Source organism: Symphalangus syndactylus, chromosome 24 (assembly GCF_028878055.3).
Source record: "Symphalangus syndactylus isolate Jambi chromosome 24, NHGRI_mSymSyn1-v2.1_pri, whole genome shotgun sequence".
Taxonomy (NCBI): domain Eukaryota; kingdom Metazoa; phylum Chordata; class Mammalia; order Primates; family Hylobatidae; genus Symphalangus; species Symphalangus syndactylus.
Genome location: NC_072446.2, coordinates 40,429,933 through 40,493,949, shown reverse-complemented (window position 1 = coordinate 40,493,949; position 64,017 = coordinate 40,429,933). Strand labels below are relative to the sequence as shown.

General features: G+C 47.4%; 1 protein-coding gene across 4 annotated transcripts; it reads left to right on the top strand.

Moving 5' to 3' along the window:
• Positions 1 to 12,358: 12,358 nt before the first annotated feature.
• HCK (HCK proto-oncogene, Src family tyrosine kinase) lies at positions 12,359 to 63,009 on the top strand. 4 transcript variants are annotated; one of them, XM_055265835.2, is made up of 13 exons: positions 12,359 to 12,424; positions 32,668 to 32,757; positions 34,301 to 34,343; positions 34,734 to 34,833; positions 35,638 to 35,736; positions 41,123 to 41,226; positions 45,230 to 45,379; positions 45,727 to 45,879; positions 47,951 to 48,130; positions 49,878 to 49,954; positions 55,164 to 55,317; positions 60,147 to 60,278; positions 62,471 to 63,009. In XM_055265835.2, exons 4-13 carry the CDS (start codon positions 34,817 to 34,819, stop codon positions 62,671 to 62,673), a joined length of 1,269 nt encoding a protein of 422 aa, XP_055121810.1. In that variant the 5' UTR covers positions 12,359 to 12,424; positions 32,668 to 32,757; positions 34,301 to 34,343; positions 34,734 to 34,816; the 3' UTR covers positions 62,674 to 63,009. The 4 variants fall into 4 exon arrangements, with proteins under 4 accessions (XP_055121810.1, XP_055121812.1, XP_055121811.1 ...); XM_055265837.2 differs by lacking the exon at positions 12,359 to 12,424 and adding an exon at positions 12,436 to 12,454; XM_055265836.2 differs by lacking the exon at positions 12,359 to 12,424 and adding an exon at positions 12,887 to 13,088 and having other exon boundaries at positions 32,637 to 32,757.
• Positions 63,010 to 64,017: the final 1,008 nt, after the last annotated feature.

Sequence of the window (64,017 nt, the reverse complement as noted above, 5' to 3'; positions counted from 1 at the left end):
AATTTTTTGCCCTTTGCCTGTAAATTTACATTAAAAGAAAATTACTGTAAACAAATATTGAAATTGAACTCCAGTTAATAATATGTATGCTGAGGTAATTTCTTTAAAATGCGTTTTAAAAGATGAATTGATGGACAGATAGATGGACAAACATGGTTAAAGCAAGTAAAATGTCAATGGTAGAATGTAGGTGGTGAGAGTAGGTATTTTGTTGCTGAAGTCTTTTGATTTTGCTGTGTATTTGGACATTTTCATAATAAAATGTTCAGAAGGAGCAACCCTTGATAACCATATATTCCAATTCCCTCATTTATTATCATTATTTTAGTTCCATAAGTAAAAACAATGCATTCTAGTTAAGAAAGAATAAAACAGGGAGAGGAACATCACACACCAGGGCCCGTTGGGGGATGGGGGGGAAGGGGAGGGAGAGCATTAGGACAAATACCTAATGCATGCGGGGCTTAAAACCTAGATGACGGGTTGATAGGTGCAGCAAACCACCACGGCACACGTATACCTATGTAACAAACCTGCACATTCTGCAAATGTATCCCAGAATTTAAAATAAAAAGAAAGAAAGAAAAAAAAAACATAGAAAAAGACTTCCCCACCACCAATTTCAATGTTCCTTTCCTCTTCAGTGACAACCTCTGTTTCTTGTTGGCTGTTTAGCTTCCAGACTTTTATCTATGCATTTACATACATGTAGAGGTAAACACAAAACCATGTTATTATTTTAAAAAGGAATGTACTCTGCGATTCTGAAAGAATGTCTTGGGGATCTCTCCATGTTAATTCATGCACATCACCCCAGTTTCAAATTGCTGAGTAAGGATGTGTCTTCCTCTTTGAGATTCAGGCTTAGAGAAGAGTTTGTCAGGCACACACAGCAGTTAGAAGAGCTGGGACTCCAACCTACTCTCCTAGTCCCAGGTCTGGGCGCACCCTTCTTGGGCGTGTCCACCACTGAATGAGCGGCAGGGCCGTGCCCAGGCCCTTTTTTTCTGGCAGAATACAGTGGGCAGGTTCAGCCCTGCCCCTGGGAGAAGACCAGCCTGGGCTTGGGTGCACCGGACCCAGGAGGAAGTCCTCAAAGAGCTTCCTCTTTTCTTAGCCTCCAGAGACACTAGGGGAAGGAGAGGGGGTGTTGTGAAACTGAACAGTCCCCCAACCCCCCTGGGGGGACCCATCAGCTGGGGGTGGCCATGCAGCTGGGGGCAGAAAAACAATTTCATGGACTCCCCCAGCACCGCCCCCGCCCCACCCCCATCCCCACCCAGTCTCACCCTGCCCCTGAGCAGGAGGTCTGCTGCCTCTAGGATGGTACTTGGGGTAGGTAAGCTTGGAAGGCATCCATAGGCCAGCCTTGTGCAGTCTTGCCCGAGTCCTACATGAGTTGGCCCCAGTGCCTACCAGCTGCTGCTGCCTCTTCCAGCCTCCTCTTCCAAATATGGTATCTGCCTGGGGCTTCAGGCACCAACACATGGAAATGTTTGCAGTTCCTCAAACAGGTCAGACTGTTTCCCTCTCAAGCCTTTGTCAGGTTGTCTCTTCTGCCTGGAACACCCTTTGCCCTGATCTTCCACTGGCATCCGTTAAGCCTCAACTCATATCACTATTTTTTTTTTTTTTTTAAGGCAGGTCTCACTCCATTGCTCAGTCTGGAGTGCAATGGCGCGATCTCAGCTCACTGCAACCTCTGCCTGCTGGATTCAAGCAATTCTCCTGCCTCAGCCTCCCGAGTAGCTGGGATTACAGGTGCCCGCCATCACGCCTGCCTAATTTTTGTATATTTAGTAGAGACAGGATTTCGCCATGTTGTCCAGGCTGGTCTCTAACTCCTGACATCAGGTGATCCGCCCACCTCAGCCTCCCAAAGTGCTGGGATTACAGGCATGAGCCACTGTGCCTGGCCCATATCACCTTTTTCAAGACGTCCTTGCTGCACTCAGTGTCCTTCCTACTTGGTCCTACAATATCATGGGCCTATCTCTCTCTCTAGCAGCATTTTCCACTCTGTATCTAAGTTATTGGTTAAATGATTGTCTCCATAATTGGATTGAAAGTTGCTTGAGGGCCAAAACCCTCTCATCCATTTTTGTGCTCCCAGACCTTGGCAGAAATGCACATGGTAGGCCCTTAATACATATTAATAGAATTAATCAAAGAATGAAGGGTTTAGATGCCAGCACTGTCACTATCACTCACTGGCTGTTCCTAAACTCTGAGCTTCTGTTTCTTCCTTTGTAAAATGGGCATGTGAATAGTATCTGCATGGAATTTGCAATATAGTAGAAGAGACAGAGAATCAACAGGTGAACATACAAATATGTACCATAGTGCCTGGTGGCAACAAATTCTCTGGAGAAAAATAAAGCCAAGTGGGAGTTAAAGAAGATTGGAGGAGGGAGGAGCTTTCTAAGGGGGTCAGGGACCCCCTAGGGGCTGTTGGGCATTTCTCAAGGGTTACTCTCCTCTGATTTTCATTTGACCCTTTTGGAAAAGTTGGGGAGCAGTGAGCTCCTGCCTGGGAGGGTGTAGCTGTGAAATAAACGCTGGCTACTTTACAAATAAAAGGGGAGATGGTTGAGCTCTGAAATAATGACTGTGGCTCTCTCTCCCATCCTTCAACATGTTTGGAATATAGAACAATCAACAGTGATCCCAAAGAATTTGAAATATGAAATGCAAATGCCCTCTGGAAATAGGAAAATCCATTTTTGAAAGAGCCAACCTCTAACCCACTGTAAAGCGAAGCTTACATTGTGTTCTAGCTCCTGCCCTCCTTCCAGGACAGAGCCCTGGGTCCCTTCCTGCATTCTGCATCTCTCTCTATACTCCTCAACTTCCTGGGCACAATTACTGCATTTTGTGTAATGGTTACAAGCACAGCTGTCAGAGGCACACTGGAGGCCTGTCCATGTGGGTTCTTCAAATCCCAGCTCTGGCACTTATTGGCTGTGTGACATCGGACAATTGTCTTTACCTCTCTGAGCAACCCTTTTACAGTCATCCCTACTTATAAGACAGAAAATGAGATAATGTAAGTGAGGGCAACTACTTGGTGCAGGAGGTACTCTTATTCTACTATGCAGGGGAGGAAATGGGCAGAGAGAACCTGCCCAAAGTCACAGCCAGCAAGAGGTGGTCAGTCCAGCCTCTGTGCCCTTGCTCCCACACTCTGCCACCCCTGGCCCCAGAGTCAAGTGCACACCTAGAACACCTTTCTTGACTTTTCATCCCCTAAAAATCCCAGCCAGCGTCAATTCTATCTCATCCATGAAGTCTCTGATTGTATTTTCAATTGACCTTACTTGATTTTGAATAGCTAATACATTTAAGTAGTTCAACATTCAAGAGTACAAAAGATACTGTGCAGTTCCCCTCCCTGGAAGAAACCACTGGGGCTGTTTGCTATGTGTGCCCTTCTTGACTTGGCCCAGCCATATGCTAGTGTGTTTGTTCTGTTATTCTGCACAAATAGTGAAATACAATAGAAGCTGTTGGATGCCTCAATTTCTTCCCTATTTACAGCTATATTTTTGCATTGTTCTCTATTAGTACATATGGGGCTTCCTCCTTCTTTTATAAAAAGCATTTTTATTGAATTATAAATTTACGTACTATACAATTCACCTGTTTAGGTTTTACAATGCAGTGGTTTTTAGTATATTCAAATGTTGTACAACTGTCACCACAATCAGGTTTAGAACATTTTAATTACCCACCCACCAAAACCACCGTGTACCTATTAGCAGTCACTTCTTATTTCTTCTCAGCTCCCAGCCCAATGCAACCAATAATCTCCTTTCTTTTTCTTTTAAGTAGAGATGGCGGTCTCAGCATGATGCCCAAGCTGGTCTTGAACTCCTGGGTTAAAGTGATCCTCCTACCTCAGCCTCCAGAGTGGCTGGGACTACAGGCATGTGCCACTGTGCCCAACCTCTTTTCTGTTTCTATAGATTTGCCTGTTCTGGACCTTTCATATAAATTGGATTTTATAATATGTGGTATTTTATGATCAGCTGCTTTCAATCAGCATAACGTTTTCAAGGTCCATCCATATCATAGCCTGTATCAGTACTTCATACCTCTTTATTGCCAAATAATATTTCATTGTATGGCTATGCCACATTTATCCATTGAGGGACACTGAAGTTGTTTCCACTTTTTGGCTGTTATGAATAATGCTGGTATGAAGATTTTATGTGCAGATCTTTGTGTAGACATATATTTTCAAATTTCTTGGGTATATACCTGGGCATGGGATTGCTGGGTCATATGGTAATTCTATGTTTAACTTTTTGATGAACTGCCAGACTGTTTCCCAAAGCAGCTGCTCCTTTTACATTTCCACCATCATTGTATGAGGTGGAATCTCTCCCTATTCTCTCAATATTCTCACCAACGGTTGCCGTTATCTGTCTTTTTAAATTATAGCAGTTCTAATGGATGTGAAGTGGAATCTCATTGTGGGGTTGATTTGCATTTCTCTAATAACTAATGATATTAAGCACCTTTCCATGTGCTTATTGGCCATTTATATAGCTTCTTTGGAGAACTATCTATTCAGATCTCTTGCCCACTTTTAAATTGTGGATTTTTTAAATTATTGAGCCATCCTATGTATATATTCAGGACCCCAGTCCATTTTCAGTTCTGTGATTTGCAAATATTTCCTCCCATTCTGTGGGTTGTCTTTTCATTTTCAGGATAGTATCACTTGCAGCACAAGTTTTTAATTTCAGTGAAGTCCAATTTATCTATTTTTTCCTTTTGTCACTTGTATCACATCTAAGAAGAATTTGCCTAGCCCAAGGTCATGAAAATTTACTTCTCTGTTTCCTTCTAAGAGTTTTACAGCCTGGGTAACATAGTGAAACCCCTTCTCTACCAAAAATACAAAAAATTAGCCGGTGTGGTGGTGTGTGCCTGTGATCCCAACTGCTCAGGAGGCTGAGGTGGGAGGATCACTTGAGCCTGGGAGGTGGAGGTTGTAGTGGCCAAGATCGCGCCACTGCACTCCAACCTGGGTGACAAAGTGAAACCCCATCTCACACACACACACACACACACACACACGCACGCACACACACACACAAAGAGTTTTATAGTTTTTGTTCATACACTTAGATCTACAATCCATTTTGGGATCCAACTTCATTCTTTTGCACGTGAATATTGAGTTATTCCAGCACCATTTGTTGAAAATACTATTTTTTTCCACTACTGAATTGTTTTGGCACTCTTTTTGAAAATCAATTGGCCATAAATGTGCGGGTTCATTTCTCAACTCTCAATTCTGTCCCATTGACATATATATTTCTGTTCTTATGCCAATACCACACCGTCTTGATTACTGTAGCTTTGTAGTAAGTTTTGGAAATCAGGAAGTGTTAGTTCTGCAACTTTGTTGTTCTTTTCAAGATTATTTTGGCTGTTCTAGGTCCCTTGCATTTCCATATGAATTTTAGGACCAACTTGTTTATTCCTGCCCCCGCCCCAAAAAAAAGGCAACTAGGGTTTTGATAGGGACTGTATTGATCAATTTGGGGAGTACTATCATCAACACTATTAAGTTTTCCAATCCATGAACATGAGATGTCTCTCTCAACCCATGGGATGATTTTATTTAGGTCTTAAGTTTCTTTCAAGGATGTTTTCTTGCTTTCAGAGTATATTGTACTACTTTTGTTAAATTTATTCCTAAGTATTTTATTCTTCTGGTGATATTATAAATAAAATTGTTTTCTTAATTTCGTGTTCAGATTGTTTATTACTAGTGTATAGAGATACATTTTTTTTTAAAATACAGAGTTTCGCTCTTGTGGTCCAGGCTGGAGTGCAATGGCGCAATCTCGGCTCACTGCAACCTCCACCTCCTGGGTTCAAGCGATTCTCCTGCCTCAGCCTCCTGAGTAGCTGGGATTACAGGCGCCTGCCACCACACCTGGCTAATTTTTGTACTTTTAGTAAAGACAGGGTTTCACCACTGTGCCCAGGTACAATTGGTTGTTATAGATCTTTATTATTTTTGACAACTGCTTAGTATTCAATTATTTTATGAAGATTTATTTTCCCACATCCCAAATCATGGGCATTTAGGTTATTTTCTGTCTTTTCCTAGTAAAAGAAGTGCTGCGATGATTCTCCTGTATGTACTATGAATTCTTTTAGGCATTCTGATGTTTTCTGTCTCTGAGCTCCTTTAGTTGTCAGCTGCTACCACTCTGACCCAAGCTCCCATCATCTTGCCCTTGGATGACTCTCTCCCTGCTCACTGGTTTCCCTCCTTTCCCTTTGCCCCTCCAATTCGTTCTCTACCCAGCAGCCAGACAGATCCTGTGAAAACATAAGCCAGTTTGGCTCACTCCTCTGTTCAAAACCCTCCAACAGGGCTGGGCACGGTGGTTCACACCTGTAATCCCAGCACTTTTGGGAGGCTGAGGCAGGCGGACCACCTGAGGTCAGGAGTTCGAGACCAGCCTGGCTAACATGGCAAAACCCCGTCTCTAGTAAAAATACAAAAATTAGCCAAGCGTGGTGGCGGGTGCCTGTAGTCCCAGATACTTGGGAGGCTGAGGCAGGAGAATCACTTGAACCTAGGCGGCAGAGGTTGCAGTGAGCCGAGATCGCGCCACTGTACTCCACCCTGGGCGACAGAGTGAGACTCTGTCTCAAAATAAACAAACAAACAAAACCCTCCAACAGCTCCCATCTTGTGTCAATTAAAATTTAATATTGATACCAAGATGTCTGTGGCCTTCACAATATGACCCCACTCACTACCTCTGCAACACTGTCTCCATCACTCTTGTCTGCACCCTCTGAGTTCCAGCCACAATGAGCTCTTTGTATTCCCTAAACACACCACGTGCTGTTGCCTCTCAGGACCTTTGCTGTTACTGTTGCTTCTGCTTGGAACACAATTCCTCCAGATTATCACGTGACTTATCTCTCCAATTCAAAAGGTCTTGCTCACATGCCACCTCCTCAGAGAAGCCTTCTCTGACCACCCTGTCTCAAGTCATACCATCGCTCCTCTCCATCCCACTACCTCTCCCCTTGACCTCCCTAGTTTTCTTATAACCCATATCATTCCCAAACATGGGATGAGTTTTCAGTATCTGTTTATTATCCATCTTCCCCTCAATAATGTAAATTCTAAGCACATAGGAAGGAATTAATTTTGTTTATTACTGTATCCTCAGCATCAAAAATAGCACATGGCACATAGTAGGTGCTCCATAAATATTTGTTGAGTGAATGAATTATCATGCCACTCCCCTGTTTATAACCATCCAGTAGCTTCCCGTGTATGTTAGAATAAAATCTATGCTCCTCACAGAGGCCTACAAGGTCCTGAGTGGCCTGGCCAATTTCATGGACCTCACCTTGGGTCTCCCTCCTCTGCTACACACAATGGGGTTCTTCAGACACACAAAGTACCTACTTTCCTTGAGGCCTTTGTGTATGGAATTAGTTACCAACATTGCATAATAAACTACCCCGAAGTTTAAAGGCTTGAAACAATAAGAATTTATTGGCAGAGCATGGTTGCTCATGCCTGTAATCCCAGCACTTTGGGAGGCTGAGGTGGGTGGATTACCTGAGGTCAGGAGTTCGAGACCAGCCTGGCCAACATGGTGAAACCCCGTCTCTACTAAAAATATAAAAACTAGCCAGGCGTGGTGTCAGGCACCTGTAATCCCAGCTCTTCGGGAGGCTGAGGCAGGAGAATCACTTGAACCCGGGAGGCGGAGGTCACAGTGAGCTGAGATTGCGCCACTGCACTCCAGCCTGGGCAACAGAGTGAGACTCTGTCTCCAAAAAAAAAAAAAAAAAAAGAAAGAAAGATGTTACCTGTTCTGGGGAGCCTTCCCTACCTTCCCCTGTTAACCTCTCAAAGCCCCTATACGGAGCCCCACCCCTTGATAGTGCTTGTTGCAAAATTCCAACCTGCCCTTATTGATGCAACCATTTGTTGAATGCCCTCCAGTAAGTGGAAAACGCCATGAGGCCACGGATTTCAGCTCCCTTATTCTCTGTTGTGTTCCCTAACACTCAAGACTCATCACCCAGTATGTGCCCATTATTATGTTTGTTGACCAAGTGAGAGAATCAGAGACATCAAATGGCTTGCTCAAGGCTACACGTCTAGAGGTGGAAGGAGCACTAGAATCTGGGCCTTGTTACTCCTGATCCAGAATTGGCCTCCTGCCCCAGGACTCACTTGGTTCTCCAGACTTCAGTCACAGCAAAGTCCACCCTCATTTCAGAGTTCCTTTTATTCCATGTTGAAAAGGGTCCACTACTCACAGGGCAATATCTCCTTTTTAAAGTCATATGCTCCTTCTTTTATCTTTGGAACAAGGCAGAGTATAACAAAGGTGGTTTCCAAATTATACTTGAATCAGTGCCTAAGCAGCAGTTTGAAATCTTAATGATTAGGCTGTACTAATGAAATTGACCATCTATATATAGCATACCTAAGCACTTTACTTATATTTCATTCTCAAAATGACCCACTGACATAAGTAATAGTATTATTCCGACTTGACAGATGAGGAAACTGAGACTCAAAGAGGTGACAGTCAAGTCACCTCTTTGTACAACACTACCCAGTTGGTAACAGCAGTGCCAGGTTTGAACGCTAGTCAGACTCCAACAACAGAGCATTTAGCACCACTTTTTTTTTTTTTTTTGAGGAGTTTTTCTTTGTCACCCAGGCTGGAGTACAGTGGTACAATCTCGGCTGTCTGCAGCCTCCGTCTCCCAGGTTCAAGCAATTCTCCTGCCTCAGCCTCCCGAGTAGCTGGGATTACAGGCACCCACTGCCACACCCGGCTAATTTTTGTATTTTTAGTAGAGACAGGGTTTCACTGTGTTGGCCAGGCTGGTCTCGAACTCCTGACCTCAGGTGATCGGCCCACCTCGGCCTCCCAAAGTCCTGGGATTACAGGCGTGAGCCACCATGCCTGGCCCTTAGCACCACCTTTGTGGTCAGCTATAGTCTCCATGACAATGAACCAATGAATAATTGAGTAGACAAAATGTTTGCCACCCCCAAAGACTGGTAAGGGGGTGTTTAGAATACAACTTGTAATTGTATAAATGTTCTTTGATGCAAATATGGGTTAGATGAGAACTTTTTTTAATTGAAAAGAATGACAGTGCCAAATGTTGGCAAGGATGTGGAGCAACTGGAAATCATAAATCACTGGTGGGAATGCAAAATGGTGTAACCACTTGAAAAACCAATTTAGACCAGGCACAATGGCTCACACCTGTAATCCCAGCACTTTGGGAGGCTGAGGCAGGCAGATGGCTTGAGCCCAGGACTTCAAGACCAGCCTGGGCAACACAGTGAGACTGTATCTCTACAAAAAAAAAAAAAAAAAAAAAAAGCTGGGCATGGTTGTGTACCTGTAGTCCCAGCTACTCAGGAGGCTGAGGTGGGAGGATCACTTGAGCTCAGGAGACAGGTTAAAATGAGCCAAGATCTTGCCATTGCACTCCAGCCTGGGTGACAGAGCAAGACCCTGCCTCAAAAAAAAAAAAAAAAAAAGAAAAACAATTTAGCAATTTATTGCAAGTTAGACATACACTTGCTTTATGACCCAGCAATTCCAATCCTGAGTATTTACCCAAGAGAAATAAAAATATGCCTACACAAAAACTTGTACATGAATATTTATAGCAGCTTTATTTATATAGCCCCAAATTGAAAACAACCCAAATGTCTCTCAACAAATAAATGGATAAATAAATAGTGTTACATCTACACTGTGGAATACTACTCAGCAGTAAAAATGAACAAACTACTGGAACATGCAACAACATGGAAAATCTCTGAGTAACAGAAGACAAACACAAAAGAAACATGCTGTATGACTGCATTTATGAGAAATTCTAGAAAAGACAAAGCTAATGTATAATGGCAAAAAGCCAATCGGTGGTTACCTAAGGCTACCTAAGTGTGGGAGGAGTTGACTGCAGTAGGACATAAGGGAACACTTTGGGGTGATAGAAATGTTCTATATCTTGATTGGGGTGGTGGTTACACAGGTATATATATTTGCCAAAACTTATCAAGCTGAATATTTATGATGGTAGATTTTACTCACGAAATTATGCCATGATAAAGTTGACAGAAGTTTGGGAACATACACAAGGATTTCAATTACAGCATTACTGTCAGGACAAAATATTTGGGAAACTGTCCATGAACAGGAACATGTGTCAGCTCTCTGGCTCTTTACTATCAGAATGGCAAACTTTTGAAGGGAGATGTAGCTGATGCTAATGCGGACCCTCTAATGCCCATTGGGCCTTTACTAAGAGCTGCACTTCTCTTCCTGGAGACCCTCTGGTGGCTGAAGCATGCATCAGGGAGGCCAAAATGCTGGAGGGTCAGTACCCCTGAAGTACCCCTCATCCGGTGTCCAACAGGAGTTGGTGTGTAAATGCACCAGCTCCCTTGCCTGACAGGTGGGGTAACTCTGTAGTGGGTATATCTCCGGAGATCCCTGCAGAATTGAACTCCAGTTGCCCACAATGGTAACTGGCTTCATGATACTCCTTTTAACTGGCTTCCCTCCTTTCCCTGTCTCATCCGCCTACTCCCCTACCAGTGTCTTCTGCATCTCCTAAATAAACTATTTTCACTTGGATCCATGTCCAGGGTCTGCTTCTGGGGAATTCAAATTAAGACCAGTGGATAATACTAAGGGTTGGTAAAGATAAGGGGAAATGATGGGAGAAAGAGTGGGGCAGTGGCGATTCTGCAAACACCTGTCATTCTTGGCAAAGCAAGTCTTTACAAAATTCTAATGTAGGACAATAAGGGGACATGTATGAGGATGTCCACTGTGGCACTATTTACAGTAGTGGGAAATTGTGTGCGATCTAGGTGTCCATGACCAGGAGAATGAATAAATAAAATGTGAAGGATGTAAACAGTGACTACACATATGGCTGCTACCTTTGGCAACATGGCGGGATATTAACAACAGTGATGGGGGTGGCGGGAGGAAATGTACAAAAGTGAATAAGTAACGTTAAACATACATTCAGAACATTATCTGTTTTTATAAAAAGCACATACAGACTAGGTGCAATGACTTACACCTGTAATCCCAGTACTTTGGGAGGCCAAGGCAGGAGGTTCAGTTGAGCCCCAGAGTTCAAGACTAGCCTGGGCAATAAAGCAAGACCCCATCTCTATTTTTTTTTAAGTTGTCTATGCCATACCACACCGAATGCATCTGATCTTGTCTGATCTTGGAAGCTAAGCAGGATCAAGCCTGGTTAGTGCTTGGATGGGAGACCCCCGTTAAAATAGCACTGTAGGCTAAAGAGAAGGATAAAAGGCCCATAGAGGTACATACACCAAAAACATAAGAGTAGGGTCATGGTCTTTCTCATTCATGGTTCTTCCCCCCTTCCCCACCAGGGGACATTTTACAAATGCCTGGAGACATTTTGTTGTCACAACTGGGGAGGAGGATGCTATAGAGCCCAGGAATGCTGTTAAACATCCTATCATTCACAGGACAGTCCCACAACAAAGAATTACCTGGCCCAAATGTCAATAGTGCCAAGTTTAAGAACCCCTACATTCCCCAGACCCCAGGACAGCATTGCTGAATGAATTATGAATGAATGGATGAAGAAATGAGGGTGGTCCTGATCAGCTGGTAGCCACGGGAATAGAGAGACGCGGTAGAATTCTTGTAGTTTTGGAGATTTTGGAGGTGTGTTACACAGAATTTAGGGTGATAGCCCCTGTCTTTTCCAGGAGAGGGTGTGTTCTGCCCTTGCCTGGAGCTGGGCACAATCCCATCCACTTGGGGCCTCAGTCACCCTCCAGCCCGACTCCTCGCCTCCCCCGACCACCTCCCCCAGCTTGGGAGTCCTCTGAGCTGCCAGGAAGTCAGGGTGGTTCCTTCGGGCAAGGAACTTTGCATGGTGTCTGAATGCAGCAGGACTGCGGAAGGGAAACCGCTGACCACAGATGGGCCTGGAAGTCTCGGGCCGTGGAGTTGGGGAGGGCCGGGCCAGAAGGGAGGGGTCGGAGTGGTGGGGAAAAGAGATCACGATGCTTCCGGGGTAGGGTAAGGCCTTTCTAGGGTGGGGTTGGAATCTTTGAAGACTGTGGCAGGAATCCTTTGATAGGTGGGGTTAGGATCTCCGAAGGGCAGGGTTGGAATCTTTGGACCGGAGGGATAGACCCCTAGGGATTAATACTCTTAGGCGGCGGGAGGTTGGATCGCGCAGGAGCAGGAGCGGTATTGGAACCCTGGGGTTAGTGTTCTAAATCTTAGGGCAGGGTTAGAATCCACTGAAGTGAGAGTTCGGATCCTTCCATTGGGCAGATTAGAATCGTTGGGGGCAAGTTGAGTTTAAAAATCCTTCAGAGGTGGGATTAAAAATCCTTTGGCGGGGCTGGGTTAGTATCTTGGGAGCCTTGGAGCGGGTGCTGGGGTTCTTAGACGGGCGGGTTCGAATCCCTAGGAGTAGGATTTGGGATCCTTTGGAGACTGGGGTAGGACGCTGGGCGGTGGGATGGGGAGGTGTTAGGGAAAGTGGAGCTGAAGAGATGGGGGTTAGCATCCTTGGTGGACGCGTTAGAAGCCTCCGATGGATGGTGCTAATTTTTTTTTTCTCTTGATGGCGGGTTTGGGATCCTTTTTGCAGGAGACGGAGGTTATGGCCCTCGGGGAGCCGGTTAGGATCCTGGGGTGGCGTCTGAATCTTCGGGGAGGTGTTAGGACACTTGGGGCGGAGTTAGCATCGCTCAGGGCGCGGCTAAGGCGCCCAGATGGCCTGCGGGCGCCACCACGTCCCTGGTCCCAGCTCCGGAGCACATCAGAGGCTTAGAGGCGAGTGGGAAGGGACTCAGTGCAGGGCGAGAAACGCCCACAGCACCAAAGCCCCTCGGAGCGTCGCCCCCCGCCCCACCCTAGTTCTAGAAAGTCAGTTTCCCGGCACTGGCAACCCGGAACCTCAGGGGCTGCCGAGCTGGGGGGGCGCTCAAGCTGCGAGGATCCGGGCTGCCCGCGAGACGAGGAGCGGGCGCCCAGGTGAGTGCCGCGCACAGGGGACCGGGAATACCCGGCCCGCGAGGGGTCCCAGGAGGCGGAGGGAGCCCAGGAGCCTGGGAAGGGCTGGCTACGGGTGCGGCTGGGGGCAGCGAGGGGAGACGGAACGTCGGGGGAGCCGCGGGTAGCCCGGGGGATGAGGGGTCGACAGCGAATGGAGGGTGCCCTAGGGAGGGGCGGCACTGTTGCGGACTGCTGGATGCCCGGGGAAGGGGACGCTCGGGCCCGTGCAGTGTGACTTTATCCACCACTTCTCTGGGCCGTCCAGGTTCCCCTTCTGTGGGGGGGGATTTTTTTTTTTTTAACTAAAAAAAAAAAAAAGGAAGAGATGGGGCTTCACAGAGCCCGGGAGGAGGAAGGCCCTTACGGTTCCCGGTGGGGGCCGGGTCACGCCGGGTTGGCAGCCAGCTTGGGGAAGGGGGCAGTTGGGCGGAGGCGTGACGTGCGAGCCACACCCAGGCCGGCTGCAGCTGGTCGGCTCTCTGCCCCTCCTCCCACAACAGATCTAGGTCAAACCCCCAAACCTCCTGGCCCAAGACCACACTGCATGCATGCCCTGTCACTTTCCTCCTTGTTGGACAAATTCTCCGTCTCAGAATTCGTTTCCTCATCTGTAAAACGGGGCTATTCCTTGCAAGGATGCAGGAAATTGGAGTATGGGAGAGGTGGTGCGTGTGAGAGACAGTTAGGCTAGTGGGTAGGGGAGGGGGCTTCTAGGGGCAAACTGCCTGTTGGGCCTGGGTTAGAGGATTTGGCCTTTCTTTGCCTCTGTTTTCACAACTGCAGGATGGGGAGAGTAATAGTACCTCCTTCACAGGGTTGTTTAGAGGATTAATTGGGTACTGAAGGGGCCGGGCAGGGTGACTCACGCCTGTAATCTCAGCTTTTTGGGAGGCTGAGGCAGGTGGACCTCTTGAGGTCAAGAGTTTGAGACCAGCCTGGCCAACATGGTGAAACCCCGTCTCTACTAAAAGTACAAAAATTAGCCGGGCATGGTAGCACATGCCTTTAATCCCAGCTACTCGGTAGGCCCAGGCACGAGAATCACTTGAACCTGGGAGGCGGAGGTTGAGGTGAGCCGAGATTATGCCACGGCACTCCAGCCTGGGCGACAAAGAGAGACTCTTGTCTAAAAAAAAAAAAGTTACTGAAGGAAAGCTTTGAGAGTGCTGTCTGACAGTACACAGGCTTAATGTATGTTAACATTGCCCTAGTTAGTCATATGGCCCCGCGTTCTCAGACTTTAGCCTACATCAGCATCACCTGGACGGCTTGTGAAAACACAGATTGCTGGGCCAAATCCTAGAGTTTCTGATTCAGTAGCTCTGTGCAGGACAGTGAGAACTTCCATCCCCGGTGATGCTGCTGCTGCTGATCCAAGGAGGACACTTTGAGAACCACTGGAATAGCCTATGCCCAGCACAGAGAAAGGCCTCAATACATATCAGTTGCCTTATATCATGGTTTTCTCTTTATAGTCCTTTTTTTTTTTTTTTAGGGGAGGAGGTGACAGGTTAAAATACAGAAAAGTGAAGATAATAATATATTAAATGTCCCGAGAATCCACCATCCAGAATTAACAAATAATAGCATTTTGTCATGTTTGCATCGGATTTTAAAAAATTAATTTACTAAAAATAACAGAAACAATTGAAGTCTCCTCACCTTGTATCACTCTCAGCCCTGTTTCTTTCCCTCCCCAGGGGCAACCGCTGTCATGAGTTACAGTCCTTCCAGGATGTGCCTCTAAAAATGGATTGCATATAAATGTATGCATAAACAACACGTAGGATTGTTTTGTGTGCTTTAAAAATGCTATCTATGCAGTGGTTCATGCCTGCAATCCCAGCTACTTGCGAGGCTGAGGCAGGAGAATCGCTTGAACCCGGGGAAACAGAAGTCGCAGTGAGCCCAGATCGCGCCATTGCACTCCAGCCTGGGCAACAAAAGCGAAACTCCATCTAAAAAAAAAAAAAAAAAAAGTCTGGGCGCGGTGGCTCACGCCTGTAATCCCAGCACTTTGGAAGGCTGAGGCGGGCGGATCACGAGGTCAGGAGATCGAGACCATCCTGGCTAACATGGTGAAACCCCGTCTCTACCAAAAATACAAAAAATTAGCCGGGCATGGTGGCAGGCACCTGTAGTCCCAGCTACTCGGGAGGCTGAGGCAGGAGAATGGCGTGAACCTGGGAGGTGGAGTTTGCAGTGAGCCGAGATCGTGCCACTGCACTCTAGCCTGGGCCACAGAGCGAGACTCGGTCTCAAAAAAAAAAAAGAAAAAAAAAAAGCTATCTAACTGTGAGACTTTTCTGCAATTCTGACAATGGGGAGAGCAAAGGAGCATATTTGCCTCATCTTATCATTAAGTTGTCAAAATCTATCCAGGATGAGAAATAGAAAACAGAGGCCTCATTCATTCCTTCCAGCTGCTGCGGAGTATCCCAGCAGGTAACCACTCTACAGTATTTCTCTTTCCCCTGTGGATAAATACTCAAGTTGTTCCTAGGTGTTCACTACAACGAACAATATTGACAGGAGCATCCTGGATGTGTAGCTTTCAGCCCATGTACAGGTGTTTCTTGAGGAAAACACCAAAAGGCCAGATGGCCCCCCAGAGAGGGCACCTGTCACCCTCCCCGTTGTGTGAGAGGAGTACGGTAGCCCGGAAGGGTCATCCAGGGACTCTGAGGCAGAGAAGAGAGAAGAATGTTGTTCTGCTGACCTCCCAGCTGTCTCTGGATCAATGGCCCTTCTTCCGGGCCTCATGTTCTCTGCTGTAAGTCACTTCATTTGTCTTACTCACTGTGCCTGGCACTTAGTAAGTGTTCAAGGAAATGGAAGCATGAATCTTTTGAGGGAACAATAACCAATATTTTCATGTATCTTTATGTAGTCTTTTCTACGCACTTTTAAATTAACATAATTAGTATAATGCTACACATGGATTATTTTTATCCTATTTATTTGCTTAGTATTACATTGTATCATTTTCCAGGTCATCAAAATGTTCTTAAATTTTTAGTGGCTGCATAATATTCCACTGTTTGCCTGTATTATAATTTGCTTAACCTTTCTAGCAGAGCAATCTTTTATATAGCTCGAAATTTTTAGAAATATTTTAATTGAGGTTAAATTCACCTAACTTTATAAAATTATATGATTTTTAAAGTGAACAATTCAGTGGTATTTGGTATATTCACAATGTTGTACAACCACTACCTCTCAGTAGCTCCTAAACATTTCCATCACCAGTGAAAAAGGAAACTTTGTACCTATTAAGCAATTACCCCCATTCCCCCATCCCCCCAGCCCCTGGCCACCACCAATCTGCTTTTTGTCTTTACGGATTAATTCATTCAGGATATTTAATATAAATAGAAGCATACTATGTGACTTTCTGTGTCTAGCTTCTTTCACTTAACATAATGTTTTCCAAGGTTCATCCACATGGTGGCAACTATTAGTACTTTATTCCTTTTGTGGCCAAATAATATTCCATTGTATGGATATTCCACAATTTATTTACCCATTTATCCATAGATGGAAATTCAGGTTGTTTCCACATTTTGACTATTGCGAATAATACTGCTATCGGCATGCATGTGCATGCCTGTATTTGTTTGAGCACCTGTTTTCAATTCCTTTGGGTATATACTTGAAGTAGAGTTACTGGGTCATATGAAAGTTCTATCTTTGTGGCCGGGTGCGGTGGCTCACGCCTGTAATCCCAGCACTTTGGGAGGCCGAGGCGGGCGGATCACAAGGTCAGGAGATCGAGACCATCCTGGTTAACACGGTGAAACCCCATCTCTACTAAAAAGATACAAAAAAATTAGCCGGGCATTGTAGTGGGCCCCTGTAGTCCCAGCTACTCAGGAGGTTGAGGCAGGAGAATGCTGTGAATGCGGAAGGCGGAGCTTGCAGTGAGCCGAGATCGAGCCACTGCACTCCAGCCTGGGCGACAGAGCGAGACTCTGTCTCAAAGAAAAAAAAAAAAGTTCTATCTTTAACTTTTTGAGGAACTGCTATGCTGTTTTCCACCGTTTTACACTCCCACCGTAATATACAAGGGTTTCAATTGGCTTCACATCCTTGCCAATGCCTACTATATTTATGTTTTATTATTATTATTACCATTCTAATGGGTACAGAAAGCATGAATCTTAATCTCATTCAAACCAGGCTGCCCTCTGAGGGCTCTTACCTCAGGAAGTAAGGAGAAAGTTGTCTACATTCTAAGGACTAGCCAGGGCTTGGACTTTAAACTCTTCTAGAAAGTAAATTCTACAAGAGCACAAACATGTTTGTCCTATAAACCACTGTATCTTCTAACACCTGGCACCTGGCACATAGTAGGGCCTCAAAAAAACACTGAAGGGACAAACATAATGAATGTTGGACAACCTCCTCCCTCCCTTGCCTGAGATATTTCAGCTGCCCTCCCCCAACAGCCCTCCACCCACAGTGATTATTTTTAATTAGATGCTAACATTTAAACTCAGGAGAGCTCACATAATGTGGATTTCTGTCTCCTAAAACATTAGAAGAGTTAGCAGCCCTGAGACTAGAACCCACGACTCCAGTGCTCCTCAGACAACCTCAGTGGAGCTGGGGGCTGCCCTGTGGGCTGCACCTGGGTTGTCCAGCTTGCACAGCCCTTGCCAGGCCCACTTTCCTCATCCGCAGAACCCTCCACATCCCTATAGTCATTTGAGTTTTCAAACCCCACCCTTCGGGTCATGACAAGGCTTCCTTTTTTATAGAAAAGGAACATGAAGGGCCGGGCGTGGTGGCTCGCTCCTGTAATCCCAGCACTTTGGAAGGCTGAGACAGGCAGATCATCTGAGCTCAGGAGTTCGAGACCAGCCTGGGTAACACGGCAAAAGCCTGTCTCTAGAAAAAATACAAAAATTAGCTGGGTGTGGTGGCATGTGGCTGTAGTCACAGCTACTCAGGAGGCTGAGGTGGGAGGATCTCCTGAGCCCAGAAGGTGGAGTTTGTAGTGATCTGAGACTGCACCACTGCACTCCAGCCTGGGTGACAGAGCAAGACCCTGTCTCATAAAAAGAAAAGAAAAGGAATGTGAAGCCTAGAGAGGGTAATTGACTTTCCCAAAGTCACACAGCAAGTTAGTAGCACAATCTCTCTCAGCCTCTGTCTTTCTTTCTTACATCTTTTTTTTTAGTTTAGTTTTCTTTTTTTATACCACAAGTCATCAAGCAATCACTTCTGCCTTTCTAAACAAACTCCACCACATGCACCAACCACATGTTTGTCCCCACCCCATTTCTCCAGTTTCCTCCCCCACAGGACTGGGAGTTTGAATGTACTTTCAGAGGCGTGGGTAATGATGCAGAAGCAGCCTGTAAATGTGCCCTGGTCTTGGCCCCTGGCTGTGGTCCCACATGCTGCATCCTCTGGATGGCACTGCACTAGGATGTGAACTCCTGACTCTCCCCTCGAGTCACCTCCCTGAGTTCCAGGCATCACCCTGAAATCCTTTGGCCCAGGAGATGTAAGTGCAGCCAAGAGAACAGGAGTCCCAGCCTCATCTCTACCATAGAAATGAAGAACAGTGGATACAGCACAGTAGATGACCCCGAGTCTTAGCGCCTGCTCTGCCAAAGACAGGTTGTGATGCACTGGGCAAATCTCTTCCCTTTCTGAGCCTCAGTTCCCACATCCAAAAAAAATGGAACTGAGGCTGGGCACGGTGGCTCACACCTGTAATCCCAGCACTTCGGGAGGACGAAGCAGGTGGATCACCTGATGTCAGGAGTTCAAGACCAGCCTGGCCAACATGGTGAAACCCCGTCTCTAATAAAAATGCAAAAATTAGCTGGGCGTGGTGGCGGGTGCCTGTCATCTCAGCTACTCGGGAGGCTGAGGCAGGAGAATTGCTGGAACCCGGGAGGCACGGTTGCAGTGAGCCAAGATCTTGCCACTGCACTCCAGCCCAGGCTGACAACAGCAAGACTGTCAAAAAAAAAAAAAAAAAAAAAGAAAAAGAGGAACTGAGAAGGATACTACTCATGATTCCTGCAGCACAATTCCTTTTATGTCAAAACACATAGACACACACACACACACACACACTAGTCCATCATGGCATATATGTCTGAGTTTGAGTTTCTCCAGAAGCAGACCCTAGGCAAGGTTTCAAACGCAAATAGTTTGTTTGAGAGCTGATTCCAGAGACCCTTCTAGGGGAGTAAGGAAGTAAGTCAGGGAACAGGAGGTAGTCATTAAAGGTGTCTTCTAAGCCCAGTTACCACTGTGGGCACCTGGAGCTCAATCCCACTGAGGAACTCTGGGAGCCAGGGTAGAACCGGGGTATTTGTCCACCCCGGTCTCGCTCCTGTCTTTTGTTGAAAACTACTCCTGAGGATGTGATAACTCTCTAGCACTTTTGGCTTGCCAAGCCCATGGGCAGAGCAGGCACCAGTAGCTACAGAGAAATCTCTCAGACAAAGAGATGAAGGTGCCGGCAGCTGGAAGTCCAGCCAGAATGTGCGGAAATGGTAAAGGGCAGAGTGATAGAGGCAGGGCACTGACAGCCTCTGCTTCAACATACATGGGTGTAAATGCAGAGGCAGAGGCCAAGGCCAAATGCTGGCAGAGGATATCTGGGTGGGGAAAGAGGTGGCCATGGAAGGCTTATAGAATGAGTAATCCAAGAGTGTCTTATATGTATCTGTAATGTTTTAATCTTCCTTCCTTCCTTCCCTCCCTCCCTTTCTTTTCTGTTCTTCTTTCCTTTCTTTCCTTCCCCCCCTTCTCCTCCTCCTCTTCCTCCTCCTCCACTTTCTTCTTCTCTTCCTTTCTTTCTTCCTTTCTCTTTCTTTCTTTTTTTCTTTCTTCTTTCTTTTCTTCCTTTCTTTCTTTCTTCTCTCTTCCTTCCCTTCCTCCTCCTCCTTCTTTCTTTCTTTCTTCTCTCTCTCTCTTTCTTTTTCTTTTTGAGACAGGGTCTCGCTCTCTCTCCCAGGCTGGAGTGCAGTGATGCTATCATGGCTCATGCAGCCTCAACCTCCTGTGCTCAAGCGATCCTCCCACCTCAGCCTCCTGAGTAGCTGGGACCACAGGCACATGCCACCACACCCAGCTAATTAAAAAAATTCTGGTAGAAATGGGGTCTTGCCATGTTGCCCAGGCTGGTCTTAAATTCCTCAGCTCAAATGATCCTCCTGTCTTGACCTCTCAAATTGCTGGTATTACAGATGTGAGCCACCATGCCTGGCCTCTAATGGTTTAATTTTTAACAAGAAGGATGTACTAATGTTTTACTAGGTGGTAAAAGGTCATTTTAAAAATAAAATACATACCCTTCAAAAAATAAAAGAAACTGAAACCTGGAGCTTTGTCAATTATAAAAAAAAATGTAAAAGGGTAAGCGCCTGTGTTACTGAGGCTTTGAGGATTCCATTTGTGGAGGACAGGTTTAGGGGCAGCTGACCTCTCAGTACCACAGCAGGTAAAAGTGAAAAGTGGCCCTGGTGGTGAACTGGCCACCATGTCCTGTCTGGAGGGGGAAACTTCCACTCAGCGGCAGCCAAGGAAAGACTGCTCCTCTCCCAGCAGAAGCAAACAAATGTGCATCGCCCTTCTCAGTTTAAACATATATTTATAGCTATTGGTTTTCTTTTTGTTCGTTTGTTTTTGTTTTGAGACAGGGTCTCACTCTGTTGCCCAGGCTGGAGTGCAGTGGGGCAATCTTGGCTCACTGCAACCTCCACCTCTCGAGTTCAAGCAGTTCTCCTGCCTTAGCCTCCCAAATAGCTGGGATTACAGGCACCCACTACCACGCCCAGCTAATTTTTGTATTTTTGGTAGAGACAGGGTTTCACCATGTTGGCCAGGCTGGTCTCAAACTCCTGACCTCAGGTGATCTGCCTGCCTCAGCTTCCCAAAGTGCTGGGATTACAGGCATGAGCCATTGCACCTGGCCTATTTATAGCTATTGTTTAGACGGGAAATCTGGGGGCATCCAGCAGGCTAAAGGGGACTTCATTCAATAAGAATTTATTGAGCACGTACTATGTTCTAGTTTTACACACTGGGGATATAGCAGTGAACACAACAAAGTCCTTACTGTCATATCTCATATCCTAATGGTCAGATGGATAATAAACAAATCAACAGGTAATACATTAGGTGCGTTAGTCCAGGTCCTTTTTTATTTTTTATTTTTTATTTTCTTTTTTTTATACTTAACTTCAGCACACCCTGAGGTAGTTCAAGTCTTTTGAGAAGCAGACTCCCATAGCATTAAATGTGCAAGAAATTTATTAGAGGAAACGGCTATGAGAGAAAATGGGAAGAAATCAGGAGAGGACAGGAGAGCCATCAGATAGTGGGGCACCTCTGTCCACTAATGAAAAAGAAAAGGAAAGAAGAAAGGAAGGAAGAAGAAAGGAATAAAAGGAGGACGTGTCTTGGACTGCCATGCCTTTTTTGTGTGTGTGTGGTTGTTGTTTTGTTTCGTTTTTTTGAGACAGAGTCTCGCTCTGTCACCCAGGCTGGAGTGCAGTGGCGCAGTCTTGGCTCACCGCAACCTCCGCCTCCTGGGTTCAAGCAATTCTCCTGCCTCAGCCTCCTAAGTAGCTAGGATTACAGGCATGCACCACCACACCCAGCTAATTTTTGTATTTTTAGTAGAGACGGGGTTTCATCATGTTGGCCAGGCTGGTCTCGAACTCCTGACCTTGTGATCCGCCCGCCTTGGCCTCCCAAAGTGCTGGGATTATAGGCGTGAGCCACCGCGCCTGGCTGCCATGCCATTCTAAGGAAAGTTTGTCAAGGCTGTTAAGGAGCCCTTGGCCAAAGTCTCTTGACAGAGGTCCCCCAGACATGGGCGGGCTTCAGTCTCCCTGATACATTCAGTCATTGGCTGGGAGCAGCCCATGAGAGCAGTAATGGACTTCAGAGCACAGCAGCTGAGCCACTGATCAATTTCTCCAATCGTACTCCTGCAGTTGGAGATCTGAGAGGTGCATCCTCATGGCCACCACGTTTAAGAGGTGGTTAGGGGCATGAAGACTAGCTGGGAACAGGCTAGACAGTGATGGGAGTTGGGGGGCAGAGGATCCTGTCTTCGTCAGGGTGATAAGGGAAGGTTGCTCCGAGAAGGTACAATCATTAGAGAGACTAAAGAAAGTGGTGGAGTCTTTCTGGGTGAAGAATATTCCAGAAATAGAACATGCAATGCCCCAGAGGTATAAGCACAGTTGGTGAGTTGAAGAAGAGCAAGGAGGGCTCCAGTGGAATGATCAAGGGAGAGTTAGGAGACGGATCTGAGAGGCTGAGGAGGGGATCAGATCGTGGAGGTCTTACCCACCTTGGAGGGGATTTGGGCTTTTACACCAAGTGAGATGGAAACCCTGGAGGGTTTGAGCAGAGGAGGAATGCGACCTGACTTACTTTTTTTTTTTTTTTTTTTTTTTTGAGACTGACTCTCACTCTGTTGCCCAGGCTGGACTGCAGTGGTGCGACCTCGGCTCACTGCAACCTCTGACTCCCGGGTTCAAGCAATTCTCCTGCCTCAGCCTCCTAAGTAGCTGGGATTACAGGCATGCGCCACCATGCCCACCTAATTTTTGTATTTTTAGTAGAGACGGGGTTTCACCATGTTGGTCAGGCTGGTCTCCAGCTCCTGACCTCAGGTGATCTGCCCGCCTCAGCCTCCCAAAGTGCTGGGATTACAGATTTGAGCTACTGTGCCCAGAATGACTTACATTTTAAAAGGCTCACTTATTTGTAAGAGGCAGAATGAGGATTCAAACCCAGCTCTATCTGACTTCAAATCTCATGCTCTATTTTCAAACTGCCCTGCCTCCTGCCTGCCTTAGAGATAAAATCATTCCAAGAAGGTTCACAGTTGCTCTGGAATTCTGAAATTGACCAAGTGACCCAAGAGTAACATTGAACATGCTATGAGTTTTATGTGTGGTTGAATAAGTGTTTGGAACACAGGCATCTCAGAGCCAACCCTATGGCTGAGCCAGGCAAATGATCAAAGGCCCTGAGTTCTCCTTCAGTGTGTTGCTCTGTCGCTCGCCATCGTGTGAGCCAGGGCCCACACAGCCTCTTGGGGCTGTTACTCCACCTGTCCAATGAAGATTTTGATCTCCCAAGTTTCTTCCTGTTTGCAAAATCAAAGTTTTGAGCTCCATGAAAAAGAAGCCGAGGCTCAGTAAAGGGAAGACGTGAGAAGTCAGGAGTGACCCCTAACTGTCTATTAGGGACAGTAGTCACTCGGGGATAAAGACAGTTCGTTCAGAAGACAGTCAGGGAACCTGAGGAGGGGGAGCTGCTGGGCTCTGCACCCCCAAGGCACTGCTCAGGGAATTGGCTCCTGTTGCGAAAATACTTTTTCCCCACCCCCATGGCTGACCTGTTCTGAGAAGGGAAAGTTCCTATAACTGAACAGCCTTAAGCCCTGGGCCCCCAGCGGTCTGCCTTCTTGAGAGTTCTGTTTGGGTTCCTCATTCTCCCCTTTCCCTTCATCACCCACAGCCTCTGGGGCTGACCTCAGTGGATAATGACAGGCAGGAGAGCTGAGTGCCAGTTTGACCTGCCATTGACTAGCCGGGGGACCCACTCTCCCATGGGCTTCCATTTCCCTATCTGAAAAATAACTTCATAATTCTGGTCTGTTGACTTCAGCCAAGTATGACGAGGCTCATAGAGAGTAGAACATAATACATCCATTACACGAATGTGTATGGAGGGCCTATTAGATACCAGGCGCTTCTTTTTTTGAGACATTCTTGCTCTGTAATCCAGGCTGGAGTGCAGTGGCATGACTGCAACTCATTGTAGCCTCAACCTCCCAGGCTCAAGTGATCCTCCCACCTCAGCCTCCCAAGTAGCTGGGAATACAGGCACATGCCGCCATGCCTGGCTAATTTTATTTGGTAGAGACAGGGTCTTGATGTGTTGTCAGGACCAGACTCGTACTCCTGGGCTCAAAGCAATCCTCCCACCTCAGCCTCCCAAATTGCTGAGATTACAGGCATGAGCCCCTGCCCCCAGCCTCTATAACCAGGTCCTTTTAAGGCATGGCTTCAGTGCCTTCAGCTTAATGAGGTCCGTATTTCTCCCATCTTCACCTACTCTAATAGGTCGAGTATCATCTTACCTTCTCTTCTACTAAAACCTGGTATCAGGGAGGTCTTTGCCATCAGTCATTTACACTTGAGTGCAAATCACAATCCCTTAAAAGAATTCCATCTGCACTGGGCAAGACTCTTTGATGTTTAAGGGGGAATAAATCCAACTCAAAACTGTCTCAAGCAGAAGAAGGAGGTTACTGGAAAATCCCTGAAATATCAGCTTCAGGCAAGGCTTAATCCAAGGCTGGGAGTCTGTATTTCTCTATTTCTTAGGTTTGCCTTGCTGCTGCAGGCCTTTTTTCCAGCTAGAAACCAAGGGCTGGCTCTCATTGGCCAGAATTGACTCACATGCCCATCTCTGCTTCTTCTTCTTCTTTTTTTTTTTTTTTTTGAGATAGAGTCTCACTCTGTCACCCAGCCTAGAGTGTAATGGCGCAATCTCGGCTCAATGCAACCTCCACCTCCCAGGTTCAAGCAATTCTCCAGCCTCAGCCTCCCAAGTATCTGGGATTACAGATGCCTGCCACGAAGCCCGGCTAATTTTTTGTATTTTTAATAGAGATGGGGTTTCAAAATGTTGGACAGGCTGGTCTTGAATTCCTGACCTCCGGTGATCCACCTGCCTCTGCCTCCCAAAGTGCTGGGATTACAGGCATGAGCTACCGCCCCCATCTACCCATCTCTGCTTCTATTACTGCAACTCTCATTGGCTTGATTTGGTCACAGACCCACCTCTACAGCCAGGGGTTGGAGTCAACTCTATCCCAATCCATAAACTGAGACTAGAGGGAGGAGTAATTCCCAAAGGAAAATTGGAGAACTGTTCACAGAAGAAGGGAGGAATGCATTCTATGCAGGAAAGAACTGCAGCTTCTTCTTTCAGAGAACTTCTCATCTGACATCTCGTTTCACATTTGGAGAAACTGAGGCTCAGAGACAAGTTGAGACTTGTCTAGGGTCACATAATGAGCTTATGGCAGAGATGGGACCACAATCCAGGGCTTCACACCCTCGGCCCTTGCAGGTTTCTGCTTAAGCATAGAAGCTCCCGGAAAACCATCTCCAGCCCACTGCATGGATGCTCAGGCAGGCCCCGGCCTCTCCCCCTTGAGCTTGACTCTGAGAGCACAAGCCGAGTCTCTGAGGCTTCCACAGCCAGCATGGTGACCCTGGGAAGCAGCCAGGCACAAGCGAGCTGACCTCTCTCATTTCCCTCAGCAGAGGCTGAGGTGGTGAGGAGCAGGTTTCAGGTTCCCAGGGTCGGCAGTGACCTGAGGAAGCATCTTTACCAGGGATCAGCAGTTCTGAGTGGGTGTGCAACCAGGCAGGCTACTTCTGCTCTCAGATCCTGCTTTTGAAGCACATTAGATGAGAAATGCGTATGCAGAAGTTTTACACAGTCCTTTACATCCCTAGTCACATAGGACCTCAGGCCAAGCCTGAGAAGCAAGGCCTCCTGTTTAGTAGGAAAGAAAAATAAGGCTCAGAGAGGGTAAATGACTTGCTCAAGGTCACATACCCAGTCAGTGGCAGAACTGCGATTCAAACTCAAGTATTCTGACTCCCAAGTTCAGCCTTCATTCTGCTACATTGGTGGATCTCAAATTTTAGTGTATATACTAATTTCCTGTAGAATTGTTAGAACTACAGATTCCAGGCCCTCACTCCCAGATACTGGTTCATTCAATCCAGAGTGCGACCCAAAATATGCAAGAATCAGTGAAGACTTTTTGAGTTCAAATGGCAGAAACCCAACTCAAATTGGCTTAAGCAAAATTGACAATTTATTTGCTCGTGGACTGGAAAAATCCTGAGGTGTATAGGCTTCAGGCGTAGCTGGATCCAGGTGCTCAATTTATCTTCAGGAATTACTTTATCTCCATACCTCAGTTCTGTTGTCCTCTCTGGTGGCTTCACTCTAAAGCAGCTTTTACCTTGATAATGTTGAGGTGGCCTCCAAGAACTCCAGGTTCCTACATCTCAACAATCCGTATAGAAAGAGGGTGCTTTTACCCTAATTTTTCCAGCAAAATCCCAGGGCAGACTGCCTCAGTGAGGAGGAAGTATATGCCTATAGCTGAACCAATCTCTGTAGCCAGGGGGCCAGAGGATACGGGATTCTCTGATTGGCCAGGCCTGTGTCAAGTTGCCAATCCCTGAAGGCAAGGGTGGGATTGGCCCCACCAAACCTCATGCACTAAGTGGGAGAAGGCTGGTTCTCCAAAGGAAAATCCAGGTACTGTTATCTGAAGAGGGACAGATGCTAAGGAGGCAGGAGCAAAAGAGTTTCTCTAGCCTTCTTGGGTAGAATGTTCACATGAATCGCCGGGGAACCTTGTTAAAATGCACATTCTGATTTGGGAAGTGGGGCCCAAGATTCTGCATTTCTTACAGCTCCCCTCTGATGTTGAGGCCGCTGGTTCTCACGCTGGCCACACTCTGAGCACCACATTGCATTTCTAAACTCACTCAAGCCACTTCGTCACAAGGCACTCTGCAGAGAGGCCCTGGGCTACATAAACCTCTTTTTTTTTTTTTTTTTTTTGAGACAGAATCTCGCTCTTTTGCCCAGGCCGGAGTGCAGTGGCGCTACCTCGGCTCACTGCAAGCTCCGCCTTCCGGGTTCACGCCATTTTCCTGCCTCAGCCTCCCGAGTAGCTGGGACTACAGGCGCCCGCCACCGCGCCCGGCTAATTTTTTGTATTTTTGTAGTAGAGACGGGGTTTCACCGTGTTAGCCAGGATGGTCTCTATCTCCTGACCTCGTGATCCGCCCGCCTTGGCCTCCAAAGTGCTGGGATTACAGGCATGAGCCACCGCGCCCGGCATAAACCTCTTTCTTCCATCATTCTCTCCCCACCTTCACCCCATTCTCTGTTCCCAAACCCACCTGAATAATATCAGCACCATCTGTTTGGGAACCACTCACCAACATACTATAGATTCTGCTGACAAATCACAGTTGAAGAAATTGTCCATTGTGCCCTCCAATGGCTTCTTTTTTTTTTTTTTTTTTTTTTTGAGACTGCGTCTTGCTCTGTTGCCCAGGCTGAAGTGCAGTGGCATGATCTTGGCTCACTGCAGCCTCTGCCTCCCAGGTTTAAGCGATTCTCCTGCCTCAGCCTCCCAAGTAGCTGGGATTACAGGTGCACACCACCACACCTGGCTAATTTTTTATGTTTTTGGTAGAGTCAGGGTTTCACCATATTGGCCAGGCTTGTCTCGAACTCCTGACCTCGAGTGATCCACCCACATCGGCCTCCTAAAGTGCTGGGATTACAGGCATGAGCCACCGCACTCAGCTCCAGTGACCTTTTATGAGGAGCCACAGAACAAATTCTCTTTTGAATTTATACTCAAAAAATATTTGTTTCTGTCAACAGACAAATTGTTGTGCTTCCTGGGATCTTATGGTGATGTTGTACAAGTTTCCATTTTTATCTTGGCTACTAGGAAGCTCAGAGATAAATCTAGTACTCAATGGTAGTAGCAGTCCCACTCTGAGCTTCTGGTTCAATAATCTTTCCCTTCTATATGGTGTAGAGTAACCCTTTTTGAGTCTTACAGTGCTCTGTATATGGTTTAATATTATAAGCTCCTTCAAATCCTTTTTGGAAGTTGGTTCTTCTTTGGAATATTCTTGACTTTCCCCCAATCTTTATCTATTCAGATCCTCCCTGTTCTTCAAAACCCAACTCATTATCTTGCTGCTCAATTATTATTATAAACAGGTTGCTTTTTATACGAACTTATTAACATACACATAGGCATATAAATTCATTTTACAAGAGTGGTTTGATGTTGTACATGTTTGCAGTTTGCGTTTTTTACCCAGTAAGTATTTTAGCAGTCTTTGCATGGCCCCTCCTATCTTTACCACTCCCTAGTAGCTTCTTTCTCTTTCATTCTTAAAATTGCGGTAAAATACACATAACAAATTTTCTGTCCTAATCATTTGCAAGTGTACACTTCAGTGGTATTCAAGCCATTCAGAATGTTGTGCAACCCTCACCACCATCCATCTCCATAACTCATTTCATCTGAAACTCTACACCCATTGAACACTAACTCCTCACTTCCCCTTCCCCCAGCCCCTGGCAACCACCATTCTACTATCTGTATCTCCTAATAGCTTCTTAGTATGTGGCTTCGGAATGTAATTGTGTGTCCAGTCTCCCCTTCTCAACTCGGTCATAGAGCAGGAACTATGTCCTAATGCTTTCACTTTTTTTTTGCCCTGTCTTATGGTGCTGACAGACACTTTTACTTCCTACTATATAAAGCATGGCATGCCAGGCATGCAGCCATTCACTCACTGTGCGTGACACTCCTACTGTGTGCCAGGAACCACTGGGCTAAGCACTGAGGAACACAGGCGTGAGCACCAGCCTTTCCTGTGCTGCAGTGATGGGAGCATTCTGTCTCTGCATGTTTGGATATGGTAGCTCTGAGCCACAGACAGCTGTTGAGCACAGATGGAGTCATAGCTGAGATGTGCTCTAAGAGTAAAATCCACACTGAGATGTGAAGGCTTAGTACAAAAAAAAAGAATGTAAAGTATCTCATTAATAATTTTTATATTTATTATATGTTAATAATTTTGATGTATTGAGTAAAATAAATACATCTTAAAATTAGTTCACTTGTTTCTTTTTACTTTAAAAAACCTGGATGTAAAAATTTTTTTTTTAATGAAAAATAGGCCAGCTGTGGTGGCTCATGCCTGAAATCCCAGTACTTTGGGAGGCCGAGGTGGACAGATCACCTGAGGTTGAGAGTTCAAGATCAGCCTGACCAACATGATGAAACCCTGTCTCTACTAAAAAATACAAAAATTAGCCAGGCGTAGTGGCACATGCCTGTAATCCCAGCTACTCAGGAGGCTGAGACAGGAGAATCACTTGAACCCAGGAGGCAGAGGTTGCGGTGAGTGGAGATCGCACCACTGCACTCCAGCCTGGGTGACAAGAGCAAAACTCCATCTCAAAAAATAAATAAATAAATAAAAATTAAAAAAAAACCTAAAAATAAATTTAAAAGGAAAATAAAAATAAAATAAAATAAATAAAAATAAAGAAATTTTTTTAAAAATGAAAAAATAAAATAAAATACAATTTTAATTTTAATTTTTAAAAACCTGGCTGTAGAAAACTTTAACTTATATTTGTGGCTCACATGACATTTCTGGGCCTAGTGACCATGAACATGGACATTTCTGATGCCCAGTCCACACCAGGCAGTAGACATGGTTCTCTCATTTAGGGGGACAATCACATTTTACACAAATTTGACTCCTGCCAGTGTATCACTTTTAGAAAAATCACACTTTCAGCTGGGCATGGTGGCTCATATCCCAGCACTTTGGGAGGCCAAGGTAGCAGGATAACTTGAGGTCAGGAGTTCAAGACCAGCCTGAGCAACATTATGAGACCTGCCCCGCCCCGCCCCCTGTCTCTACAGAACATAAATTTTAAAAGATTAGCCAGGCATGGTAGTTTGTAACTGTAGTCCCAGCTATTAAGGAGGCTGAGGTGGGAGGATCACTTGATCCTGGGAGGTCGAGGTTGCAGTAAGCTATGATTGCACCACTGCACTCCAGCCTGGGTGACAGAGCGAGACTGTCTCTGAGAAAACAAATCACACTTTATTGTGCGAAAATGGAACTCATGGGAATTCCCTATTTTAAAAAAAAAGCGAACTTCTCCAGTGTTGCAGTATCTCTAGGCTTGTGGGCCAGAGGAATTGCAAACTGTGCTTGCTTCATGATCCGGGGCAGTGTCACGTCTGCCAGTAAACAGAAATGGTTGTGGTTAATGTTTCTGCGGCACTTACTGCATGCTGGGCAATTTTACACTCAGTGTAAAAATTTTACGCTCAGTGCTCACCACCACCCTGTGAGGTAGAACCCTTGCCACCCTTTCTCAGAGATGGCCTTGGATTGTGAATGAACACAGGTCTTCTGAGACCCCTCCCTCGGGACCCTGTGGCCATCTTGAATATGTACATTGATCACGTAAGTGAAGCATACAAGGTGCTCAACACGCGTGGATTGGAAATCACAAGACTCACAGCTGCAGATCAGTGGGTGCCCAGAGAGGTAGAGTGAGCTGCCCTACCTCACACAGTGCTGCTCTTCCCAGAACATCTTTATGCTGATCAAAACATATGAAATGTGATATAATTTTATGTCATATATGCCACACAAGATGCCTGTTTAATTTCCCAGAACTGTAATACACATTTATCTCAAAGAGAGATGCTGGTTTCAGTTTTAAATGCATGCAAGTACATTATAAATCTGTGCTTAATTGTGATAATTTTTCAAATTAATGATCCAGCACTCCAAGAGTCTGAATGTGTTCCTTATTTTATTTCCAAAAGACAAACGAAGCAAAACTGCTCAAGTCTTGAGGTGGCAAATCTTTTCCTGTTCCCACCAGAAGAGGCAAATCCTTGTAAATAAAAGGAATCTTTTTTCGTTTTTAAAAGTAACTCATCTAAGCCTAGGAATTTGGTTTTTTTTTCTTAAACCACAAATACATGTTTATTTTAACAAGATGAGTATAACTGAGTTCTAACTGCTTTAGAAGAAAATGGCAATTGTGCAGAGATGAGAAAAGCAAGCACTTCCTTATGTGGTTGTCACAGCCTGCCCTCTCAGCAAATGTGTGTGCATATTTTGAGAAAAGAAATGAAACATTTCTTCCACTTTTACAATTATGTTTTGACTCTATTTGGAGTAAATGTGTTTTGTTTAAGCATCCTTAAACTAATTGAATACAGCAGCAAAGTCTGCAAGCTCTACCTCCAAAATGTCCCCCAAACCTGTCCAATGCTTACCTCCTCTCTGCCCCCACCCCGCTCTGGGCCACCATCATCTCATACCTGAACAATTTCTGCAGATTTCTCACAGGGTTCCCTCCCCTGCTCCCTACTGTCTGTGCCTCACTCAGCCACTGGTGGGATTAAAGTGCAAATTGAATCCCATCATTCTCCTGCCAGAAACTTTCCATCATCCTTAGAATAAAATCCAAAGTCCTCACTGGCCCTACAGGATATGGTGGCCTCATCACAACCACCCTCTCCCCTGCCCATGAGCTTCAGCCACACTCTCCTGCTTTCAGTGCCTCCAACTTCTCTCCAAGCACATGCCAGACTCAGGGCCTTTGCATTTGCTGTTCCCTCTGCCTGGAACACTCTTCCCTCAGAGTGTCCCCTCACTGGTTCCTTTGTGTCATTTAGACTGCAGGTTCTGTATCCCCTCCCCTGACAGGCCTTCCCCAAATGCCCTGCCTAAAAGAGCCAGACCTGTTGTTTCCCACAGCACCCTCTCTTATCGTCCTCACACTTTTCATTAACCCAATTTGTCCTGTTATTTATTTGTTGGCCTGTTTATTGTCTCTGTCTCCCATTCGGCTGCAGTTGAGTTCCTGAGGGCGTGAACTTGCTTCTCTTCTTCACAGTTTAGAAAAGGGCCCAGTAAATGTTGGCTGTGTAAATGGATGAATGAATTACCAAATAACTCAGAGAGAGACAGAGAGAAAGAGAGGAGGAAGAGGAAGAGGAAGAAGAAGAAGAAGAAAGAGGAAGAGGAGGGAGGAGGGGGAAGGAGAAGGGGGGGAAGGAGAAGGGGGGGAAGGAGAAGGGGGGGAAGGAGGAGGAGGGGGAGGACAAAGGAAGGAAGGGAGGAAGGAAGGAAGGGAGGGACGGAAGGAGTTATAAGCCATTTATAAAATGATACCAGTAATACAGTGCCTTGACAAACTAGATTGAGCCATGTTATGTGACCTCATCTTGTTATTTAATATAAAAAATGGCAATTTATCATCGGATAATACTGTAGTTTTTCTGTAGTGTTTGCTCTGAGCCTGACACTGCACTGAGTATTTCCCCACCGCACATCATATTATTGTCCCCATTTTGCCGATGAAGACCTGAGAGGTGGGTAGGGGGCAGGAAAGTGGTCAGTGAGGTGCTGGTGGGGTGGAGGGGCCAAGGATCAGCTGAGGCTTTCTGATCTGAGAGCCGGCAGTGCCCACCACCCGCTCTGCCCCCCAACAGCTCTACCTGTTACATTTCTGTTATCCTCATGCCATCCTCTGAATAAGCACCCATCATGCTGGTTCTTGGTACCCACGACAATGACAGCTTGTCAGCCCTGGGCCAGTGCTGTGGCATGTGGACATGGGGAGGCCCAGAGGTGGCAAGGATGGAGTGGGCTCCGTGTGGGGAGGATGAGGGTGCATGGAGCTGGCGGGGGAGTTAAGACTGGGAAGGCCAGTGGGAGCCAGCCCGGGGGCAGGGGACCAGGGGACCTGGATCAGAAGACTTCCCTGCATGATGCTTCTGATGAAGCATCAGAAGACTTCCCTGTATGAGACTTTTGGTAACCAGGCTCACCTCCCTTCTGTCTGCTGCAGGATGGGGTGCATGAAGTCCAAATTCCTCCAGGTCAGAGGCAATACATTCTCAAAAACTGAAACCAGCGCCAACCCACACTGCCCTGTGTACGTGCCGGATCCCACATCCACCATCAAGCCGGTGAGTAGGGGAGGTCCCGGTTTCCCTGGGGGCTGCCGGATGCTGCCCCAACATTGCCCTAACAGCCTCCTGTCTTCCCAAGGTTGGGCAGGGTGAACTTGGGGTGAAAGGGAGCTGACTGGCTACCAACAGTGCCCTGACTCGACTCTCCGGGATGCAGCGCCAACACGCATAGGGGCAAGGAAGTCACCTCTCTTTTCCTGCAGCCCAGGCTTGGCGCCTCAGCCTGGGCTCCACCAAACAGGTGTGAGTGAGCATTTCAGGCCTCTGGCCTGGGCGGAATCAGAAGCAGTGCTGAGATTAATGAGTGACCAGTAATGATAGCAGCTGAAGTGACGATGTAATGGTAGTATCAGCAGCATTGCAAAAATACAGTAACAATTGTCATAATAATAGTACCAACCATAATTACGTGAGCATAAGACCAAGGTAGCAGCAGAAACAACAGCAAGAGTTGTAAAAAGAGAAGCAGTCATGCTAGGAGAGGTATTTACCAACTCCTTTTATGTTTATACAGAGCTGACTATGAACAAAGCACTGTTCTAAGCCTTTACGGTTATTAGCATCCTAATCCTCACAATAATCCTATTGTGTGACACACAAATACATTTTTCTTGAAAATAAAAACACAGGCCAGGTGCAGTGGCTCACACCTGTACTCCCAGCATTGTGGGAGGCTGAGGCAGGAGGATTGCTTGAGCCCAGGAGTTTGAACTGCATGAGCTATGATCACGCCACTGCACTCCAGCCTGGGCAATACAGGGAGACCCTGTCTCTTTGAAAAAATAAAGAGAGCTGCTTAGAACACCATAGTTTAGGTGTCACTTCCCCTTTGCATGGACACTTAGATTGTTTCATATATATAACAGAGCCTTTATTTGTGGAATATAAATCACTGGTGGGCCTATTATTTCTTCGAACTTAGTCGGAAAACAGTGATCTGGACCAACCCCTTCACTGTGTGTTGAGGGGAGGGATCAAGCAGCATCCCCCAGTACATCCAAGACCGAAGGCCAAGGCCACAGTTCAAGAAACCTGGATCCCGCTGGGCACGGTGGCTCACTCCTGTAATCCCAGCACTTTGGGAGACCGAGGTGGGCAGGTAACCTGAGGTCAGGAGTTCTACACCAGCCGGCCCAACATGGTGAAACCCCATCTCTACTAAAAATACAAAATTAGCCGGGCATGGTGGCATGTGCCTGTAATCCCAGCTACTCAGGAGGCTGAGGCAGGAGAATCACTTGAACCCGAGAGGTGGAGGTTTCAGTGAGCTGAGATCACGCCACTGCACTCCAGCCTGGGTGACAGAGTGAGACTCCATCTCAAACAACAGCAACAACAAAAAACTTGGACCATTTTGTTTGCTGGCTCTGCCCCTAATGTGCTGTGTGGTGCCAGGCATGTCCCCTGCCCTATGTGGGCCTCCTCCCACGACATGCAGGACTAGGGTAAGATGCTCTTGGGTATCCTTTTCAACACAGACCGTCCATGGGTCCCCACACATTGGTCAGATTCATTCCCTTCTCCCATTTCTTCCCCACAGGGGCCTAATAGCAACAACAGCAACACACCAGGAATCAGGGAGGGTAAGTATCTATGAGCAGATGCAGTGGAGTCACGTGTCCTGCAGAGGATTCTGCTAGGTTCTCCCTCAGCTTGAGGCATAAATCCCAAACAGTAAAACCCCTGTTGAGAATCCCCAAAATTTCCTCTGAAGTACTTTGCACAGGCTATTGTGTTTCTAGAACGCTGTTTAGTAACATGAACAAAACATATTTAGCTTTAAACTTGAGAATCACACCCAGCATGGTGAGACACCTACTTATACTAGGAGCCACATATCAATGGGTGCCGAGCTGTGCCGGGTGCCGAGCTGTGCCAGGTGCCGAGCTGTGCCAGGTGCCGGGTGAGGGTCACCCAGGGCTGTGGATGCACTTAGAGGAACCTCACCCTCCGTGTGTCTCCCTTCCCAACAGGCTCTGAGGACATCATCGTGGTTGCCCTGTATGATTATGAGGCCATTCACCATGAAGACCTCAGCTTCCAGAAGGGGGACCAGATGGTGGTCCTAGAGGAGTGAGTCCCCATCCCACTCCCCCTAAGACAGAACTGCCTCCTCTACTCAACTATGTGCTCTTTTGTGCTTCCATAAAGAACCTGATAGATGGGCTATCTTATCCTGGGTGTAAATGTCTAATGAGAAGCTAATCACAATAGTGGAGGAAGGGTTTGCTATCAACCTGGATGAAGGGGATTGTGCACTTACTAAGAGTGCACGTCCAGCCTGGGATGAACAGGTGAAGCTTTCTCAGGGAAGCCTTTCTAGGGCTCCTGTGATTAAGCCACCAGCTTTACCTGTGGACCAGGCCCCATCGAGTCGACCTTGCATTTGGAAATCCTTGGATCTCTGAGTTTGCCATCTCTGATCTCCTACAGCCTTCGCCATCATGGGTATAGTGTCCAGGATGTGCTGAAGCCAGAGAATGGGAGTGGTCATGCCTGGCCGGACCCCTAAGCCCACTCTCCCCTATTCTCAGCCCCAGCTGAACCATTCTGAGTCTCCATGGGCACAGGACCCTGCCATGAGTATAGCTAATAAGACCAAAGCTGCAAGTCCAGGGAAAAGGAGTGGAGCCAGAGACCTAGAGCTCTGGGCTGTGGACAGGGTGATTCCAGACCCTCAGATGCACAACAGGAACTGTTGTAAGGATCCCTACCCTAATCATGGGCACATGCTGAGGCTGACATAGTCACAGCCCTGTCCCTCACCCTACTGGCTTTCTGGAGGCAGGGAGTTTTCTAGGTCAAGGCCGGGGAGCTTAAGGAGACTGGAGAATGATCCTTCTGTCCCTAACACCTTTACTCCCTCCTGTCCCTCAGATCCGGGGAGTGGTGGAAGGCTCGATCCCTGGCCACTCGGAAGGAAGGCTACATCCCAAGCAACTATGTCGCCCGCATTGACTCTCTGGAGACAGAGGAGTAAGTACCCTATTTCCTACCTTCCAGAACGAGGCATGAGAAAAGCCAGCCTTGTTCGCAACTCAGGACGTCTGCACACACTGTACCACTGCCTGGCACATACTCTTCCCAGGGCTCTGGGCTTGGCTGGCTCCTTCTCTTCCTTCTGGTTTCAGCCTTCCGGTCAGGGAAGAGAGGCTAAAGTGGGTCCCAGCTGTGACTCTGTCCTGTGGAAACCTGTTTTAATCCCTTCTGAACATGTTTTACTAGCAAAACGACCTGGTTTCTTTGGTTGGTTACACTTGCATTCTCTGCCTGCCCTGCAAGGAAGAGAGCTGGCGAGAGCAGGGACTTTGCTGCTGCATCCTCGGCACAGGCTGGCATGCAGTCAGTGCTCTATAAATATTGTTGAATGAAGCACATGGTCTTGCCAAGGAGGGTCTCTGGAGAGGTGAGACAGCTCACACCTGGCCAGTCATCCCTCATTTGTTGTTTTGTTTTGTTTTGAGACAGGGTCTCACTCTGTTGCCCAGGCTGGAATGCAGTAGCACCATCACAGCTCACTTCAGCCTCAGCCTCCCCAGGCTCAGTTGATCCTCCCACCTCAGCCTCCCAAGTAGCTGGGACTACAAGTGCGCATCACCATGCCCAGCTAATTTTTTTCTTTTTTGTATTTTTTGTAGAGAGGGGGTCTCCCTATGTTGCCCAGGCTGGTCTCAAACTCCTGGGCTCAAGTGATCCTCTCGCCTCAGCCTCCCAAAGTGCTGGGATCATAGGCCTGAACCACCGCACCTGGCCCATCCCTCATTTGATTCATTCGACAAACATACTCATGACTCTTCAAGCCCTGTGCCAGGCTAAGGGGCTGTGGAAACAAATAAGATATATCCCTACCCTCAAGGAGCTCTCCGTAACCCATCGTGCTTGGCTGTGGGTTCTTCTTGTGTCTAGCTTGACTCTAAAAATATACTTCAATCATCCATCCATCCATCCATCCACCCATCCATCCATTCATCCATCCAACCATCCATCCATCCATCCATCCAACCATCCATCCATCATCCAACAGATACCTGTTGATTCCCTATTCCAGGGATAGAAGATGACTCAGATGGGGCTCCCTGCTGGAGATGTTCTCTGTATGGTGGATGAGGTTGATGAGTAAAAAGATGACTACACTGTGGGGTGGCAATACATCCCATTAAAAACCAGCCAATCAAAAGTTGACAAATGACAGTCCCCATTGTTTTGTCTCTTCTGCCTCCTCTTTCTAGCTAGATGGTACTAGGGGTTTGGGATGTTTGCCTATTAAAAATGAAAACGCTTAGGCTTTTCCCATTATAAAGCCACCCCCTTCTGGCTGGGCATGGTGGCTCACACCTGTAATACCAGCACTTCGGGAGGCCAAGGCACGCAGATCACCTGAGGTCGGGAGTTTGAGACCAGCCTGACCAACATGGTGTAACCCCATCTCTACTAAAAATACAAAAAAAATTAGCCGGGTGTGGTGGTGCACGCCTGTAGTCCCAGCTACTCGGGAGGCTGAGGCAGGAGAATCACTTGAACCCAGGAGGCAGAGGTTGCAGTGAGCTGAAATATCACGCCACTGCACTCCAGCCTGGGGGACAAGAGCAATACTCTGTCAAAAAAAAATTATGTCACCCCTTCTTAGTGATCATGGAACTGGGGGCTCTTAGCTGCTTCTCTCTCCTTCTTCTGGGCTTTGCCCTGGGTCATCCCATGCTCTGTTTCTCCACTCCAGGGTCTGAACACTTACAGAATCCCTGGGTCACCTCATGTGGTCCTTGCAGCAACCATGGAGGAAGCATGGCTGGTATTATTTCTCAAAGGCAACATAATTGCTAAGTGGAAAATGCAGGGTGTAGGCAACATGAATGGGGGGTTGTCATTTGCAGACAAAGGCAAAATAACCTAGGTGGGGGGTTCTCAGACATGAGCAGCATCAGCATCACCTGGATTGCTGGCTAACAAGTGCTTTCTGGGCCCCACTGTCAGATTCCGAATGTGCATTTCTAACAGGTTCTTGGGTGAGGCAGCTGCTGCTGCTGCTGCTCCAGGGACCCAGCTTGGGAACCACTGATCTAAATACGCATATCTGGCCAGGTGCGGTGGCTCACACCTGTAATCCCAGCACTTTGGGAAGCCGAGGCAGGCGGAACACTTGAGGTCAGGAGTTCGAGACCAGCCTGGCCTACATGGTGATACCCTACCTCTACTAAAAATACAAAAATTGGCCGGGCGCGGTGGCTCACGCTTGTAATCCCAGCACTTGGGAGGCCGAGGCGGGCGGATCACGAGGTCAGGAGATCGAGACCATGGTGAAACCCCGTCTCTACTAAAAAAATACAAAAAATTAGCCGGGCGTGGTGGCGGACGCCTGTAGTCCCAGCTACTTGGAGAGGCTGAGGCAGGAGAATGGCGTGAACCCGGGAGGCGAAGCTTGCAGTGAGCCGAGATGGCGCCACTGCACTCCAGCCTGGGCGACAGACCGAGACTCTGTCTCAAAAAAAAAAAAAAAAAAATACAAAAATTAGCCAGGTGTGATGGTAGGCTCCTGTAATCCCAGCTACTCGGAGGCTGAGGCACGAGATTCGCTTGATCTGGGAGGCAGAGGTTGCAGTGAGCCGAGATCACGCCACTGCACTCCAGCCTGGACAACAGAGCAAGACTCTATCTCAAAAAATAATAATAAAAACAAAAAATGAATACACATATGTGTCCTTTCAGGGCACTCAGGGGTCCTTTTGTCTGAATCAAGAAACTGCTAACAGAGGTTGCCTCTGGGGAGCACAACTGGGACCTTGGGAATCAGGGCGGGATGGAATCTTAGTTTCCCTCATTCCCCCTTGAAATAGGTAATACTTTCAAATGTTTCAAAATTCAAATGTGGGGAAGCATGCAGAAGAGTGAAAAGTCTTCTTCCCACCCTGTCCCCAACCAGCCACTTCCCCTCCCCAGAAGCAACCAGTTTGTCGTGAGTCCTCCCAGATGCTTCCTCCTTATATAAGGAAAGACATCTCTTCCCACTTATCTCACACAAGTGGTAGATACCACACACACTGTTCCATGCCTCTCGTTCAGGCCTTCTATGCAGCATCTCGTTCCCGTTTTTTTTTTTTTTTTTAGATGGAGTTTCTCTCTTGTTGCCCAGGCTGAGTGCAATGGCAGAGTTTAGCTCTTGTTGCCCAGGCTGGAGTGCAATGGTGCGATCTTGGCTCACTGCAACCTCCGGCTCCCAGGTTCAACCGATTCTCCTGCCTCAGCCTCCCAAGTAGCTGGGATTACAGGCATGCGCCACCACGCCTGGCTAATTTTGTATTTTTAATAGAGACAGGGTTTCTCCATGTTGATCAGGCTGGTCTCGAACTCCTGAACTCGTGATCCACCTGCCTCAGCCTCCCAAAGTGCTGGGATTACAGGCGTGAGCCATTGCTCCCGGACACCTCCTTCCTTTTTATACCACAGGCCGTCTGTCCTGTAGATGTCCTCCCGTCCATTTAACCTCTGCCCTATATAGTGGTCACTTAAGTTGTTTCCAGTCATGTGCTGCAGCAAATCTCCTGGTGTATATGTCATTTCTCCCTTGTGCAAGATCTATGGGATAACTTCCTAGGAGCAGAATTGTCAGGGAGACAGTTCTTTTTTATTTTTTATTTATTTATTTTTTTTTGAGATGGAGTCTCACTCTGTTGCCCAGGCTGGAGTGCAGTGGCGCCATCTCGGCTCACTGCAAGCTCCGCCTCCCGGATTCACACCATTCTCCTGCCTCAGCCTCCCGAGTAGCTGGGACTACAGGCTCCTGCCACCATGCCCGGCCAATTTTTTTTTTTTGTATTTTTAGTAGAGACGGGGTTTCACCGTGTTAGCCAGGATGGTCTCGATCTCCTGACCTCATGATCCGCCCACCTTGGCCTCCCAAAGTGCTGGGATTACAGGTGTGAGCCACCACACCTGGCCGGGGGAGACAGTTCTTACTCTTACATTGTTGAATATTTTACCATGGCACAAGTCACTTTACAACATGAAAGCAAAGAAGGTAGATGAGCAACATAGCATGGTGATTCAGAGCATGGGTTCTGGAGTTAGACTGCCTAGCTTCAAATCCTGCTGCTACAACTTCCCAACTGTGTGACTCTAGGCAAGTTACTTGCCCTCTCTGTTCCTCAATTTCCTCATCCATAAAATGGGGCCAGGAGCAGTGGCTCATGCTTGTAATCCCATCACTTTGGGAGGCCGAGGTGGGTGGATCACCTGAGGTCAGGAGTTCGAGACCAGCCTGGCCAACATGGTGAAACCCCGTCTCTACTAAAAATACAAAAATTAGCTGGGTGTAGTGGTGGGTGCCTATAATCCCAGTTACTTGGGAGGCTGAGGCAAAAGAATCGCTTGAACCTGAGAAGTGGAGGTTGCAGTGAGCCGAGATCATGCCACTGCACTCCAGCCTGGGTGACAGAGCAAGACTCGGTCTCAAAAAGAAAAAAAAAAAAAAATGGGAATGATAAAAGTGACAACTCCATAGAGCTGTTGAGTGGATAGCAAGATAGATGTTAACTTTCTGCCCAGTTGATAACAGAGGAACCAAAGGCCCAAAGAGGAAGGCAACTTGCTCAAAGTCACACTGCAGGTTTGTGGCAGAGCCAAGGTAGGCTGAGGTCAGGTCTGTGGCTTTTTTCCAACTTCTCCTCACCCTAGTGAAGGTGGGAAAGGATTCGGCTGCTGCTGCTTAAACTTTTCCACTCAAATATCTCCAATATTCAGGAAGAATGAAGAAAATGTCCCAGGATATGATCCTAAGTATAAAATTCTTTCCAATCTCACATTGTAGCTTACAAGTTCATGCCAACTTTATATTCAACTCCGTATACGCGGAGGAGGATTGGCTGTAAAGCTGACAAAACCCAGGCCCTTCACAGGCTTCCAAGGTCCCAAGAAAGATCTTCCCCGTGGTCTTGTATGCTTGTGAAACCTGCAAAAGTAAGACTTTGACCACAGCTGGTTAAGACTGCTGTCTGTTTCCACTCTGTCTTCCTGTCCATCTCCCTGTCCCTCACAGCGAGCGGTACTGGAATGACCCATCAGCTTTTTGCACTTGTTAATGCTGTCTTATTTTTCTTAAAGGAAGTTCCCCCACTCCAAATTGCACAGGCTTCAGTCTCAGCAAACAGGATTCACCTCGGGTAAAATGTCTATTTTGATATCAAAAGAATGGCTCCTTTCCCTTCTCTCCCCCAAAAAATCCTTGAGTAAAACTGATGCTGCAGGAAGCCAGACCCTCTGCATCCTGACATCCCCCTGGGACCTGCATGGCCACAGGCACCCTGTGTAGGCAGGACAGGATGACCTGCATGACCCCAGGTTCACATTTGTCCCCTCCCTTTTCCATCAGGTGGTTTTTCAAGGGCATCAGCCGGAAGGACGCAGAGCGCCAACTCCTGGCTCCAGGCAACATACTGGGCTCCTTCATGATCCGGGATAGCGAGACCACTAAAGGTGACACCAGCCCTCCCCACCTTGTCCTCCCTGCCAAGGTGCCCCAGGTGGGACTGGCCACCACCCTTCCCTTGAAAATGCCCTGGGAAAGGCTGAAAACCCCAACCAGGTGCTGCAGCTGCCAGGTTTCTCCTGCTCTTGGCCACCTGAGCCGGGGAGGGTTGAGGCTCTGTGCCTGGCTCTGCCCTTCTTATCCACCATAGCTGCCAGCTTAGGTCAGTGGAACTAGTGCCAGGTGGCTTAGGCCCTGAAAACAAAGAAATATCCAGCTGAAGCTTGATCTTCACTGACTCGTTTTTTCATTTGTTTTGGTTTTTGTTTGTTTTATTTTTTGAGACGGAGTCTCACTCTGTCGCCAGGCTGGAGTGCAGTGGTGCGATCTCGGCTCACTGCAACCTCCGCCTCCCGGGTTTGAGCGATTCTCCTGCCTTAGCCTTCCAAGTAGCTGGGATTACAAGTGCTCGCCACCACGCCCAGCTAATTTTTGTATTTTTAATAGAGACGGGGTTTCACCACGTTGGCCAGTATAGTCTCGATCTCCTGACCTTGCGATCCACCCCTCTCACCCTCCCAGAGTGCTGGGATTACAGGCGTGAGCCACTGCACCCGGCTTGTTTTGTTTTGTCTGAGACAGGGTCTCACTCTGTTGCCCAGGCTGGGATGCAGTGGCACAATCTTAGCTCACTGCAACTTCTGCCTCCTGGGCTCAAATGATTCTCCCATCTCAGTCTCCCTAGTAGCTGGGACTACAGGTACGTGCCACCACGCTGACTAATCTTTTCTTTCTGTCTTTCTTTCTTTTTAGTAGAGATGGGGTTTTGCCATGTTGCCTAGGCTGGCCTCGAACTTCTGGACTCAAGCAATCTGCCTACCTCAGCCTTCCAAAGTGTCAGGATTACAAAGTGTCAGGATTGTTTTTTGTTTTGGTTTTTTTAAATACCCATAACAGACCAAGTAGGGGAGGCCAACACAGGAGGATCACTTAAGCCTAAAAGTTCGAGACCAGCCTGGGCAACATAGTGAGACCCCATCTCTATGAAAAATTTAAAAAATTAGCCAAGCGTGGTGGTGCACATCTGTACTCCCCGATACTTGGAAGGGTGAGGCCAGATGATCTCTTGAGTCCAGGAGTTCAAGGCTGCAGCGAGCCATAATGGAGCCACTGGACTCCAGCCTGGGCAACAGAGCAAGACCCTGTCTCTAAAAAAATAAAATAAAATACCCATTACAATATATCTTATCCACAAGCCTCATTCCTCCTTTCCTCCCTCCATAAGGAAATGAGGTAAGATGAGGTCGCCAGAAGAGACTCAAGCCAGCCTTCTCTGGGACTCTGCTGAAAATGCTCCTTGGAAGCTTTTGGAAGTTTTAATGTCAGGTGACAAGCTTCCTGGAATTTCTGTGCTGCAAGGGTGGATTCATGCTGATTGGGTGCATGGATGGCAAGAACAGGCCTGGAAAACATCACGTAGCTCAAACTGGCATCGATTGAGGCTCATTGCCTCAAAGGAATGAACATCAGTAGGATTCTTATGATTTCAGATTTCGTGCGCTAAGTGCACTTTTACTAATACATTTAGGTTCACAACTGCTTGACTCAAATAAGCCAGGTATATTGTATAAAATGTGACCTCACGGTACCCTGAAACAAACAGATTTGAGGACATTGATTAAAGGCATGTTCCCCATGTGGCCTTCTGCTTGACCCTCAGCTATCTCAATTGGCGAAGCTTTCATGTGGCTAGGATAATGCTACTCACAATCATTGTGGCAGCTCAGTGAATGCTTGGGCTTTGTCTCTTCCCACCCAACAAGCCCCATTCAAGCCACCAGGGGGAGAAAAAGAAGATAAAAAGACAAAGCTGTGCACAGCCCAGCGCTTCTCCTCTCTAGCTGTGCCCAGAACAGCTTTTGGCTTGGGCTGGTCCATCCTGCAGACAAGGGCAGAGAAATCAAAGAAACCATCACAGATCTGTGGGGCAGGAAAATGAGCCTGGTCCAGCTTTCATAGCCCTCTGAGATGGGGCATGGTGGGAAGTTTAGCCGATTTAATAGAAGTTGCAGCATGAGACCTGTGAATCCCACCCTGCTGCTTCCTGGATCCTGCCACACCCCATCCAGCAGCAACCAAGCCAGTCTCACCCCTGACTGGGACAGAGTGGCTGAGAGGGGCTCTGGAGCCAGCTGCCTGGATTTGAATCCCAGCTGTGCCACTTACCAGCTGTGTGACTGTGGGTGAGTTACTTCACCTCTCTGGGCTTCAGTTTCCTCATCCGTAAATGAGGATGGTGATATTATAAAACCCTTACCCCATGAGGTTATTCATTCATTAAATAAATAATATAATTTATATAGTTATAATTCGTTATAATGAATATTATTCTTATTCATTCATTGTTCATTTACGCAGAGTGCTTTGAACTTGCCTGGCATGCATGGTAAGCTATTATTCATTCAACAGTATAAACTGGCCAGGTGAGGTGACTCAAGCCTGTAATCCCAGCACTTTGGGAGGCTAAGGCGTGTGGATCACCTGAGCTCAGGAGTTGGAGACCAGCCTGGCCAACATGGCGAAACCTCATCTCTACTAAAAATACAAAAATTAGCCGGGCGTAGTGGCGGGTGCCTGTAATCCCAGCTACTCAGGAGGCTGAGGTAGGAGAATTGCTTGAACCTGGGAGGCAAAGGTTGCAGTGAGCTAAGATTGCGCCACTGCACTCCAGCCTGGATGACACAGCGAGACTTTGACTCAAAAAAAAAAAAAAAAAAGTTTAAACTTCCCCAAATCCTATGACACTGTACTGTTATCATGGTAAAGAACACTGAGACAGAGGGACTAATAACTTGCCCAAGGGCACACAGCTCACAAATGGCAAAATGGTGGTCATGAGCTGAAAGACTTATGTGTTTCTGCTCTATGTGAGAATATAGGGTGGTGCAAAAGTAATTTCAGTTTTTTCCACTACTTTTGATGGCAAAAACTGCAATTACTTTTGCACCAGCCTAATATGTATGTTAGGTTCCCATTGCCGCTGTAACAAATTAATACAAACTTAGTGGCTTAAAACAACACCCGTCTATTCTCTAACAGTTCTGGGGATCAGTAGTCTGCCCTCACTGGGCTCAAGATGTCAGCAGGGCTGGTTCCTTCTGGAGGCTTCAGGGGAGAATTCATTTTCTTGCCTTTTTTAGTTTCCAGAGGCTACAGCACTCCTTGGCTCATAGTCCCTTCCTGACATCTGTCCAAGCTCTTGTTTCCATCTTCACTTCTTCCACTTTGACCTTCCTACCTCCTTCTAACAAGGACCCAAGTGATTACACTGGGGCTACCTGGATCATCTGGAATAATCTCCCCATCTCCAGATCCTTAACTTAATCACATCTCTAAAGTACCTTTTACCATGTAAGGTAACATATTTCCAGGTTCCAGGGTTTAGGGCGTGAATATCTTGAGGGACTATTATTCAGCCTACCACAGCATGTTACATTTCAATAACTGGACTGGATTTCTGGATTTTTTACCAGAAAAGTCATAGCCTGAGTTTTTATGAAAAAGTAAAAAGTATACTATGGTTTCTTGGCTTTTTGTAGGGTAGATGATAGAAAGGTGGATCAATAGATCAGAAATAATGAAGATGATGATGATGATAGCCAACATTTGCAGAGTGTTCAGTTTCCAAGTAGTTTACAGGCATTACTTCTTTTAGCCATCAGGCAATAGGATCAGGTAGGGAGGCATGAGAACTATTCCCATTTTACAGATGAGAAAACTGAGGCATAGAGAGGTCACATAGTCACATGGCCAAGGTCTCACGGGCAGATGTGGTAGGGCCTGGATGAGAGCTCAGGATGCCTGGCTCCCACAGCCCACTCAGAGCCTCAGGCACTTCTGTCCAGGTGTCAGGACGCTGCCAGCGGTAGCCTTACAGGGTGTCAGAGTGCTAATGCAAGGTGGCAGGCCTCCAAGATGCCATTCTGAGGGGTTTCTCTTTGGTTAATTCAGGAAGCTACTCTTTGTCCGTGCGAGACTACGACCCTCGGCAGGGAGATACCGTGAAACATTACAAGATCCGGACCCTGGACAACGGGGGCTTCTACATATCCCCCCGAAGCACCTTCAGCACTCTGCAGGAGCTGGTGGACCACTACAAGAGTGAGTCCCACCCTGGGGGTGACATCCCCACCACGATGGGCCCAGAGACTCCTAGTCACGGATGCACCGTGGCCCCTGAGACCTGCTGTGTCCTTCCTGGCCATCCCCTAGACAGATAGTTGCTTTAGATGCTTCTGAAGGCTTAGGACTGTTGAGCAGGAGGGTGGGGTGGCCAAGATGTAGAGGTGGCATCCCGTCACACTCCGCTTGCTTGGAAATGTCTCTGATGGTGGCAACCAGGTGGAACAGTGGAGAGATCCAGTGGACCAGGCAGGGCGGCCTCCAAGGAGCAACCTCTGGCTGGCTCGGTGCTTGTTGCTCTCAATTGACCAGGGACTCTGTTCCAGAGGGGAGCGACGGGCTCTGCCAGAAACTGTCGGTGCCCTGCATGTCTTCCAAGCCCCAGAAGCCTTGGGAGAAAGATGCCTGGGAGATCCCTCGGGAATCCCTCAAGCTGGAAAAGAAACTTGGAGCTGGGCAGTTTGGGGAAGTCTGGATGGGTAAGGACCCAGGGCCGGAGCCCACAGGGCCAGAGGGTGGAGGGGAGAGGGAGGTCACTTGCTTCCAGGAACACCTTCTGGCAAAGCGGGAATGCTACCCAAGGCAGAAGGGGAGATTTAAATAACAGCCATAAAGAAGCAGTTCCCTGATAGCAAACCAAATTGTCTTGCTATGCAAACACTGATTTGCCTTTGAGACCAGTCCTGTAGGGGTCAAAAACTTCCTTCTGGGAAGCAGGTGTCATGGATGAGGAATCTCTCCCTCATACGGAGTGGGGACTGCCTAACAGTTTGGGATTGAGATAAACAGAGACCTTTTCAGATGATGAAAATTAAGAATGGGGATATGCAGCTTGGAGATTTCCAGGCAACTGATGAACAGGTTATTCTGAGCACCTGCTGTGTGGCCAGCACTGTTAGAGTCTTGTGGGAAAATCAGAAAGGCACATCTCACACCTGCTGATTTTCCCCAAGAACTTAAGAACAACATTGCCTGCTTTGCAGGGCTGTGGGGTAGATGCAGTGCCAGCCCAGTGTGGGGCAGCCTGCTGTGTTAATACCCCACTGCGTTCCAAATGGGAGCGAAGACAACTTACAGGGATGCAAACAACTCAGCCAGATAAAATAAATTTAAAATCCACGTATTTTGACTGTATTTATTGAGATTCTGCTGCATGCAAGGCCAGGCACAGTGGCTCATGCCTGTAATCCCAGCACTTTGGGAGGCAGAGGCGAGTGGATCACTCAAGGTCAGCAGTTCGAGAAAAACCTGGATAATATAGTGAAATCCTGTCTCTACGAAAAATACAACAATTAGCCAGGCGTGGTGGTGGGAGCCTGTAATCCCAGCTACTCGGGAGGCTAAGGCAGGAGAATCATTTGAACCCAGGAGGTGGAGGTTGCAGGGAACTGAGATCACACCACTGCACTCCAGCCTGGGAGACAGAGTGAGACTCTGTCTAAAAAATAATAATAAAATTAAAAAGAATTTGACAAAAAAGAAAATATGGAGAGGAAGGTAAGACAGATCTGAGTGGTGAGATTCGAAAGCCAAAAATATCATATAAGGCTCTAGACTCCTACTACAGGAAGCCCATGGTTCTGGCTTGGAGCTTCCTGGAAGCCAAGGCAAAATGGAAACCCAAGCAATTATAAAATTGACAAGACCCACCAAATGAAGCAGGGTGGGGTGAGGGGAGGGAACAGCATGTGCCAAATCCCTGTGGTGGGAGGGGAGTTGGGTGCTTGAGGGACTGAGTGACCTGCAGAGTGACTGGCACATAAAAGGCAAGGGGAGTTTAGTGGCTGATGAGGCTAGAGAGGTGGACGAGGCTGGGCCATGCAGGGCCTGGGGGTCATAGTAAGTCTGTCATTTATTTAAGAGCAGTGTTAAGATTAAAGTGGGCGGTGTATGTGTGTGACATAACCTGGGTAGTGTTTTAAAGCTATTTTTATTTGTTTGGGTTTTTTGTTTGTTTGTTTGAGACGGAGTCTCGCTTTGTCACCCAGGCTGGAGTGCAATGGCTCAATCTCGGCTCACTGCAAGCTCCGCCTCCCAGGTTCACACCATTCTCCTGCCTCAGCCTCCCCAGTAGCTGGGACTACAGGCGCCCGCCACCACACCTGGCTAACTTTTTGTATTTTTAGTAGAGACGGGTTTCAGCGTGTTAGCCGGGATGGTCTCGATCTCCTGACCTTGTGATCCGCCCACTTCGGCCTCCCAAAGTGCTGGGATTACAGATGTGAGCCACTTAAAGCTATTTTTAAATCCTTGCAACAGCACTTCAAAGGCAAGGCTTACCATTTCCACTTTACAGATGAGGAAGCTGAGGAAGCCACAGCTCAGAGAGGTTAAGCCACTTGCCCTAGTGTGCACAGCTGGGAAGTGGTGAACCCGCCTCTCAACCCACATTTGTCTGAGGCCTAACCCCATGATTTCGCTTCCCTCTCTGAGAGTTGAGATGAGCAGGAAAGACTTCCTGGAGGAGGCAGGTCTGCAGCTGGGCCTTCTAGGGTGGTACAGGAGACCAGTGTGCTCTGACCACCTTCCCTGCTCTCTATCCCCCTCCAGCCACCTACAACAAGCACACCAAGGTGGCAGTGAAGACGATGAAGCCAGGGAGCATGTCGGTGGAGGCCTTCCTGGCAGAGGCCAACGTGATGAAAACTCTGCAGCATGACAAGCTGGTCAAACTTCATGCGGTGGTCACCGAGGAGCCCATCTACATCATCACGGAGTTCATGGCCAAAGGTGCTGCGTGCTGGGGCTGGGGGTGCAGGCTGTGGCCTATACTGGTCAATTGCAGGCTCAAGGGTGGCTTGGACATGGTCCTTGACCTTGAGATGGCCCCAGTCTGGCCAGGAGCTCTTCCAGCAAGTACTCATTGAGAATCTAGTGTGGAACAATACAGCCCTCCTGGTTAGTGGGGTGAAATCATGTTAAGGGGTCACCAAGGGGAAGGGAGAACAAGGGGCTACCAGGAGAAGGGAATGGGGCCAGAATACTCCTGGGCAATGGGAGAAGGGGCTTATGGTTCACAGTGAGCCTTAGAGGCCAGGGTGTGGCACAGGTGGTGGGGGTGCCACTCTCTCGCATCAGCCACCTTCCCTGTACTTGCCAACGCCCTGGGAGAGGGAGCTGGCAAAGCAGCAGTTCTGCCCCCACCCCCGCCCTGCCACAACTCAGGATTTCTCAGGGAATTTTTTTAGGCCACTGTTTCACAACCATTTTCAACCCCTGCCATTTTTTGTTTGTTTGTTTTTTAGGGGCAGGGTCTTGCTGGAGTGCAGTGGTGCAATCATAACTCCTGGGTTCAAGTGATCCTCCCACCCCAGCCCCCCGAGTGGCTGGGACCACAGGCCCATGCCACCATACTCAGCTAATTTTATTTATTTATCTACTTATTTATTTTTAGAGACAGGGTTGCCCTCTGCCTGCCCAGGCTGGAGTGCAGTGGCGTGATCATAGTTCACTGTAGCCTCAAACTCTCAGGCTCCAGGATCCTCCCGACTTAGTCTCCCCAGTAGCTGGGACAACAGGCATGCACTACCACACCCAGCTAATTTCCTAAAAAAAATTTTTTTTTTTTTGAGACGGAGTCTCACTCTGTTCCCCAGGCTGGAGTGCAGTGGTGCAATCTTAGCTAATGCAAGCCCCGCCTACCAGGTTCACGCCATTCTCCTGCCTCAGCCTCCCACGTAGCTGGGACTACAGGCGCCCGCCACCATGCCTGGCCAATTTTTTTGTATTTTTAGTAGAGACGGTGTTTCACCGTGTTAGCCAAGATGGTCTCGATCTCCTGACCTCGTGATCCGCCTGCCTCAGCCTCCCACCGTGCTGGAATTACAGGCGTGAGCCACCGTGCCCAGCTTCTAAAATTTTTTTCTAGAGACAGGGTCTCGCCATCTTGCCCCAGCTGGTCTCAAACTTCTGGGTTCAAGTGATCCTCCCAAAGCTTTGGGATTACAGGCATGAACCACTGAGCCTGGCCTAACATATATAGTTGTAAATTTCTTCCATAGATGGGGTCTTGCTATGTTGCCCAGGCTGGTCTCAAACTCTTGGCCTCAGGTGATCCTCTCGCCTCGGCCTCCTAAAGTGCTGGAATTACAGGCATGAGCCTCATGCCTAGCCACTCTGCCCATTTTTTGATAAACAGAATCATCTCACACAATCCCATTTAGTGCAATTTGAAACCTCAAGCCTTTTTCATTTTAACTGTGCAATTATGCCAGTCCTGTGAAGGCATGATCCCAGCCATCCAGGCTCAGGGGCTGTCTCAGTCACAGAATCCATCTAGCAATCAAAAAGTCACTTCACTAAAACTCAAATTCTCTTTCTCAAACACTACGAATTGCAAACAAATATTCGTATTTAAATCTACTACTATGAAAAATCTTCACCACACACTAAAGTACTAGATTGGTGCAAAAGTAATTGTGGTTTTTGCCATTAAATAGTAAAAGTAGTAAATGTTCCTCCCCTTTCCCCCATATAGGAAGCTTGCTGGACTTTCTGAAAAGTGATGAGGGCAGCCAGCAGCCATTGCCAAAACTCATTGACTTCTCAGCCCAGGTGAGAGCTTAACGCGGAAACGGAGAAGGGAAACAGGAATTCAATTTTTTTATTTGCCAAATATTTACTGACCACATACTATGATGATAGCAGTAATAATAATGGGTAAAATGTATTGAGAGCTCGGTATAAAACTATGCTTTTTGCATGTATTTTATTATACATGTACTCATTCATTTAATCATCCTATAAGCTTTATAGGCTGGGATTTTTGTTATCTATTTTGGTATAACAAACCATCCAAGTCCTAGTAGCTTGAAACAACAGCAATTGTTATTTCTCATGATCCTGTGGGTTGCCTGGGTTCAGCTGGGTGGTTCTTCTCGTCATGGTAAAGTGAGGTGCAGATGCATACTGTTGGCACTTGCCCAGGCTAGAATGTCCAAGGCGTGGCTCAGCCTCCAGGGTCTCTCCACATGGCCCCTCACCACCCAATCACCCAGCCTGAGCTTCTTCACAGCGCAGCAGCTGGGTTCCAAAACAGAGCTGGACCAGGGGCCAAGCCTTCATGAGCAGGCTGTCATTAAGCCTCTGCCTGCATCAGGCTTGCTAATGGCCCATTGGCCAAGTCACATAGACATGCCCAGAATCAGTGTGGGAGGCGACTGACCAAGAACACAAATCCCAGGGACCCCCCCAGTGTAATAGTCTGGCCACAGAGTAGGTAATTATCATCCCATTTTACAGAATAGGAAATTGAGGCATAGAGCAGAAGTAAAGTACAGATGTGGAAACTGAGCCCCAGTGTGGTTAAATGGCTTGCATAAGTTACTGTGCTAATTATGGGGGATATAGCAGTGAACAAAATGGAAATGTTCCTGTCCTAATAGAGTTCACAGTCCAGATGGGAAGATGAGTATTAAATAACCAATCTCTTAGAGACCATGACCCAAGTGGTCCTGGCTGAGTCAAAAGAGCACAATATCTAACAAAGTAAATAATGTTTGCAAATCGCAGAAACACTGCTGAAAACCTAATTTTCTTTCTCATGTTCCCCAAGCCCTTTGCAGCTCCTCTCATCCCCAGCCTAAGCGGTTTTTTCACTTCCGTCCTCTCTCATGCTCTCTCTGATGTATGGGAAAACAGAGTGTAAGGACAGGGTGGTATTAGAGTGCATAGTAGAGCATTTAGCCTGGTCCAGGAGCAATCAGAGAATGCTTCCTGGAGGAAGTGGCCTCTAGGCTGAGCCTGAAGGATGAGTAGAAGTTGAGCAGATGAAGAGAAAATGGAAAGGTCTTATAGACAAAAGAAACAGCCTGTGCAAAAGTAGGTGAAGGAGTTCAGCCTACTCAGCAGGAGCCCAGGGGTGGTGGGAGTTGAGTGAGACCCTGCCTGGGCCTCAGCTGGGCCTGCTGGAGATGCCAAGGGCAGGGCTCATTTGAGTATGCAAATTTAGGGGCCCAGAGGACACCACAATGTGTAACAAAAGACTCTACTTTCAGAGCCTGGAATGCCAGAGGCATATGGAAATGTGTTTTCACTCCAGTGGGCCAGGTCCTCTGGGAGACAATAGACTGGTCTGTTGCTAAATTATCACCTTCCAACTAGCAGAAACCCTGCTGGGCAGCAGTCATGGACCAGGACAAGAGCCACTCTGCCCGTTTCACAGAGGAAAAAACAAAAAAAGGGAGGAAAACAGGTTCTGGGCCTTCATCTGTCCAGCAGCAGAGGTAGATTCAGAGCCCAGGGACAGAAAGGAGCCCACCCTGGGCCTTGGTCTTCACCTCCAGACTCAGAGAGGCAGCTTGGAGCAGCAGGTGGGGAACTGGACCACACATGTGGTGTTTTTGTAGTCACAGCTTTGTGGGTGACATGAAACGTTATGCAGTAGCTGCATATATACAAACAGGTCAAAACAGAGCTGCTCTGACTGAAGCAGGGTGGGGGGCTTATCTGTGGCCTTTCTTTTGTGTCCCCCACCCCCATATAACCTTGAGGCATCCATAGGATTCAGTTTGAAGAGCTCTACAGGTCCTTCCAGCTCTGATGCTGTGACTCCCTGATACCCTTTGGAAGCAAACCCCAGTTCCAATACCCAACCTCATGGCACCCTATTTGGGGGTCATGAAATCTCACCACCTTATCAACCCGCAGTGCTTACACCAGGGCCCAATAAACCTACTCGTTATTCATTCAGTCAGCAGATCCTTGAGAAGCAACACTATTAGCATCTGGGCTTAGGAGTCACACAGAGTTTTGTTTTGATCTCAGCTCTGCCTGTGTAGCTTCGAGCAAGTTGCTTAACCTCTCTGAGTGCCACTTTCCCCCGCTGGGAGCGCTGGGAGCCACTCTTGAAATAAATACTTAACTATGTGCCAAACACTCTACTAAGCCCTTGATGTAGGCTTAGGGGATTCATCTTCACATGACCCCTCGGAACCAGGTGCTATTACAGAGAAGAAAAGTGAGGTACAGAGAGATGACACAACTTGCTTGACATCACAGAGCCGCAGCGCTCAAGCTGAGTTGGTCCAGCTCCAGAGCCATTTAGCTATTACCCTCTGCTGTCTCCTAAGTGGGGTGTCATCCCTGCCCCATTGAGCTCCTGTGAAAATCAGTAGCATATGAGCATCTGCCAGTGAGGATCAAACAGTGGTAACTACCAGCATTAGTGCTCGCTCTAGAAGAAAAGCAAGGCAAAAAAAGCTGGGCCGAGTGACAGATAAGTGCGTGGACCCCAAGCAGCGCTTTTGGAGCTCCAGCCCTGGCTCTGCAACTTGCAAGCTGTGTAAGCTGGGGCCACTTACCTATTTCTCTGGGCTTTAGTTTTCTTATCTGTGGAATGGGGCTGATAGCAAAAGTGCCTCCTCCAAAGCACATGGTAAATGTCACATAAGTGTTTAAGTATCATCTTATAAATAAGCTATGATGCCTTCCATTAGCATAATAATTTTTGTTAACTGTTCGTCTAAGGACTCATAAATTTCCCACACTCCCAGGGCCAAGATGCTGTCTCACTCCACCCTGGCAACCTCATCCCCATTTCGTCCCCACCCCCTACTATTCTAAACAAAATCAGAGTCTCTTCCAAGTTTTTATTGAAAAATTGGGGTCTCTGGGTCTCCCTTGGGCGTGACAGCTCAGGCCTGTAATCCCAGCACTTTGGGAAGCTGAAGCAGAAGGACCCTTTGAGCCCAGCCTGGGCCACAGAGTGGGACCTCTTCTTTATTAAAAAAAAAAAAAAAAAAATTCTTTTTAAATTTAGTCTGGCATAGTGCCATGCACCTATAGTACCAGCTACTTGGGAAGCTGAGGTGGGAAGACTGCTTGAGCCCAGGAGGCACAGGTTGCAGTAAGCTGTGATCCCACCACTGTACTCCGTGACAGAGCAAGGCCCTGTCTCAAAAGAAAAAAAAAGAAGAAAAGAAAAAAGCAAAGCATGGGTCTCCATTCTAACTGCCTCGGGTGTCCCCTGCTGTCCACCCCTTGCAAGTGCGCCACCCACTTGCCTCAGACCTTGGGAAGCTGGCCGGCGGTGCTTTGTTCTGTCTAGTCAGATGCCCTCACTTCCAGAATAATTTCATCAGACTGCACCCAGCTGCAGTCTGCCAGAGCACTGGAGTGCTGGGTTATTTAGAGGCAGCAGGAGGCACTGGATTGGGAGTCCTCAGACTGGTTTGAGCCTGACATTCAGAATTTTCCTGGTGGTGTGATCTGGAACAAGTGGTTCCATGTCTGTAAAACAGAGATCATGATCATTCCTGCCTCAAAGAGCTCAAGCCCAGTTTGTAAACCAAAAGTGCTGCTTTCTGGGCATCTGAGAGTTTATCTTCAACCTCTTTTGTCCAAACCTTTGTATGTAAAAATGTCTGCAAGACATAATCCCTGTGTTTTCATCAGAGGCTTCTAGGGCCCCTGGTGTGAATAAGAATCCTCCACGCAGTCTGTTATTCACTCAGCAGCCACGGTGATCTTTAAATGTACATCAGAACATGTCACGCTCCTGCTTGAAGGCCTCTAGTATCTCCCCAAAACACTCAGAATAAAATCCACCCTCCTCTCCTGGCCTACAAGGCAGTTCATGATTGGCGGCCTCCCTCTCAACTTCAACTCTCCCTACTCTCTCTGTGGCATCTTCTGCTGGCCACACTGGCCTCTGTGCTGTTCCATGAACACCCAAGCTCTTTCCTACCTCCACGCCTTTGCACCTCATGTTCTCTCTGCCTAGAATATTCTTATGTGACACACTTATTATTATCATCATTCAGATCTTTGCTAAAATCTCACCCCCTCAAAGCAGGTTTCCCTGAACGCCCAATCCAAAAAATCTCTCTACAGGTCATATTTTGTTACATTGTTTTATCTTTTTTTTCTTTTTGAGACAGAGTGTTGCTCTGTCGCCCAGGCTGGAGGGCAGTGGCACGATCTCGGCTCACTGCAGCATCTGCCTCCTGGGTCCAAGCAATTCTCATGCCTCAACCTCCTGAGCAGATGGGATTACAGGCGTGCACCACCATGCTCATCTTCTTTTTGTATTTTTAGTAGAGACGGGGTTTCGCCATGTTGGCCAGGCTGGTCTTGAACTCCTGGCCTCAAGTGATCCACCCACCTCGGCCTCCCTAAGTACTGGGATTACAAGTGTAAGCCACCATGCCCGGCCTGTTTTATCTTTTCTTTATGGTACTTACCACCTGCAGGGCTTTGCCAGGCTCATCACCTGTTCAAGCAACATGTCTGGCACCTACAAGACACTCAGTAGATTTCTGTTGAGTAAATAGGTGAATTTTCCCTACCCAGGCTGGGGCATGAGGAAGATATGAGAGGTATAGCAGAATATGACATGAACCTGGGTTGTCCCCAGAAAGAGTTGAAGGTGAAAGCTCTTCGTAGTATCCTAGGGTTCATGTGTGTGTGTGTGTGTGCGTGTGTGCATGTGCATGTGTGTGTGTATGTGTGTTCCTGGAAGAAAAGGTCTTGGAGAAATAGTCCCATTGCTTTTTCCCTGAGAACATTTCAAAGTGCTCTCTGGAAGTCTTGGAATTCTAGAGAATCCCCCAAACTGGCCCAGGCCTCCTTAGGGATCCCTCTGACCTGAATGGGTTGATGAAGGAATGCCACCCTGAGCCCTGGGGCCCTCCCGACACAAGAGGGAGAGCTGGTGCAGACATTTCACATTTTCTTCACTTGAACACCTCTCTGCTGCTTTCGGGTGGGGCCATCTTGGCGTAGGCCAGGTCTGAGGACAAAGGTATCTCTGTTTGGGGTGCAGATTGCAGAAGGCATGGCCTTCATCGAGCAGAGGAACTACATCCACCGAGACCTCCGAGCTGCCAACATCTTGGTCTCTGCATCCCTCGTGTGTAAGATTGCTGACTTTGGCCTGGCCCGGATCATTGAGGACAATGAGTACACAGCTCGGGAAGGTAGGGAACGCTGCCAAGCAGCCCCATGTTGTCCATTTGGATGCCTGTGAGTGTTGAGAGTTGATACTTGTGAGAGCGATTGGTAAAATGCAAGAGTCTGCCCCAGTATTAGCTGTGCATTCTTGAGCTTGGTGGATCCTTCTGGATAATGTCCTGAACTTCAGAGTCTCACCCAGAGACTTTGAGGAGATTTTAGATCAGATTGAGAAGTACTGATAGATTTTAGAGGGAGTGGGCAAATATATGTTGAAATTAAGGGTAAGAGCAGCTTTGTGCATAACAGACAAAAATGGGGAGGGTATCCAAATGTCCATAGCAGGAGGATGGATGTATACATTGTGGTATATTCACACAATATAATACCACGCAGTGATGAAAAAGCACAAACCGGCCAGGCTCAGTGGCTCACGCCTGTAATCCCAGCACTTTAGGAGGCCAGGACTGGAGGACTGCTTGAGCCCAGAAGCTCAAGACCAGCCTGGGCAACACAGGAAGATCTAGTCTCTACAAAAATTTAAAAAATTAGCCAGGCATGGTGGCACATGCCTGTAGTTGTGGCTACTCAGGAGGTCAGGGTGAGAGGATCACTTGAGTCTAGGAAGTTGAAGCTGCAGTAAGCCGTGATCATGCCACTGCACCCAGCCTGGTGAACAGAGCAAGATCTCGTCGAAAGAAAGAAAGAGAGAGAGAGAGAGAAAGAAAGAAAGAAAGAAAGAAAGAAAGAAAGAAAGAGGCACAAACCAATGCTAAATGCACCAAAATGGGTAACTCTCACAGGTATAATATCAAAATGAAAGAAATTAGACCAAAAAAAAAGAGTAGATGCCGCTTGGTTTCGTTTTTGTGAAATTCTAAAAAAGACAAAATATGTAATTGGACATTCATGGCAGCATTCTTCCTAATAGCCAAAAAAATGGAAAAAATGCTCTTTAATGTCCACCAATTGATGAACAGACAAACAAAATGTGATATATCCATACAATGGAATATTATTTGGCCATAAAATGGAGTGAAGTACTATGCCAGGCTAGAACACAGATGACCCTTAAAAACATTATGTCAAAGGAAAGCTAGCATGAAGACCACATATTGTATAATTCCTCTTCTATGAAATGTCCAGAATAGGCAATCTTTTTTTTTTTTCTTTGAGATGCAGTCTTGCTCTCTCACCCAGGCTGGAGTGCAGTGGCTCAATCTCAGCTCACTGCAACCTCTGCCTTCCAGGTTCAAGCAATTCTTGTGCCTCAGCCTCCTGAGTAGCTGGGATTACAGGCGTGCACCACCATACCCAGCTAATTTTTGTATTTTTAGTAGAGACAGGGTTTCACCATGTTGGCCAGGCTGAACTCAAACTCCTGACCTCAAATGATCCGCCCGCCTCAGCCTCCCAAAGTGCTGGGATTACAGGTGTGAGCCATCACGCCTGGCCCGGAACAGACAAATCTAAAGAGACAGCAAGTAGATTATTGGTGCCTACAGCTGGCGGTGGGGAGTTGGGAGAAATGAGGAGTGACTTCTGTGGGTTTTTTGCAGGGAAATGTGATGAAAGTATTCTAAAATCCACAACTTTGTGAATATTCTGAAAGCCACGGAATTATACACTTTAAATGGGTGAAATGTATGGTCTGTGAATTCTATCTCGATAAAGCTGTTAAAGAAACAGGCAAATTTTATTTATAGCACCAGAGGTCAGAATTGCAGTCACCTTTATTTTCTGTTAGCCTAATTTTTATTATTTATTCATTTATTTATTTTGAGACGGACTCTCGCTCTGCTGCCCAGGCTGGAGTGCATTGGCGCCATCTCAGCTCACTGCAACCTCCCCCTGCTGGGTTTAAGCGATTGTCCTGCCTCAGCCTCCCGAGTAGCTGGGATTACAAGTGTGCGCCATCATGCCCGGCTAGTTTTTGTATTTTTAGTAGAGACAGGGTTTCACCATTTTGGCCAGGCTTGTCTCAAACTGCTGACCTCAAGTGATTCACCCGCCTGGGCCTCCTGAAGTGCTGGGATTATAGATGTGAGCCACTGTGCCAGTCCTATTTATTTTTTTAAAGAGACGGTGCGGCCAGGCACAGTGGCTCACGCCTGTAATACCAGCACTTTGGGAGGCCAAGGCAGGCGGATCACAAGGTCAGGAGTTTGAGACCAGCTTGGCCAATATGGTGAAACCCTGTCTCTACTAAAGATACAAAAATTAGCTGGGCGTGGTGGCAGGTGCCTGTAGTCCCAGCTACTCAGGAGGCTGAGGCGGGAGAATCATTTGAACCTGGAAGGCAGAGGTTGCAGCAATGAGCCGAGATTGTGCCATTGCACTCCAGCCTGGGTGACAGAGCGAGACTCTGTCTCAAAAAAAAAAAAAAAAAAAATAGGTGCTTGCTCTGTTGCCCAGGCTGTAGTGGAGGGGTGAGATCATAGCTCACTGTAGCCTCCAACTCTTGGGCTCAAGCAATCTTCCTGCCTCAGCCTCCTGAGTACCTGAAACTACAGATACGTGCTACCATGCCCAGCTAATTTTTTAATTTTTTGTAGAGACAGTGTCTCACTGTGTTGCCCAGGCTGGTCTCAAACTCCTGGACTTACGTGATCCTCCTGCCTCAGGCTCTGAAAGTGCTAAGATTACAGGCATGAGCCACCGTGCACAGGCTGTAGTCACCTTAAGTAAGGGAGTATTAACTGGAAGGATGTAGAAAGGAGCCTTCTGAAATGCTGAAAATGTTCTACAGCCCAATCTGATGGTGATTACAAGGGTATATACATATATAAAGCTGCAGCAAAATGGATATTAAAGATTTGTGCATATTATTTCATGTATGTTGTAACTCAATAAAAAAAAAAATTTAGACCGGGCACAGTGGCTCATGACTGTAATCCCAGCACTTTGGGAGGCCAAAATGGGCAGACTGCTTGAGCCCAGGAGTTCAAGACCAGCCTGAGCAATATAGCAAGACCCCATCTCTACAAAAAATTTAAAAATAAGTCAGGTGTGGTGGTGCGAGCCTGTGGTCCCAGCTACTCAGGAGGCTGAGGTGGGAGATTCACTTGAGCCCAGGAGGTTGAGGCTGCAGTGAGCCAAGATCATGTGACTGCACTCCAGCCTGTGTAACAGAGCAAGACCTTGTCTCAAAAAAATAAATAAATAGGGCCGGGCATGTTGGCTCCTGCCTGTAATTCCAGCACTTTGGGAGGCTGAGGAGGGCGGATCACGAGGTCAGGAGATCGAGACCATCCTGGCTAACACGGTGAAACTCCATCTCTACTAAAAATACAAAAAATTAGCCGGGTGTGGTGGTGGGCGCCTGTAGTCCCAGCTACTCCGGAGACTCAGGCAGAAGAATGGCGTGAAACCCGGGAGGCGGAGCTTGCAGTGAGCCAAGATGACACCACTGCACTCCAGCCTGGGCAGACAGAGTGAGATTCCGTCTCAAAACATAAGTAAATAAATAAATAAGGGTAATGACTAAAGGAATAAAAGTAGAATGTATAATTTCTAAACCAGAAGAAGAAGATAAGCAGGAAATCAAGAAAAGTCTCTAGATCCAAAGGAGGAAGGGAGAAAACACATATACACACACACACACAATCACACACACACACACACACACACACACACACACACAGAGAACATTTTCAAAACTTGACCGCGTACTCAGTCATAAGGCAGGTCTCAACAAATTCCAAACAACATATATTCTATAGCCCATGTTCACCAACCATGATATAATTAAGATAAATACTAAAAAAGGATAACTAGGCCAGGTGTAGTGGCTCACACCTGTAATCCCAGTGCTTTAGGAGGCCAAGGTGGAAGGATCGCTTGAGCCCAGGAGTTTTGAGACCAGGCTGGGTAACATAATAAGACACTGTCTCTACAAATTGTTTTATTTTTTATTTTTTTGAGACGGAGTCTGACTCTCATCCAGGCTGGAGTGCAGCAGTGTGATCTTGGCTCACTGCAACCTCCGCCTCCTGGGTTCGAGCGATTCTCCTGCCTCAGCCTGTAGCTAGAATTACAGGCACCTGCCACCCCACCCAGCTAATTTTGTATTTTTAGTACAGGTGGGGTTGGCCAGGCTGGTCTCGAATTCCTGATCTCAGGTGATCCTCCTCCTCGGTCTCTCAAAGTGCTGGTATTACAGGAGCGAGCCACCGTACCTGGCCAAAAAAGTTTTTTTAATTAGCTTGGCATAGTGGGGCACACCTGTAACCCCAGCTGCCCAAGAGGCTGAGGCAGGAGGATAGCTTGAGGTCAGGAGTTCGAAGCTTCAGTAAACTATGATTGTGCCACTGCGCTCCAGCCTGGGAAACAGAGTCTCTAAAAGAAAAAAAAAAATGAAAAGGCGAACTAAACCCATGTCAGACTAGGTGGGAGGAGGGGCGGGTAAAGGGGGAGACACACCGTGACTGGTGGAAACCTCATGGGCTGAGAGCCAGCATCCTCCCTTTTCCCATCGCCCGGGGTGAGAGGACCGAGGCATCGGCTGCAACCTGGACTAAAGGCCCCCTGAAGTCCTTCTATCCCCAAAGACCTGTGACCTCCGGGATTCCACTCTTCAGAGTTGTAGTTAACTGGGGTATCAGCTGAATCAACAAGGAGGCTTCTAGAGTGAACTTCCATACCCCAGACCCCTAAGACAACTCCTCCTTGTTTAGCCATCTGTCCTCAGGATGGATGTCCCTTGCTTCCACAGGGAGGCCACGTAACAGGGAAATTGCAAGTCTGCAGGGGCAGATGTTGGCAGCTGTTGCCCTTGCCTGTTCCCCCAACTTAGCAGAGCCAACCCTCACTACTCCCCAGCCTTCCCCCGACTCTGCTCTGTTCAACCCTGCAGGGGCCAAGTTCCCCATCAAGTGGACAGCTCCTGAAGCCATCAACTTTGGCTCCTTCACCATCAAGTCAGACGTCTGGTCCTTTGGTATCCTGCTGATGGAGATCGTCACCTACGGCCGGATCCCTTACCCAGGTAGGGAAGGGGCATCAGCTCGGGGCTGCTACCAGGGCCCAGCCTGGCAATGGGCTCATCTGGACAATATGTCCATTCAAACTGAGTTCTTGATCCTCACCCCCAACTTTCCCTCACCTTTCCTGTCTTAGTTAAAGGCACTTCCATCCACCTAGTGTCTTAAGCCTGAAATCTGGGGGCCTCCTTGGCCCTTCCTTCTCTCTCACTCCTATGACTTTTTTTTTTTTTTTTTTTTTTTGTTTTTTTGTTTTTTTTTGAGATGGAGTCTCCCTCTGTCGCCTAGGCTGGAGTGCAGTGGCGTGATCTCGGCTCACTGCAACCTCCGCCTCCCAGGTTCAAGCGATTCTCCTGCCTCAGCCTCCTGAGTAACTGGGATTACAGGCATCCACCACCATGCCTGGCTAATTTTTGTATTTTTAGTAGAGATGGGGTTTCACCATTTTGGCCAGGCTGGTCTCGAACTGCTGACCTTAGGTGATGCACCTGCCTTGGCCTCCCAAAGTGCTGGGATTACAGACATGAGCCACCGTGCCTGGCCTCACCCCTATGACATCTGAGCAGTCAAAAGGTTTTGGCCACTTGACTCCAAAACATATCCCAAGTCTCAACACTTTGAACTCCACAGTCTCCACTGCATCCAGGCCAGCATCATCTCCCATGGATGGTGCGGCGGCATCCTCATCAGTCTTACTGTTTTCTCCCTCTATGTCCTACAGCCTATTCTCCACTTGTAGCCAGAAGGATAATTCTAAACTGTAAATCAGATCTTGTCCTTTCTCCACCTTTTTTTTTTTTAAGACAATGTCTCACTCTGTCACTGAGGCTGTAGTGCAGTGGTGCAATCATAGCTCACTGCAGCCTTGACTTCCTAGGCTCAAGTGATCCTCCCACTTCAGCCTCCCGAGTATCTGGGACCACAGGCACATGCCACCATGCCTGGCTATTTTTTATTTTTTTAATTTTTTTGTAGAGACTTGATCTCACTACGTTGTGCAGCCTGGTCTCTAACTTCCAGGCTCAAACGATCCTCCAGCCTTGGCCTCCTAAAATGCTGGGATTACAGACACACACCACCATGCCCAGCTAATTTTTTAAATTTTTTGAGAGACAAGGTGTTGCTATGTTGCTGGGCTGGTGATTTCCATTTTTAAGCGATGCTTTCAGCATGGAGAATGAATGGGAGGGAAGGGGAACAGGCTGGCAGCCGGTGAGGAGGCCACAGCAGTGGCCCAGGCAGAGGTGATGATGGTCTGGACAGGGTGGTAGCATTCGTGACTAGCATATGTTGATGAACTACTACTACGTTTCAAAAGAAGAAAAGATCTGACTTGCTGACTTAGGAGGTGAGAGAGAGAGAATCAAGGATGATTACCCTGGCTTTGCACCACAGGGTGGGTAATGGTCTAGGGATAGAAATTGGAGAGCTCTGTTTTAGCTCTGTTAAATTTGAGTTGACTTAAGTATAGAGACATCCAAGTAAAGGAAGCACTTGAGTTCATGAGTTTGGAGTTTGAGACTAATAATATAAAATTGGGGATCACAGACATTGAATGGCTATTCTTATGAACAGCTAATAGAAACTTGAACTGAACAAAAAAATGGTCCCACCCATAGGTTGACACTGAATCTGGCCACCTGAATGTTTTGTCTTGAGGGTGCACTAGTCAAAACCAGGCAACACACAATAGACGCTAAATCCATTAGGATGTGTTCCACAGCAAGGAACAAAATAACAGACAAAGAGTAACTGAAACAGAAGCAATCTATCACTCCCCATCTGCCATTGGTGACTGGTTTCACCAGCTCAGCAGCTGTCAGGACTCTGGGTTCCTGTCTCTGTGATGGTCTTTTCCATGTTGTCACCTCCAAGTATCATAAGTATCTCACAATGTTCAAAGGAAGAGATGAAGGGTACATTCTCCAAAGACTCTCCTCTAAGCAGGAGGAAAACCTTTCAGGCACTTTCCCAGCAGACCTCCCCGTCAGCTCCCATTAGCCCAAACTGGGTCCCAGGCCCATGTCCTAGCTGCAAGTGAAGCTGAGGGTGGAAGTCTCTGTCTTTCACAGTGGAAGGGGCTCAGCTTGCAAGGTGAGGTGGGGAGTGATGCCTGCTGGGGAGGCCACAGGGCCTGCCAACCCTGGGCTCTCATTTCCTAACTGCTTCCTTTTCTAATTCCATGGCTCCTTTTCAGGGATGTCAAACCCTGAAGTGATCCGAGCTCTGGAGCGTGGATACCGGATGCCTCGCCCGGAGAACTGCCCAGAGGAGCTCTACAACATCATGATGCGCTGCTGGAAAAACCGTCCGGAGGAGCGGCCCACCTTCGAATACATCCAGAGTGTGCTGGACGACTTCTACACGGCCACAGAGAGCCAGTACCAACAGCAGCCATGATGGGGAGGACAGGGCAGGGCCAGGGGGTGCCCAAGTGGTGGCTGCAAGGTGGCTCCAGCACCATCCACCAGGGCCCACGCCCCCTTCCTACTCCCAGAAACCCACCCTCGCTTCAGCCACAGTTTCCTCAACTGTCCAGTGGGTAGGTTGGACTGGAAAATCTCTTTTTGACTCTCGCGATCCACAATCTGACATTCTCAGGAAGCCCCCAAGTTGATATTTCTATTTTCTGGAATGATTGGATTTTAGTTACAGCTGTGATTTGGAAGGGAAACTTTCAAAATAGTGAAATGAATATTTAAATAAAAGATATAAATGCCAAAGTCTTTACCAAAAGGTTGGTTTTCCTGTTCTTCCAATTCTTGAATATCTATTTGCCTTCTTGCTGTATGACAAGTCAAAAAGGGTGAAGGACTCTCCTGGGGACTAGAAATACAAAGAAAAGTGGGGTTCAGACTGGGGGCAGTGGCTCCCACCTGTAATACCAGTGCTTTGGGAGACCGAGGAGTGGAGGATTGCTTGAGCCCAGGAGGTCGAGGCCACAGTGAGCTATGATCGTGCCACTGCACTCTAGCCTGAGCGACAGAGTGAGACCCTGTTTCAAAAAAAAAAAAAAAAGAAGAAGAAGAAGAAAGAAAGGAAAGAAAAGTGGGGTTCAATGCTTGAGGTTTTCTAACTGCCCTAAAATAGTTACTGGCTATATTAGTTTCTTCTTGCTCCTGTAACAAATTACCACATATCCGGTAGCTTAAGACAACAAAACTGTATAACATTACTGGGCCGGGCATAATGGCTCATGCCTATAGTCCCAGCATTTTGGGAGACTGAGGTGGGTGATCACTTGAGATCAGGAGTTCGAGACCAGCCTGGCCAACATAGTGAAACCCCTTCTCTACTAAAAATACAAAAATTAGCCAGGCGTGGTGGTGGGCGCCTGTAATCCTAGCTACTGGAGAGGATAAGGCAGGAGAATTGCTTGAACCTGGGAGGTGGAGGTTGCAGTGAGCCGAGATTGTGCCACTGCACTCCAGCCTGGGCAAGACAGCGAGACCCTGTCTCAATAAATAAATAAATACATACATACGTAGATATATGTATAACCTTACTGTTCCAGAAAAGCGAGACCCTGTCTCAATCAATCAATCAATCAATCAACACATGTATAACCTTACTGTTCCAGAAGTCAGAGGGACTGAAATGGGTTGACAGGGCTGCATTCTTTTTGGAGGCTCTAGGGGATAATTTGTTTCCTTGCCTTTCCCAGTTTCTAGAGGCTGCTCCCATTCCTTCACTCATCAGCCCCTTTTGTTCATTACTCCAAACTTTGCTTTCATCTTCATATCT

Excerpts from the sequence above, each read along its gene's own strand:
- HCK (XM_055265836.2), top strand. The coding sequence starts at position 32,638 with ATGGGGTGCATGAAGTCCAAATTCCTCCAGGTCAGAGGCAATACATTC. Across the intron at positions 35,737-41,122 it reads GACTCTCTGGAGACAGAGGA|GTGGTTTTTCAAGGGCATCA; the intron begins GTAAGTACCCTA and ends CTTTTCCATCAG. Across the intron at positions 48,131-49,877 it reads CACGGAGTTCATGGCCAAAG|GAAGCTTGCTGGACTTTCTG; the intron begins GTGCTGCGTGCT and ends TCCCCCATATAG.